The 72,089-nt window shown below is 46.0% G+C and overlaps 1 protein-coding gene and 1 long non-coding RNA gene across 3 annotated transcripts; one reads left to right on the top strand and one right to left on the bottom strand.

Annotated features, from left to right (window-relative positions):
* LOC110434094 lies at nt 3,907-9,454 on the top strand. 2 transcript variants are annotated; one of them, XR_002451569.1, is made up of 12 exons: nt 3,907-4,237; nt 4,770-5,196; nt 5,296-5,376; nt 5,453-5,584; nt 5,675-5,934; nt 6,102-6,313; nt 6,398-6,489; nt 6,570-6,671; nt 6,930-7,348; nt 7,435-7,530; nt 7,623-7,796; nt 9,196-9,454. It is a non-coding gene; the product is annotated as an uncharacterized LOC110434094 (long non-coding RNA). The 2 variants fall into 2 exon arrangements; XR_002451568.1 differs by having other exon boundaries at nt 5,453-5,934.
* LOC8069569 (ATP-dependent Clp protease proteolytic subunit 3, chloroplastic) lies at nt 35,384-66,958 on the bottom strand. Its single transcript, XM_002455617.2, has 5 exons — nt 66,472-66,958; nt 56,434-56,548; nt 37,655-37,830; nt 35,891-35,986; nt 35,384-35,802 (listed from the first exon to the last, which is right to left on the bottom strand). The coding sequence occupies exons 1-5, from the start codon at nt 66,745-66,747 to the stop codon at nt 35,524-35,526; spliced, it is 942 nt and encodes a 313-aa protein (XP_002455662.1). The 5' UTR covers nt 66,748-66,958; the 3' UTR covers nt 35,384-35,523.

Here is a 72,089-nt window from a genome sequence, read left to right as displayed (position 1 = left end):
TCTCAAATGTGGTAAGGTTGGAGAGACCAATTGATTGGGGAGATGTTTTATATGAGCAAGGACTTGGTGAGGTATTTATGAAATAACTTCCATGCTCACTATTGTTTCTCTCATTCTCAAACTCCAAGGATGATTCTTCATAAATGCTTAAAATTCCTCTAGGATTGTCTCTCAAGTTTGTTTTATCCATCCATTCAATGGTGATAGCACATGGAGTTTTAATGCCCTCTAGCCATTGATGTTGCTCTTCTCGATCCTCCTTGTGGTCTTGGTGACTCTTATGCATGGGATGTCTAGAGAGATTCATAGGATCATCGGGAGGTTCAAGAGAAAGAGCATAGTAGAAATTATTAGGCTCAAGGATGAGTTTAAAGATAGGTTCGAATGAGTCATCAAAAGTGGGCGTAGAAGGGGAGAAGATGAGATTGTCTTCTAAATGGCGTCGCTCTCCTTCTATTGCATCACTTAAGATGCCATCCTTGAGTCTTTCTAGATGTCCATCAAAGGGATTAGATTTGAGACGCTTTCTACGAGATCCCTTCTTAAGAAGGTTCAGACTATATGCACTCAAAGGTCTCTTATGAAGCAGGAAGTTTAAGCTCATCCCAAAATGAATTTCCAAAGGTAGAATTTCTTCTTCTCTTAGATGATTTTGGAGCACTACTAGTTTGGGTTGGATAGCCGAATCATGGGATTGAAATGTTTGGAAATCGGCTATTGAAACTTCCTTTCCTCGTCTGGGAGATGATTCCTTCTCTATCTCTAGGATTTTTTTATGAAGACTAGTGCAAGAAGGATGTCCACGAATGAAGACATACCTTGCTTTACTAACAGATAAAGAAAGAAAAACTCTACCAAAGGTTATATGATTAAGACCAATGTGAAAATATCGAGGAAAAACATGGTCTTGTAGGGCTAGGTTTAAACCAGAATTTATAGAAAGATTAAAAGATTCCCTAAGTGTAGCTAAAAGTTCATTATCTTCTTGATTAAAAGATTGGACCTCGGCTATAGAAAAGGGTTGGTTTTGACCTATTGCAATCAACTCCGGACACAGATCATAATTAGGGGCAAAGAAAGGACTTGTTGACTCCCAGGTCTCCGAAGGTGCAAAAAAATCAATAATAGGTGTGGAATTTGAGTTATCCATAAAGATGGAAAAAATAAAAAGATAAAAGAATAAAAGTATAATACAAGATAATAGCAAGACTTAAAGTTATCTCAGCAAACCATCTTTCTCCCCGGCAACGGCGCCAGAAATGCTTGTTGATATTTGGTAACGCCATCAGGAAATGATCCGCAAGCGCACGGATATCGGTGAGCATTTCACCCGGGAGGTTATGCAGAGTATCGTATTTATATTTTTACCACCGGGAGAAAGCGTGCATCTGACTAACCAAATTGATTGCTACTACCCTTTAGGCTACAAAGAATGTGAGCGATGTATAGAGAAGACTACAACCGCACTCTCGTTCTAACCTTGGTAAGGATGATCTACTGTTCCATTGGGGAGGCTCATGGAATCTAGACACCACAGAGGATGTTCGACCCGCACCTATAAACCCTACCCGTCTTGCTAACAAGATGTGGGCTGCAAAGGTAACTCAGAAATATCACGTTCCTCGCGACTACCACGGTCCAACTAGTCAGGGGATATCTATGAGTACCCTAGCCCAAACACCACGTTTACGCTAGAAATGATTACTCTAAACTCAACCGGAAGAGATTAAATTAAACTCATAAACCAAAGAACAATAAAACAAAGAACTTACTAGAATTTAGAAGTCGAAATACTGAAGAATCCTAGGAGCAAGCCTCGGGTTAGGAGACTTGATCCCGCAGGTACAACCTCGGAGTAGACACTGACAGGCCGGGCTTCCTCCGATCTACACCTCCACTCTATCTCTCTCAATCTAGAAGAACTTAGAAGGACTAATTCTAATCTCACATTGGATGCTAAGCCCTAATTCTCTATAGAGGAAAGGTTATCCTTCGAGGGCATCTCTCAACTCTATAATGATGTGTTCTCCTCCAGGGGCCAGGGGCCTTGCTTATATAGCCTCCTTCTTTTGTGCCTTTTTGGTTCAGCAGGCGATGTGGTACTAAACTTTCCACCATATCTCATTAAAATGCACATAGGCCTTAATGGACCAAATTTGGGCCCAATTAATCCCGCAGCTCTTTTATGTGGAGTTCTTCTTTTATTAATATCTCTTGATTCCGAACTCCAAATATAGCAAATAATATATGCATTTCGATTAGCTCGACGAGATCTTTGTAATGGTGTACTCTATTCTGTGATTGGTGCTTGTACCAGGGCGGGCGCCCAAGGGGGAGGGCGGGCGCCCAAGGGGGAGGGCGGGCGCCCTGCCCCCGGGCCCGTTCGGCCTCCCGTTCGTTCCCGTGGCTTCTGGAGTCTTCTAGATGATAGAAAATTGCGCGGCACATTAATATCTCTATGTAAACCCGACGTGTGGGTCTTTTCTTCATATTTCCTGATAACCCCCTGCTGAAATAGACAAACACTAAAACTCGTGGAATTCTGTCAGATAAAACCCTAAGTCTGGGTGTTGGTTGCATTTGGATCCTTTTCTTTATTTATTTGATGATTATATTTGGTACTTAAGGACCGTCAACAGCCATGTCGAACTCCTTGAATACATGACACTGCAACTCTCTTGGGTCTGCTGGGCCAGTGAATGGCTTGCTGGGCTCCTGCTTTGGTTTGAGCTCTACCTGCTCCCTTCGCGGTTGAGCTTGGCAAGCTTTCCTGTCCTTACAGGCCCATGCTTTTTTATATATAAATATAAATCATTTCTATTACTATTATTCTTTTGGTGTTTTCAAATTTGTTTCCTCTATTTTTTTGTCATTTTAGTGGCATAATTTTTATATAAATATAAATTGTTTCTATCTATCTATATCTATATCTTTTACATAGATAAACCCCACTAGCTAATTCTCTTGACATGCAAAGCATCCACATCATCATCCACTAGAGCATCCCACTAAATTATTTTACCCCGCCATGCAAAGTGTCCACATCAACAAGTTACTATATTTCCCGCATTAATCCACATATAAATTATCCATTAATCCGCATTCCCGCAGCAACGTGTGAGGTATCCTCCTAGTTACCATTATTCTTTTGGTGATTTGAAATTTGTTTCTTCCATTTTTGGTCATTTTAGTGGCATGTGTGTTTCATCGTGTCATATTGCATTCCGTGACACGTCACTGCCTAGGTTGAACTTCGGTTCAAATTTGTCATGTCATATGCCACCGAGTAGCACGTAATGTCATTGAGTGTCCGATCAAAATCAACCACTTCATATGCAAGACACATCGTCCATGAGTGTGTTCGATCATGATCAACCATATATGATCGGAGAGGTGACACATCATTGTCTATGTTCTAGTAGGTAACAGTCGTATCTCAGTTGAGATGAGCTACTCACTGCAGAGATCACAAAAAGAAAAAGTCATTTTGTTCATGTATAGCATATGTGTAAAATTGAATTATCATGACGTGGCATGTTTTATGTCATCTACCGCCTTATTATAATAAGTGTCTGATCATGATTAATATAGTCTCCCGGTTCAAATTAGGCATGTCATATGCCACGGATCATTAGACTTGCTTAATATTTTGTGACTTGTGTGACTCAATATATTGATAACAAAATCATGTTTACTAAATTCAACAATTACTAGTTTTTTTTCCAAATTAATTAGCATATTGAAATTAATTTTAGAATATGTAATAATTATTCTTTTCACTGTACTTAAAAAATGTGTGCCGCGCCATGGAGACAAAAAAGTAAAAAAAATCCTAACCCAGCACGGCGCCAATTTTGCACGCCTAAAAACAAAAAGAAAATTTCCTCCAAAAACCAATCTATCCTGGCCCTGATCCCCGCTTCTATTCGTAACCCCATCCCCTGCTGACCACCCCCATGACACTAGATAGGTCATGAGCGCCGCCGCCGCCCCCAGACGCCGCGACGGCCATGGCACTGCGGCCCTCATCCAGGACGCCTCCGAGGACCCCTCGGTCCACTATGACCCCGACACCACTTCCATCGAGGACGCTGGCGGCGACGCCTCTAGGAAGGGCGACAATTCCTTAGGTCGTCGACGGCCGCAACTACGCCACGGTCTTGGGCGCCCGTCGATATGAAGAAATAACCATCGAAACCGATGACGAAAATGGATTCCCTTGTCCATATGTCCCCAGGTATTGGCTGTAATTAGGGTTTCAAATCACATTATTGATAATGATTTCAGCATAGTTGACATGTCAAGATGAGTTAATTAGCAGTAGCATGTGTCTGGTATTTTGGTTTTTAGAGTTTCTTCTACCCAGTCCTCTATTTTCTGTTGAAGAGTTAATATACATATATGGTGCATATGGTTCATTGTGGTTTTCTTGTCGGATTCATCCTAAACATATTGCTGAAAAGTTAAATTTCAATCCTTTTAGTTCATTCCTAACTATGAATGCAGAGTTTTCAAGTAGCAAAGTACTACAGTAGTAGATCCATGGTCCTTCTGCATGCATAGTTTTCAGATAGCACAGTAGTAGATTAAAGTCTCTTTTGAGCACCATAGGTGTCGAATTGGAAAATCCCACAGAAATAAAAGTTGCACAAAATTTAGATACCTTTGTACATTATTTTCAGATTTATATTTGTTCATGCACTGATATGCATATATGAAATACCAGATCCTTTTATACTTGTTTATTTATCATTGTCCTATGAATACAGTGGTGAAGATGAACTATGGACTCTATATATTCATTTCAAGAATGGACTTCCAAATCATGAGTATATAAGGTTAAAACTAGAAAGGGCTTCTCTAAATTTCACAGTCTTGTCAAGAGTTAAGGACCAAACTAGGTACAATGTCCGGGATTATTTATACTACAAGAAGCGTTGTGGAGGAGATTTAGCTACTCTAGAGCCCATAGATTATGTCAAACAGATTGACAATATGATACAAGATAATATCATGGAGAAGGAAATCAGATTAGTACTCACAAAGCAGCCAGAGACAACAAATCAAGTTAGCATAACACCAATGAAGTGACCAAGGCACTAGAATGAAGAAGATGAGGACTACCATCTGTTTATGGATGATGATTGTAATGAATACAAGGTCTGGCTACAAAACCTGCCACAGATAGAAGGAATGGTATAGCCTCTATGTTTCTGTGTTTTTATTGGTATTGTTTGTAATATTGGCATCTTTATATAAACTACATCTTGTCTAAAATGTTTTGGTCACTAACAGATTTAAAGGATGACTATAGGAGGGAAAAATTTCACACGTACAAGGAATTTTTAAGGATCAAAGGAGACATGGAACAAATTAGTAATGATTTTTCCTTTATAGAGCAATGTAATTTACTTGTATTTTTTTATAACTGAACCATTTAACCTTTGTGCAGTGGCAATTGTTGAGCAACCTAACACTACCGATAGCATCATAGTTGAAGACGATGAAAGTAATGGAAGCAATGTGACACCGGTACCATCAAATAGGCCAAGCTATGCAAGAAGGCCAAGGGTTTAGGGAAATGGTTTGTGATGATTCGTACTTTTTATATTGGGTTCACTATTATTAACTGACAACTATAAACGCTGAAGTTCATTGTTCCATTTTTTAAAAGGAGTTGGTTCCGATCAACCAAAGAAGAAAGGTCGTGGTACTGTTAAAGGAAAAATAGTTGTTAACAAGAGAGTTAAGGAACGCACCCAAAAACTTTTAATTGAATTTTTAGAGATTCGTGGAGGACTAATTGGACCGAACAGCTATGCATTTGTCGATGAGATCGTATTATTTACAAGGAAATGGGCCCCACTCTTTGGAGTAAACAGTTGGAAGAATATAAAGGATGAAACCAAAGAAAAAATTACAGAAGAGATGCTGGTATGCTGCGTACTATTTTTTTATTCCTACTGCAATTTTTACAGAATATGATTATGAGAATATGAAATGTTTATAACGAATATGACACAACCAATATGCAGCAAACAAACCAGTGTGATGTGTATATTGATTTTTATAAACTTTGACTGCTTTTTTATTTTAAACAGTTTATCTGGAACTTCACCAACATTAGCAGCATGGAAAAACAAAAGGAGAAAATATGGCTTGCCATCGAGCATATAAAGAATGGTGAGGCACTCTGAGTGCCACATACAGGGCTTCCAAAAACTATGCTGAGAGAATTAGAAATATACCTAAAGACATGGACCTTGTTGGGTGGCACTACCTGCTCTTATATTTTGGATCCAAAGAATTCAAGGTCAGTTCTTCTAAATATACTTTGACAAACAAGCTTTATCAACTAAAGTAGCATTGTTACATTCCACTGTTTCTTATTTGGCAGAAGGTTAGCGACCAAAACTCCTCCAACCGTAAGCAACAAAAACCACACATCTGACGGGTTTCAAAAACTTCTCTAAGTGTAGCTTCGAGCTGGTATTCATATGGTTCACTAATCTTGCCCTCCCATTTTATTATGCATCACTTGTGTGTTAAATTATGTATTGGCATTCTAGAGAAACGAAGAAACTGGTGAAGAGCAAAGTGATCTTCTTCTTTGGAGGAGCACTCACACAAAACATGGGAATTGGTCAAATTCTATGTCAGCTACAGTATATGTGAGTTAATCTTTCATCAATCATATATCTATCTATATGTACTATATATACTGGATCATTTTTCCCTATCTCGGACTAAGTCTAATCCACTCTAATCTAATTTATAGTTTATTTGTTTACTCAGTTACAAAGACTCCTGCTATGATAGAATATGTTTTCAGTAATTTTGCCACTAATGTTCCAGATTCAGACATACTCTCACTAGTATGTACTATGGTTGTGTCAATCAACTCTAACACATTTTGTTATTTTATTTAGGAAAATACAGCCTTCAAAATTGGTGAGATTGGCTTACGACCTAATACACAACCACTATCATGTGTTGAGGAGAACATGATTTTCCAGTCATGCTACAAAGAAGTCACAGCAGTCAAATCATCAAAATTACATGGCCATGGATATTTGTCTAAGTATCGAACTCGTAAAGAACTTATGAAAGAGAACCTTGAAGTTCATGCACGTGTTGAAACTGCTACTAGAGGGAAGAGCATTGCTTTTGAAGCACAGGTTGAGAACCTCAAAGAACAGATTGCGCACGACGCTATAGAGAGGGAGAGGGTGAGAGAAGAAATGAGGAAGATGCAAGAGGAGCTGGAAGAAGGAAAAAACAAATAAGAGAAATGAACCAAGACTTTCTTAAAATGATGGCACAACACAAAGAAGGAACTCTGATTGAAGTAATATTTCTAATTTTTAATCATTCATCCTCTTGCTAAACTTATGATTATGATGACTAATCTTTTACCTTGATATTTTTGTTTAGAATACACCACAAAACAATGAGAATACACAAGCTGCACCAACCATACAAGACGGCGATGAGACTGCTGAACATGAAGAAGACAATGTCTTCGAGCAGGTAATGACACTATTGCACCAAGTTCCAAGTAATCTTGACATATATACCATGACCTGTACCTAAAAAAGATCAAAAAAAATTATTGTTTGTAGACTCAGCCTGGGAGTATTGTCACAGTACAAAGAGATGCAGATACTCATCGTACTAAGAATCCTAGTATTGTCAGCAAAAAGCTTTTCAACGAAAATACTGAACAAGTGCCACCATCGAAGGCATATATCACTCAACAACAGCTGTTGAATAAATCAAGATCAAGCAAAAGGAGGGTAAGAGCTTTACCATGTTCATATTTTACTTTGCTCAATTTATCATGACTCGAACTATTATGTCGATCACAATTGCTTACTGCTGCCCATTGGCCATGTACTTGCATTTACCTTGATGTTCTGCTTTAAACTGATGTTGGGGAACTTTGAAAGTCTGGTTGTTGTCCTATATGTGCAGTTTAACATATTAGATTTTCCTTATTAATCAAGGGAAATTTCATGTTTTTTTGAAAAATCTGGTAGTGTCTTCTATGAGGCATCCATTAGCATCTTGATGAGCTTGATGGTTATTACAGAGTGCTCCCTAACATCCCTAAGTTCCTGAAAAACAAAAGTGGCTGTAAGAAACTAAGAACCGAGCTTTATTAATATGTCAGACTTTACAATCAGCCTAAAGTTACACGGGCTGTGAATCAGCTTTAGTAGATAGAAAACTAAAGCTAATTCATAGCCTATGTAAGTACTGAAATTAGTACATAAACAACTAAAAGCTAAAGCATATTCAGAGTTGTGTATGTACTGAAATTAGTATAGTGCTAATTGTTTCTTCACAAAACTAGGTAGTAAATTGAATGCAACAGTAGCTGATTTAGAACATTGTAGAGTCAGGCCATTACCTGATATTTCAATTTATAATAGATGCAAGAGCATATTGTTAAAATTAAGCTTGCTGATAGACGAAAACAAATAATCATCAGCAACAAGAATAAAATTTTTATTGCAGCAGGTGCTAGGAGATATATTGATATATTCATGTTAGCATCAAACAATCTGTACATAGTATCTATCTGGAGCAGTATTTGAATGCTTACATGCAAACTATATAGCACAGGTTTATCCTTATTTCGAACTGATAACTGTGCAAAGAAAAGGAGAGCCATCAGCTTACTAAAAACAATCTGAGTTGTTGTCAAACTAGACAAATCTGTCTCCTTTTCAACTTTGAAAAGTACAAATATTAGTATGCAAGTAAGACAAGACCTGAACAAAGAAAACTGATCTACTTTCTTTCTGTACTCTGTGCTACACAATAGTAATGACCCAGAACAACTGAACAAGCAATTCTGAATTTTCAAAAATCGATAGGGAATATTGTTAGTAACCACATAATTATTTTTGCTGGTGGAGTAATTATGATTTTCTTTGTCTAAAGAAAATCATTGCCAGCTGTTGGGAAATATATGCAGAATGTTATGTTCCTTGTAATTTCCATTGTCTAGAGAAGTAATTATGATTTTTCTAGTCCACTATACATTTGGTCTAGAGCTGTACTTGAGCATATTCTTAAATTTTTCTTGTCTCACATGCATATATAATTCCTAAGTTCTGAATTTATATTTTGGGCATGAAGTACTAAACATAGAGGTTTTCTAATATCTTATTCTTACTCTTTTGGCAGTAGGTACACAAGATTTCAGAGGGAGGCTCGTCAAGCAACAACATTGGTGACACAATGACATATGGCGATGATAGAAAACTCATCTCAAGAGCGGCATAGATGTTAGGAAGTCTAGTCTAGTTGCATATTTTTAAATTTTTTGGAATAATGAGAGAACTCCATTTGTGATTTTAGCTACTATTTGAATCATTTGTCGTGCTATTGGATGATGATTGAGTATAAATTAATATATGCGAGTGCAATCTCATTTGATATGGTTTATTGTGTTTGCAACGATGATTTCTTAAAAACAGATCTGTTGGAATACAACTTTGTTGCAATACAACTTGTTCCTACTAGCTCTATGGCAACATGATTATTTATGTGGCAACAAATAATATATTGCCATGCATTTTTGGCATTGCACTAACATTAGATCTATAGCAACGATAAAATTGCGTGGCAAATAATTTTGTTGCCATGGCATAATGGTCCTTACAATAGCTACTGGTTTCTAGCAACGGTGAAAAGGTCGTGGCAAATGATACTATTGCCACAGTCCAACAACCATAGCAATAAGATATCATCTCTCGCAACATATTAAAACCGTGGCAATAGGTAATGTCGGAACACCAAAAGCAATGGTGGCAACAATGCCAACCAAGAAATTGCGTGGCAACAAAAGATTTGGCAACCAAATATTGTCGTGGCAATAAAGTTTATCGCAACGCTATTGAACCATCTCTTACAACGATGCCTAGCATTGCAAGTGCTCTTATTGCAACGACGCTGAGTGTTGCAACAACATCCTATTGCCACGCTTGGCAACGAACATCTACGGTTGCAACCAACAACATCACTCGCAACGCCAAACTGGAAACAGTTGCAATAACTTATTGGAACGCAAGTTGCAATAACTTATTGGAACGCAACTTATTGCAACCCTTCGCAACCACTGTGATTTGGTGGCAAAAGGTACTTATTGCAACCAAATAGAGCCTCCTGCAACACTTTTGTGGTGTTGCTAAAAACATAGAAGTTAGTAGTGATAGAATGTCTGCATGAGCAGCCAATTCTCCATCCCATGATGAGGATACTCGAGTATGTAATTTTGAAAGTGCTCCCAAGCTTCTGGGACTGTCTCATCATGTTATTGTTCAAAGCTCGACATCTTTCCACGTAGAGCATTGGTCTTGCCTATGGAAAAAAACTTTGCTAGGAAATTGGTGGAACATAATGCCCATGTTGTATTCTTCTCCTTGTTGGCGTAGAACCACTGCTTCGCTTTCCCCCAAGAGTGAGAATGGAAAAAGGCGAAGTAATATAACATCTCTAGGGATGTCCTTGATAGTGAAAGTGCTACAGATCTCCAGAAAGTGTTGGAGATGAGCACTAGCATCTTCATGGGCCTTCCCGCAGAACTGGTTTGCTTGCACCATGTTGATCAGCGCTAGCTTAAGCTCAAATGACCCATTAATGTCCACGGCTGGTCTAGTATGGATGTTGGCTGTAGTGGGAGCTGAGAACTCACGAAGTGACTTGTCAGCCATGACGTCAATCTCTGGTGTCAAACTTTGAGTAGGTTGATCTTCTGACTTAGGAGGATTGGCAAGCTGAGATGTTGATGATGTTGATTGATTTCTTCTCAACTTGGCCTTCGTCTTCCTGATCAATGTCTCTAGATTATCAATGAAGTTATCTAGAAGATTAAACCTGTTCTATTACCCTGCATATGATAAAAATAGACAAAAAAGACAAGGGTAAAGCTGCATGAGTGAGAAGGGTGGATGGTTGTCAATCCATGAGTGGTTGCAGTGATGCTCATTATCCTTTGATGCTTTCACCTTACCCGGCAACGGTGCCAAAATGATTGTTGACACTTCTTAATGCAACTACTAAAAATAGACTCTTAAACCTATCCCTAGTAACGGCATCAAAATTACTTAACATCACTTAAGCTAGTTTGCTATCCCTAACATGATGTAGAAGTACTGGTATTAAATCTATATGCTTTTCTAGGAAATAAATAAATAAAGCATCTGCAAGCGCACAGATAATACTAATGTAGCATTTTAACCTGGAGTATTCCAGGTATCGTTATTTATATTTTTACCACTGGAAAGGGACTTGCAATGGATAATGAGCAATGAGCACTGCATCTAATCATGGAGACCTTAACCATATCTTTATCTATCTCTCATGTAGGGTAAGTGTCACATAAGATAAATATATGAATATGAATAATAAGTGACAAATGATAAATATGAATTCATAGCCATAAGATAAACATGATAATCATCTCAATTAGATTACTCTAAGTCTATAGCACTAGCATGGTATTAGGACAATCTACAAGAATAAATCCTAAGTATTCTAACTATACTGTCAAAGCATACTTTGATTAGTGCAAGTACACCTAGTATCATCACTAGAAAAGGTTATATCTATGCATATTAGCAAGAAAGATCATAAACATAGCAATCACTTCCCTGTAATAATGGTGCTCTACAATCCTTATAATCGGGAGAAGGATTACAAAGGACTCAACAAGACTGTCACTCCCGCGATCTACCTCAAGCTTTGGACTATAAGGGGTAATTGCAGATAAATACGGTCTAGGCACCATGCCTACACAAATTTACCACTTACCCATCGATCTAATGAGTAAGCATTATACGATCCTATGCATAAACATAATTCTAATCTAACTACACTAACCATAAATCAAAGTAGACTAATAACAATATAATTGAGAACATAATCAAATAGAATAAAGTCAATTCCAATATAATCAAATAGATCAAAGTCATATTCATAATAGCAAGAACTAATATAAATATAACAAAGAAGAATAAGAGTTTACCAAGAACTAAAGATAGATCCAGACTCCAAGATTGAATTGACTCCTTCTGGATCTATTCCTATGTAGCTATGCTAAATAACTATAGAGATCTAATTGAGATGGTGGCTAAGAACCTATAGAGACAGATCTATTCGAGGGACCCCTCTCTGTCTAATTCTTCTCTTGATCTTCTCAGAGAATTATGAGCTCCTCTCTAGGGGGGTCAGGCTTGTATTTATAGCACCCTAGGAAGCACAACAACCCTTGGATCAAACCGACTTAAACATGCGCTTAAGATTAATCCTCAAAGTCGGTGGAGGCAGGATCCGCGAGGTTCACCCTGATTGGTGGAGTCATCTAGGCGGCCAGCCTTGATAAGGTGGGGCGCCCGCCCCTGCCCTATGGCAAGTGGGCCCCACCTTTCAGGTGGTGTCTTCTCGAGTCTTCTGCAGTATTCCTGAGTTGACGTTACATGTATTCTCTCTATGTAAATCTGACATGTGGACCTCCTTTTGTTCATATTTTGATAACCTTTGCAGAAATAGACAATCACCCAAACTTGTGGAATTCTGTTAGTGATAACCCTTATAGCTAGATAGTATTTGGATTTAAGTCCTTTCTCATACTATGTTGATGGTTAAAAAGAGTACTTATCTACCATCAACATTGATCTAGCCATATCAATCAAGGTTCTATTCTTCCTTTCAACCACACCATTTGATTGAGGAGTGTATGTTGGAGAGAATTGTTGCCCAATGCCAAGATCATCACACAAATCCTCAATTCTTATGTTCTTGAACTCACTACCAATATCAATTCTAATCTTCTTGATAGTGGTCTCAAACTCATTTTGCACTCTCTTGACAAAAGACTTAAATAGATCATAAACATCACTATTCTCATAGAGGAAGAACACCCAAGTGTATCTAGTGTAGTCATCAACTATCACAAAGCCATACTTGTTACCACCATGCTAGTGTATGTTGCTAGCCCAAATAAATCCATGTGCAATAGCTCAAATGCCTCACTTTTCTTAGGAAGTGCATTTCCAATTTGCTTTCTGGCTTGACAAGCACTACATGATTTATCCTTCTCAAGAGTGACATCCTTCGAGCCTCTAACTAAGTCATGTCTCAATAGTTTGTTCAATTATTTTATTCCAACATGATCAAGCCTTCTATGCCATAACCAACCCAAACTTGATTTGCTAATTAGGTAAGATATCAATTGAGTGTTACTATCATTGAAATCAACCAAGTATAAGCTACCATGCCTAAATCCTTTGAATATCAAGTTTGATCCATCAACACTAACCACCTCAACTCAATCTCACTAGGATTGGCAATCAAGCAAGGAGATGAGTGGAGTGTTCTCTAGCTCAAAGTATGCCTCAAGTGTTCAAAACTGCAAGTGAGAGCCCCCCAAGGCTGGCCAACAACTATTTATAAGCTCCTCAAACAAATAGAACCATTAGCTCTTCAGTGGATAGAAATCGGGGCCATCGGACGCTCAACAGGTGAGTCACCGAACGCTCGAATCCTGCGTCCGATGTTCAGAAGACAGCCATGTGTCCCCTAAATGGATCTCATGCATCGATCTCTAATGGTCACTTTCAAACTACCGGACGCGGTCAAGTGGCAACCAGATGCGTCTGGTACACACCGGACCCATATGCAGAGAGGATGTTTTTCATGCGGGGTCACTGGACGAGGGCCACCGGACGCTCTCCTGCGTCCGATGCTGCGAGCGCTTCTACAGTGAACCACCAGACGCACATCACCGGACTCTCTCATGTTACTGTGCGTGGGTCTGGTGTGTACACCCTAGTAAGTGCCACTCACCGGACTCACAGAGCGTGTCTGGTGCAGCGTACGATGTTACGTCCAATGTCTCCAAGGACAACGTTCGGTGAGTGTTTTTCTAGGAAAAAACACTCTCGTGACTTCTTGTAACACCCAAAAATTTTATTTATTTAAAATAGATTGAATTGAATTTAAATGAAATTATTTTGTGAGCATTTTCAATATAGGAAAAATAAATAAATTTGGAAATTAAAATTTAATATAAGTTTAGAATAATAATTTTTGTTGCATTCATGCTGGAGCATTTCTTTTGTGATGATTGGTTGGAAAACAAAATGTTTTATTTATTTTCTTTTTCTCCTCAAAAATTCATTTGGAAATTTGGTATAAAAAAATTTAAAAAGGAAATGGATTTCCCCCCTCCTTTCTGCCATTTTAGCCTAAAATCCCGCGCCCCCCTTCCTGGGCCATGGCCCAGCCGGCTCCCCCTCCCTTCCCCCTCTCTCTCTCTGGCGGCTGACGAGTGGGGCCCACCCGTCAGGTTCATCCCTTCCCCCAAACCGTCGCCCCCGATTTCCTCTCTCCCTAGAACCGCCGAAGCCCCGCGCCCACGACCTCTCTCTCTCCCCTACGCTCGGGTTGAAGTGGGCCGAAGCCGCGTTGAACCGCTCCTCCCCTCTCATTTTCTCCTCCTCGCTCTCTCTCAACTCACGTGAGCTCTGTGAAGTCGCAGAAGAACGCCGCCGGCGACCTCCGCACGATTTCCGTCGAGCCGTGCCTTTCTCGCCCGTTTCTTCGCGTAGGTGAGATCCTCGCTTCCCCCGATTCGTTCTCGTCCGTTTTCTTTGCGAAACGATGCATTCCTTCATCGTGGCCGCGAGCTCCGGGGACTCCGGCATGGAGCCGCCGCGGTCCGTGGTGCGCGGGCCCTTCCCCGGCCGCGCGAGGGCTAGGATTGGATTCGCAGCGACCTCCTCTCTCTCCCGGTGTTTTTGCTTCGTGAAACCGAGCTCCGTAGCGCTCTGTAGGGTTTCTCCGGCGAGCTCGGGCCGGCCGGCCATGGAGCGCCGCCGCCTCCTGCTTCTTCTCCGGCCAGGCGCGCCGCCCCTCCTCTCTCTCTCCCCAGATTAAATCTGAGTCGTGGATCACTTATCCGACGGCCCAGAGTGCCCCATACCCCTTCGGGGGCAACTTTGTTAAAGAGCCCCTCAAAAATCTTGATTTTGCGCGCGCAGTCCTCGGCCAGAGGGATTTTCTAGGATTTAATTCATTTATTTAAAATCGTTTAAACTCTGCTTTATTTACAGAATTGCCACCGCATTGTTTTAGCTATAAAATCGTCATTTGAACTCCGAATCAATCAGTTCAAGTTGCGTTAGTTTCGTAATTTCGTAAGCTTCGCGTTGGTACCACTGTTGTTTAGGTTTACCACTGTTAGATTTCCTAGTTAATTACAAGCCCGTAGATTGCTGTTGAAATCCCGTTAAAAGCGTAACTTTCGCGTCGTAAGTCCGTTTTTCGTGAATTTCGCGTTGACGTGATCGTAGCAGCACGTAGATGATTTTGGAAAACTTTTATTTAATTTATTTACTGCTGGCATACTGTTCTAACTTTAGGAATTGTTCTCTTGCATGTTTGTCTTGGTATGCGTGATGATTGTGATGTGTTGATCGAGCCCGGACGGTGAGGAGTATTTCGGGAGTCCGGAGCTCTTTGCGGACCAGCAAGACCAGCAGGAGTACGTGAACCAAGGCAAGTATAGCATGGTTCTACCTTGTTGTCCTACTCATTTTTAAGCATTTCACCCTGCATGTGTATAATATTGCAAACTATAAGGACATCCTCGCTGTTGATGACAATTACCTTATTCCCGAGGGTTTTTATTGCATATGGGTAGAAGTGCTAGTGCTCTAAATCCAATTATATATGATCTGAAATTAGTGATGGAACCATAGTTAATTGATTAAACATGATTATGATAAATGGAACATAGGGCTATGGTACAAATGACCGTTGGTCATGTTGTCCTAGACCCTCCGTAAGGACTTATCTGTCGGCAAAAGCTGGGACTTACAGAGCAACCGGGAGAGTAACATGGCTCTGACTTTAGCTCAGTAATAGGATCTTTTCTAACTCGTTAGAGGTTACCCGAAAGGGCGCAAGAGGGGCTTGCCACTTTGGGTGTAGTGCTGCCCCTGTTTCTATGAGTATAGCCGCGATGGAAATGTGACATAGAAAAGGGGGCTTTTCTACATATGCTTGCCGAAGAAACCTCGCGGCCCTAACTGGTTGCCTATGGAAGGCTTCATAGTGTACCCTGCCCGCTCACCTTGGTAGTGTTTGGGGGTCGACGGACCCCGGGCATATGGCCAACACGACTCACGGTGAAAGTGCACAACCTCTGCAGAGTGTATAACTGTTATAACAGCCGTGCTCACGGTCACGAGCGGCCCGGAAAACTCACAGAATAACTGGTTACTGATGGCTATTATGGTACATGATGATGTATAATTATGCTTTAACGTGACTTAATGACTTACTATGGTTCTAATAACTGATCATATGGGATATTTGGGAGCTTAAGCATAAACTAATAATAATTAATGATAAAATACTGATCTACTAAAAAGCTGATGCAGTAAACCTAGTCTAGCCTGTTTGAGCCTCATAAATCCTCATGCTATGCTTGTGGAGTACGAGGTGTACTCACGCTTGTATATTTCTTTTCTTTGGATAAAAATCCCGGATGGGTAACAGATGGTGGTAGCTATGAGGACTACCCGGAGGACTATTAGGCTTGTGCTTCACCAGTCGACCTTCCCTGTGTGAGGGCCATGAGATAGTTATCTTACATTATCTTATTTATATTTCCGTTGTTGTACCAGACTTTGTGATGTAATAACTACGTTTGCTGTAAACACCGCGATGATAGTATTTAATTTGTGGCTTATGTGTGTGATTGATCTCTGGGCGCACATAAGTTTATGCATTCAATTTCTTCCTTGAAATTGGGTGTGACAAATTGGTATCAAAGCCGTGTTGACTGTAGGACGCAAGCCTAGGTAGCAATGGTCGATATAGTGTCTTTGTTTTATTTATTTAATGCTTTCTACCTTACTTTTTGTTATTTTATAAAATTTATTATGCTTATATCACTTATTCTATTGCCAAAATGTTGATCTAATCTTAAAATAAAATTTATAGATGCCGCCTGTCACGAGGTCTCGCCGTGCCAGCACCAGGAGCTACATCTCTCAGTTCACGCCCCAGTCGTCCCAGCCAGTGGTGGACATCTCCGACGACGAGACTGTCCCTATGGATGAAGAGGATCCGGCGATGGTGACAGAGGTGGATGATGATGATGAGAACTGGATGGACTCTCCTGTAGCAGCTGCACCTGTTCCACCCACTGCACCCACTCCACCAGTTGCTCCAGTGGCACCTGTTGCACTTACACCACCAGCTCCACCAGTTGCACCTGCTGCCCCTGCTGTACCAGAGGTGGTGTCTCCAGATGGTCCTGAGGAAGAAGACCCAGGATGGACTACCACCATCCACTACAAGTATCCTTCACAGACAGCCTACTTCCACAACTTGCTTAGAGAGATGTTGGATACTTACTATGCTAACAAGGAGATTGGCATCAGGTATTGTTGTGCAGAGTACACACACCTATGAGGCCACATACTGGAGGTCGGATCTTACCATCACAGTGGGGAATGAGACACATGACAGCTATATGGTAGAGAGCATTCATGGTCACATTGCGAGGCGAGCTGAGGCACAGGACAGCATGGAGGACGCCGCCCAGATGGCTTACACTCACTACCATGGCCTTCGCTATGAGGCCATGAGAGCAGACCAGTACAAGTTCCTCCTTTGCCATGATTCTACTATTGGTACTTGGTCCATCGAGAACCCGTAGGAGGTTGACACGCCCTTGGATGCCACTGTTAGGCATATGCATGTCCTGCAGATGGCCAATGATGATCTACAGGAGGAGCTACGTGACCAGTAGGATTCCCTAGATCGCTTCCAGGAGATGGTTGACAGCCTTAGAGAGCAGCTTGAGTTGCCACCGCTCTACAAGAAGAAGACCGCACCTCCTAGCATCTCCGGCGACGCACCATAGGCCTAGGATGTCATAGTTGTTTTATTTCGTAGTCCCGTTGTGTCAGTTGAGTTTGGAGTGTTTTGTGAACAATTGATGTGTCCGTTGAATTTGTTTATGTCTTTGTATGGTTTGAATCTTTGTAATGACTGCTGGAAGGTTGTGGATTTATCTACAAACTTCTGTTATCTTAAGTTTAATTATCGAATGCTTAGTTGGGTTGGTATATTCTGCTGTTGTTGTGCTGTTTTTCTGGAGCAGCCTGTGATATTTAACTTTTATCTCTGAAGTGGTACGTCCAAAAATTTTGAATTTTTGTGGAGGAAACTAGACTGCGGTATCTCTCATTTGCAACTGGAACCAAGTCAAAACCTGCTCGGGTCTGGGAGATATCCTTGTTACAATCTGGGACTATTGCGCAGACTAGAACACAGAACAGATTCAATTTACCCCTGTTTCTGATCACGATAATTTCAGAATCTGTAAAAGTGGTCTGAACAAAAGTTGTAAAACATTTCATAAGCTTTCCAAACATGTATGGCATGCCTCAGTTGGATCTCAGAAACTTGAGTTATGAGTTAAATACTGCACTGCTGATTTTGCATCTTGTCCAGAAAAATTTCAGCAAAGCTTATTTGATATTATAATCAGTTTATGATTATGGAAAGACCTCTAAAAGCTTATTCCTTTGTTGGAAACAGATGGCTGATGAAGGAGGAAGAGGCCGTGGTCGTGGTCGAGGTCGAGGCCGTGGCCGTGGACGCGGCCGTGGCGCACCGGTGGATCCACCGCCACCACCACAGCCTGTGACAGTGGAACAACTCATGCTGATGCAAGCTCAATTGATGCAAACTATGATGGATCGCCTGGATCACCAGCCCGCCGTCGTACCACCACCAGTCCAGGTTCGCGATAAGAGGGGAGAGTTCATGAAGGGACGTCCCCCTATTTTTACACATGCTAGTGACCCTTTAGAAGCTGATGATTGGTTAAGAGCTGTGGAGAAGCAGCTGAACATTGCTCAGTGCAATGAGATGGAGAAGGTGTTGTATGCCTCCGGACAACTAAAAGGGGCTGCACAGGAGTGGTGGGAGTCCTACCAATACGGACGCCCAAACAATGCACCGCCTGTCACTTGGAGGGAATTCACCGAGAGTTTTCGGTCTTACCACATTCCAGAGGGGCTCATCGAGCTCAAACAAGAGGAGTTTCGTGCTCTCAAGCAAGGCTCCATGACTGTCGCTGAGTACCGTGACAAGTTCGCTCAATTGTCACGTTACGCTTCGGGTGAAGTAGCCAAGGATTCTGACAAGCAACGTCGTTTCCTGAAAGGACTGTATGATGGCCTGCAACTGTAGTTGATGTCCAATGTTTACCCCGGCTTCTAGGAACTTGTGAACCGCGCTATTGTGATTGACAATAAGCGCAAAGAGATGGATGCTAAGAAGAGGACGATTCAGGGGCAGGCATCTAGCAGCAACACTCGTACGCGCATGTTTCCTCAGCAGGGCTTTCCTCCCAGGAACCAGAGGCCCCCTAGTCAGTAGAATCAGGGCCAGTACCCTCCGCGCAACCAAAACCAGAACCAGCAACGTCCCCAGTACCAGCAGCAGTTTGGTAATCAACGCCCTCAGCAGCAAGCTAACCCCTAGGCACCACGTTTGGGTGTGCCCAACAATGCTCCGGTGAAGACAACAGTGGCAAACAACCCCAATGCTTGCTACCATTGTGGTGAAGTGGGTCACTATGCCCATCAGTGCCCGAAGAAGCAGAACCCCTCAGCCCCACAGAATCAGGACAACAATCAGAGGCCCAATGTTGACCACCCCACACTGGAAGGGTGAACCATGTGTCTACTGAATCAGCTCAGGAGGCACCCGAGGTCATGCTGGGTACGTTCAGTATCAACTCCATCCCTGCTACTGTACTTTTTGATTCTGGAGCTTCGCATTCATTCATCTCGTAAACTTTTGCTAGAGTACATAGCATAGCTTTATGTGCCTTGAAAAACTCAATGCTAGTGAATTCACCGGGGGGTACTATGCCAGCTAACTATTGGAGTCCCTCCACTAGTGTTTCTCTAAGGGGGGTAGAGTTCAAAGTAAACCCCATTGTGCTAAGAACTTCTGGTATTGACCTTATCCTTGGGATGGATTGGATGAAGCAACATCGGGCAGTGATTCAGTGCCAGGAGAAGTCTGTGGTAGTAACATCACCTAAAGGGGATAGAATTTATGTAGAAGTGGCAGTGCAAGCACCTCCAACTGCTACCGTGAACCAGTTGACTGATGAGGTCAATGAGGAGAACCAAGTGGTGGATGACTTCCCTGATGTGTTCCCTGATGAATTGCCAGGTATGCCACCTGACCGAGACATCAAATTCCTTATTGAACTTTTACCTGGAACTGCACCTATAGCTAAAAGACCTTATAGAATGGGAGTGAATGAACTAGAGGAACTTAAGAAACAAATTAAGGAGTTGTTAGAGAAGGGTTTTATTCGTCCTAGTTCATCACCTTGGGGAGCACCCGTTATCTTTGTCGATAAGAAAGATGGTACCAGGAGAATGTGTGTGGATTACCGGTCACTAAATGAAGTAACCATCAAAAACAAGTACCATTTGCCCAGAATTGATGACCTGTTTGATCAGTTAAAAGGTGCTTGTGTGTTCTCAAAAATAGACCTTCGATCCGGTTATCACCAACTGAAAATCCGTGCATCGGATGTACCTAAGACAGCCTTTACTACTAGGTATGGCCTGTATGAGTACACAGTTATGTATTTTGGGCTGACCAATGCACCCGCATATTTCATGTACCTCATGAACAAGGTGTTCATGGAGTTCTTGGATAAGTTTGTAGTGGTGTTCATTGATGACATACTCATCTTTTCCAAAACTAAAGAGGAACATGTGGAGCATCTGAGGCTAGTCTTACAAAAGCTTAGAGAACATAAGCTATATGCCAAAAGAAGCAAGTGTGAGTTTTGGCTAAAGGAGGTCTCCTTTCTGGGACACGTGGTCTCTAATGGAGGGATAGCCGTGGACCCCAGCAAGGTGCAAGATGTGTTGAATTGGAAACCCCCGACCAATGTGAGTGAAATCCGTAGCTTTCTGGGATTGGCCGGATATTATAGGAGATTCATTGAATGATTCTCTAAACTTGCTAAGCCCATGACGGCCTTATTAGAGAAGAGTGCTAAGTTTGTTTGGTCAGACAAATGCCAGGCTAACTTTGAGGAGTTAAAGAAGAGGTTGACCACAGCTCCAGTGTTGACCTTACCTGACTTAAGCAAGAGCTTCTCCATCTATTGTGATGCTTCTCGCTTGGGTTTAGGTTGTGTGCTCATGCAAGAAGGAAGAGTAGTGGCCTATGCATCTAGGCAGTTGAGGAAACATGAGTTGAATTACCCTACTCATGATCTGGAGCTAGCCGCAGTGGTCCATGCCTTAAAAATCTGGAGGCATTACTTGATTGGTCATAAGTGTGATATTTACACAGACCATAAGAGCCTAAAGTATATCTTCACCCAGTCAGACCTGAATCTGAGGCAATGTCATTGGTTAGAGCTGATCAAGGATTACGACCTGGATGTGCATTATCACCCTGGGAAAGCAAATGTAGTTGCAGATGCACTTAGTAGGAAAAGCTATGTCAACAGACTTCAGCTGACATTTATTCCAGCTGAGTTGCGAGCCAAAATAGAACACCTCAACATAGGCTTTGTGAATCATAGCATGGGTCTAGAGATAGAGCCAACATTGGAACAAGAGATACGTAAGAGTCAGTTGGAGGATGAGAAATTAAAAGAGATAGCAGATAATGTAGTGCATGGAAAGGCACCAAGCTTCAGGATAGATGAGAATGGTACCCTATGGTTTGATAAGAGGATATGTGTGCCTAAAGTGAAGGCTATCTGAGACACAATTCTACATGAGGCGCATGACTCTGCTTATTCAATACACCCTGGGAGTACCAAGATGTATTTGGACCTAAAGGAGAGATATTGGTGGTATGGATTGAAAAGGGATGTAACAGAGTATGTTGCTTTGTGTGACACCTGTCAGAGGGTGAAAGCTGAGCACCAACGACCTACAGGGTTGTTGCAACCAATGCAGATACCCGAATGGAAATGGGAAGAAGTCGGTATGGACTTTATTACCGGGTTGCCACGTACTCAACGTGGGTATGACTCGATTTGCGTAATAGTAGACTGACTCACTAAGGTTGCACATTTCTTACCAGTCAAAACCAACTACAAAGGGGCAAGGTTAGCCGAGCTGTACATGGAAAGGATTGTGTGCTTACACGGAGTTCCAAAGAAGATCGTGTCCGACCGAGGAACTCAGTTTACATCGCACTTTTGGCATAAAGTACATAGATCCTTAGGAACTAAGCTGAACTTCAGTTCTGCTTACCATCCCCAGACTGATGGACAGACAGAGAGAATTAATCAAATCTTGGAGGACATGCTGAGAGCTTGTGCTCTGCAGTATGGCACTAGTTGGGACAAAAGTCTGTCGTATGCTGAGTTTTCCTATAACAACAGCTACGAGAAGAGTCTCAAGATGGCACCATTTGAAGCTTTGTATGGTCGCAAGTGTAGGACACCTTTATTCTGGAATCAAACTGGTGAGACACAGGTGTTTGGACCAGACATCCTAAGAAGTGCTGAAGAACAAGTGAGGATGATTAGGGACAATCTAAGAGTGGCACAGTCCAGACAGAAAAGTTATGCCGACACCCGAAGAAGGGACTTGAGCTTCAAAGAGGGTGATTTTGTATATCTGAAGGTATCTCCAATGAGGAGTGTGAAGAGATTCAATATGAAGGGTAAGCTAGCACCAAGATATGTCGGACCTTTCAGGATTCTAGCAAGACGTGGAGAAGTAGCCTATCAGTTAGAACTTCCTGAGAGCTTGTCAGGTGTACATGATGTATTCCATGTTTCTCAGTTGAAGAAGTGTTTGCGGGTACCTGAAGAGCAGATTCCTATAGAAGAGTTGACCGTTAAAAAGATCTCACTTATGAAGAGTACCCGATAAAGATCTTGGAAACTGCAGATAGAGTTACAAGAAGCAGAACCATAAAGATGTGTAAAGTACAGTGGAACCGTTATGTCGAAGATGAAGCTACGTGGGAAAGAGAAGAGGATTTGAGAAAGTCGTATCCACAACTCTGTTTGAGTAAGCATCACCCAATCTCGAGGACGAAATTATTTTTAAGGGGGGTAGAATTGTAACACCCAAAAATTTTATTTATTTAAAATAGATGAATTGAATTTAAATGAAATTATTTTGTGAGCATTTTCAATATAGGAAAAATAAATAAATTTGGAAATTAAAATTTAATATAAGTTTAGAATAATAATTTTTGTTGCATTCATGCTGGAGCATTTCTTTTGTGATGATTGGTTGGAAAACAAAATGTTTTATTTATTTTCTTTTCCTCCTCAAAAATTCAATTGGAAATTTGGTATAAAAAAATTTAAAAAGGAAATGGATTTCCCCCCTCCTTCTTTCGGCCATTTTGGCCCAAAACCCCGCGCCCCGCGCCCCCCTTCCTGGGCCACGGCCCAGCCGGCTCCCCCTCCTTTCCCCTTTTTTTTTTTTTTTGGGGGGGGGAGGGGGGGGGCCCCCCCATAGGGTTCATCCGGTCCCCAAAACGGTGGCCCCGGATTTCCTTTTTCGGGGGACCCGCGGAAGCCGCACCACCCCCCCCCCCCCCCCGCGCCCACGACCTCTCTCTCTCTCCCCTGCGCTCGGGTTGAAGTGGGCCGAAGCCGCGTTGAACCGCTCCTCCCCTCTCATTTTCTCCTCCTAGCTCTCTCTCAACTCGCGTGAGCTCTGTGGAGTCACAGAAGAACGCCGCCGGCGACCTCCGCACGATTTCCGTCGAGCCGTGCCTTTCTCGCCCGTTTCTTCGCGTAGGTGAGATCCTCGCTTCCCCTGCTTCGTTCTCGTCCGTTTTCTTTGCGAAACGATGCGTTCCTTCTTTGTGGCCGCGAGCTCCGGGGACTCCGGCATGGCGCAACCGCGGTCCGTGGTGCGCGGGCCCTTCCCCGGCCGCGCGAGGGCTAGGATTGGATTCGCCGCGACCTCCTCTCTCTCCCGGTGTTTTTGCTTCGCGAAACCGAGCTCCGTAGCGCTCTGTAGGGTTTCTCCGGCGAGCTCGGGCCGGCCGGCCATGGAGCGTCGCCGCCTCCTGCTTCTTCTCCGGCCAGGCGCGCCGCCCCTCCTCTCTCTCTACCCAGATTAAATCTGAGCCGTGGATCTCTTATCCGACGGCCCAGAGTGCCCCAAACCCCTTCGGGGGCAACTTTGTTAAAGAGCCCCTCAAAAATCTTGATTTTGCGCGTGCAGTCCTCGGCCAGAGGGATTTTCCAGGATTTAATTCATTTATTTAAATTCGTTTAAAATCTGCTTTATTTACAGAATGGCCACCACATTGTTTTAGCTATAAAATCGTCGTTTGAACTCTGAATCGATCCGTTCAAGTTGCGTTAGTTTCGTAATTTCGTAAGCTTCGCGTTGGTACCACTGTTGTTTAGGTTTACCACTGTTAGATTTCCTAGTTAATTACAAGCCCGTAGATTGCTGTTGAAATCCCGTTAAAAGCGTAACTTTCGCGTCGTAAGTCCGTTTTTCGTGAATTTCGCGTTGACGTGATCGTAGCAGCACGTAGATGATTTTGGAAAACTTTTATTTAATTTAATTACTGCTGATGTACTGTTCTAACTTTAGGAATTGTTCTCTTGCATGTTTGTCTTGGTATGCGTGATGATTGTGATGTGTTGATCGAGCCCGGACGGTGAGGAGTATTTCGGGAGACCGGAGCTCTTTGGGGACCAGCAAGACCAGCAGGAGTACGTGAACCAATGCCAGTATAGCATGGGCCTACCTTGTTGTCCTACTCATTTTTAAGCATTTCACCCTGCATATGTATAATATTGCAAACTATAAGGACATCCTAGCTGTTGATGACAATTACCTTGTTCCCGAGGGTTTTTATTGCATATGGGTAGAAGTGCTAGTGCTCTAACTCCAATTATATATGATCTGAAATTAGTGATGGAACCATGGTTAATTGATTAAACATGATTATGATAAATGGAACATAGGGCTATGGTACAAATGACTGTTGGTCATGTTGTCCTAGACCCTCCGTAAGGACTTATCTGTCGACAAAAGCTGGGACTTACAGTGCAACCGGGAGAGTCACATGGCTCTGACTTTAGCTCAGTAATAGGATCTTTTCTAACTCGTTAGAGGTTACCCGAAAGGGCGCAAGAGGGGCTTGCCACTTTGGGTGTAGTGCTGCCCCTATTTCTATGAGTATAGCCGCGATGGAAATGTGCCATAGAAAAGGAGGGTTTTCTACATCTGCCTGCCAAGGAAAACTCGCGGCCGTAACTGGTTAGAATAGGCCTATGGAAGGCTTCATAGTGTACCTTGCCCGCTCACCTTGGTAGTGTTTAGGGGTCGACGGACCCCAGGCATATGGCCAACACGACTCACGGTGAAAGTGCACAACCTCTGTAGAGTGTATAACTGTTATAACAGCTGTGCTCACGGTCACGAGCGGCTCGGAAAACTCATAGAATAACTGGTTACTGATGGCTTTTATGGTACATGATGATGTATAATTATGCTTTAATGTGACTTAATGACTTACTATGGTTCTAATAACTGATTATATGGGATATTTGGGAGCTTAAGCATAAACTAATATTAATTAATGATAAAATACTGATCTACTAAAAAGCTGATGCAGTAAACCTAGTCTAGCCTGTTTGAGCCTCATAAATCCTCATGCTATGCTTGTGGAGTACGAGGTGTACACACGCTTGTATATTTCTTTTCTTTGGATAAAAATCCCGAATGGGTAACAGATGGTGGTAGCTATGAGGACTACCCGGAGGACTATTAGGCTTGTGCTTCACCAGTCGACCTTCCCTGTGTGAGGGCCATGAGATAGTTATCTTAGATTATCGTATTTATATTTCCGCTGTTGTACCAGACTTTGTGATGTAATAACTACGTTTGTTGTAAACACCGCGATGATGGTATTTAATTTGTGGCTTATGTGTGTGATTGATCTCTGGACGCACATAAGTTTATGCATTCAATTTCTTCCTTGAAATTGGGTGTGACACTTCTCCAATCATTCCACTGGTGCAATAGAAAATATGTATTTCATTTTCTCAAAAGCGTCGAATCCCACCTCGCAAGCTCAGTGGGAGGGAGAGAGGAATCCAAACCCCTCTCTACCCTTCAAACTGCACCTCCTTTGCAAATGTGCTAACACCACCAAGTGACCACCACCATTGTGCATGTGTGTTAGCATTTCACAAACATTTTCATCAAAGGAGCTAGGTTAGCACTTTACTAGATCCTAATGCATATGCTCAACATATGGACCTAGTAGCACTTGATTCGAGAGATGACCGTGATTTCTCCTCTTGATAGTCGGCTACCTATCGTAAATCCGGTCAAACACTTCTCTACTCAACTTAGACCGGCAAAATCAAAACCCTATGTTTATACCTTTGCCTTAATAACTTTATTCCTTGTCTATCACCATGATCTCCACTTCATGCTTCATCTCATGTGGCCACCTTTCCATGCCACCTTGCACCTTCATCACATGCGTTGCTATGCTTAACTCAAATCACTTCGACACAAAGCATTAGCAATTGGTGTCATTAATTACCAAAACCAAACTTGGGCTTTCACCATGGCTTCATCCCCTCTTGTTGATCATGCAGGTAGCTGCATGGAGCACATGCAGGAGGCGACGATGACAAGCGGCGGATGGCGGTGGCATCGGCCGATTGGCCATGTCATTGTAGCAGAGCTTATCCTCTCTTCTTTTTTCAAAATTAATTCAAAATTTTGATTACAACTCAAAATTTGGCCAAAAAATGATTTGTTCAGCATAAAATTATCTTCAACATTGCTTTAAGGCTCAAACTCTAATTTTTGAATGGAAGATCTTGAATATTAGCAAAGCAGCAAGAATTCAAATTTCAAATTGGGGGGAGAAATCAATTTGAATTGGGTTTTTTATGAATTCCCAAAATTACTTTCAAATTTACTTAACAACTTCAAGAATTCCCAAAATAAAAGTTGTGCATTTTGAAAGCTCTACTACTTTGCTTTTGACCACATTTCAAAATTCCAAATAGATTTTGAAATACCAGTTTAAAATCAAAGGGGACAATTTTAGGAAATCTGTATTTTCAAAATTACATTGAATTTTGCATTGAAACTTTAAAAACTCAAAACACCAAAGTTGTACATCTCAACCAGATCTACAACGTTGCTTTTAGGTTCAACCCCAAATTTTGCTTAGATTTTGAATTGCACAAAAGGGGTAGTTTCTAGGGTTAAAATTAGGGTTTTTCCTTAACATTACAAGCATCATTTAAAGAGTTAAACCACACACTAACCACTTAAGCATAATTTACAAGCATCCCACCTTAATTGGGGATTACTTAACCATTACAAGCATCATTTAAAGAGTTAAACCACACACTAACCACTTAAGCATAAACAAACTAAAATAGTAAACTTGTTTTAGTTTATGCATGTTGGTGTAACTAAACATGTATGCTTTGCAGTACATATGATGACATGGCATGTTTTAGTGTCCATAACATCAAAGATGTTACATATACCCGGACCATCTCGTGCATTAGGTCTCTTAAGCATTCTGAAGTTCTACATACACCCTTTGGTGTCCAAGGGAGAGAATTGAGCAAGTGGAGAGATTTGGTTTTGCTAATTCAAGTCAAAATTGAGCCAAGTGTGCATCCACTCTTCTCATTAGGCTTGGTCTTGGTGATTGACATCACCTAGATTTTTTTTCCACACCGGTAAAACCGAATTTCATTACCAAGGCAACGAAATTACAAAGTTCATGCGTTTGACCAAAAACCATGCTAAGAAGGAACAGACACATGTTTACCGAGGGAACACATGACTGTACCAGCCAAAAAACCTCCGACCTATCAAGAACTAAAAGCCCCAAAAGGAGCAACAACGCTCAACCCGCAAGGTTTAGCAACGCAACAACAAGCTCCTTGCCAAAACATCCACTGAAAAGAGCGACCCACACCATCTAACAAAAGCTAGGGACGACTAGCTAACACCAGCTCAACTCCAGAAGCACACGCTACTATCCAGCGAACGGCACCATCTGAAGATCATCATGCGCCCGTGCTTGCAAATCTTGATTGTGGAAGAAGAGCGCCGTGGATTTCACCACCTCAGCCCCTTGAATCACCTGCTCTTTGAGGTCCTCCTTGAAAAGACCTGTCCAATATGCCAAAAAGGAACAAATCAAGCAAACAATCTCAGTAGGAGATCTCATTTTCTTTTTATTAAAATAGACATTGTTTCTGGTTCTCCAAATGGCCCAAACAACTGCCGCCAAACCGACAGTATGCATACTAGGCGCTTGGGGTAAAATATTTTGAACCCAAGTCCAGTATTGTTCAAAACTATTTGGTCTACAAATAGCTCCCAAAGAATGAGCCAGAAGACTCCAGACATACTTGGCTGTGGAGCATTCAAAAAATAAATGCTGAACACTCTCATTCTCAGAGCAGAAAGCACAAGATTTATTTCCTTTCCATTTTCTTTTTCCCAGATTGTCTTTAGTAAGAATGCTATTTTGAATGGCCAGCCACATGAAAATTTTTATTTTCAAAGGCAGCTTCGCTTTCCAAATCCTACTGAAGTTAAGCCCATAATCATGTCTGCATAAATGCTTATTTGTAGACTTAACATAGAAGATACTAGACTTTTCCCAGTCCCATCTAGCATAATCTTTATCAGAATTCAGGCTATAACAAAAAACAATGTCAAGCAGCCTTCTATATTGATTTTGAAGATCTTCATGAAGCCATCTTCTGAAGGATGGTCTCCAATTTTTCCTTTTCATTTCCTCAACCGAGCACTTTTGCTCCACATTAATCTGATAAAGTTCAGGGAACTTGTCTGCTAAGGAGACAAGACCACACCATTTATCATGCCAGAAACTAGTAGATTTGCCATTACCAACTTGCATCGTTCTCCCCTTCAAATATATGTGTCTCACCTTTAACAAGTCATTCCACACAGGGGAATTTTTCGGATTTTTATTTAACATACAAATCATCCCTTTTTTCAGATATTTCTTTCTGACGATCTCCTGCCAAATGCCTTCACCATTCTCAACTTTCCACCACCATTTGCACAGCAAACTAATATTCATTCGCCTCAAATCTTTAATACCAAGACCTCCTTTACTTTTTGGCTTGGTAATCTTAATCCACTTAATTAAATGATACTTTTTCTTCATGCTGCCCCCCTGCCAAAAGAACTTTTTCCGGGCAGTATCCATTCTTTCAAGGACAGTTTTTGGCAACCAAAACATAGACATGGCATAGACTGGCAGATTGCTAAGACACGAGTTAACCAGCACTAACCTCCCTCCCAGGCTCAAAGTATTACCTTTCCAACCATCAAGCCGTTTCATGATTTTTTCACAAATCAGAAGGCAATCAGCAATATGAATTCTGGATCCGGATACAGGGACTCCAAGATACTTGATTGGCCACGTACCCACTGAACAGTTGAACATATTTGAGAATTCAAGACTTTTACTTTCCTCTTGACTTACCAAAATAACTTCACTCTTGGTGAAGTTGATTTTCAATCCCGACATATCTTCATACAAGTATAAGAGAAGCTTAAGGTAAGAAGCCTGCTCTTTGTCATCTTGGATACACAGAATAGTGTCATCCGCATATTGTAACACTGCGATTCCATTTTCAATATACTCAGAAACCAGGCCTTTTATCAAATTATTCCTTTGAGCAAGATTTATCATTTTAGCCAAAGTATCAGCAGCGATATTGAACAAAAAGGGGGATAGAGGGTCCCCCTGCCTAACCCCCCCTGCCAGATTTAAAATAGCTACCAGTGCTATTATTCACCTTAACACTAACAGTTCCTGAATTCATGACTAACTTGATCCAGTCACACCATTTAGACCCAAAACCCCTTTGCCTGAGGCAATCTTGTAGGAAATCCCAATTAAGCTTGTCATAAGCTTTCAGAAAACCAAGTTTTAGAATTAAGCCATCTCTCTTTCTGATTTTAGTATCATGCAAAATCTCATGTAGGGCCAAAATCCCATCCATGATATTTCTATCTTTCAAAAAACCAGATTGACTTCTATTAATAATCTTCCCCATGATCTTGTCCAATCTCAGCATTAGAGTTTTGGTAAAAATCTTATAGACAACATTCAGCAGACAAATGGGTCTATACTGCTTAATATTATTGGCTTCCTTCACTTTTGGCAACAAAGTTATAATACCATAATTGAATCTCCCAATGTCCAACTTTGAATTGTGGAAATCCACAAAAAGATCAACAAGATCTCTTTTTATGATGTCCCAGCAGTGCTGGTAAAATTCAACTGGGATGTGATCAGGCCCAGGAGCTGTATTTTTTTCCATAGAGAAAACAGAATCTTTGATTTCCAATTCAGAAAAAGGTTTTTCAAGTTCCTCATTGTCCTGCTCATTAACCTTTTCCCGAGAGTCCCAACATCCAGGTTCCATATAGAAACCAGAAGATGTAGAAGGACCAAAAAGCTCTTTATAAAAGTTAGTTGCATGTTCAACCAGAGCATCATCACCTTCAATCACCTGATCCTTGTGATCTAAAGAGAAAATAGTATTTTTCCTTTTCTTTCCATTAGCCACTCTATGAAAGAAAGCAGTGTTGCAATCACCTTTCAACAACCAATTATTATTCGACTTTTTATGCCAATAAACTTCTTCCTCCTCCATAATCCTCCAAAGCTCAGATTGAATAAAAGTTTTTCTGTTTAAATTCTCAGCATCCAGGAGAAAGTCTTCCTCCAACTTCTCCAATTTTTCTAGTTCCTCTTTTAGAATGTTTTTATATTTTCTAGTATGACCTTTCAAGCTCTGTCCCCAACCTTTCAGGAACTTTTTCACTCTATCCATCTTAATACACCAAGCATCAATCTTAGATTTGGCAGTTACTTTCTTTTTCCAAATTTCATTCACTTTTTCCTTAAAGTCGACATGGCGTAACCAAGCTGTTTCAAAACAGAAAGGTCTAGCTCCAATGACTTGAGAATTGTCTGTCCTAACCATCAAAGGATTGTGGTCAGACATATATCTAGGAATTTTTCTCAGATTGCAAAGAGGGAATTCATTCTCCCAAGAACTGGAAATGAGAACTCTGTCCAATTTTTCGAGGGTTGGATTTTTCCTATTATTACTCCAAGTAAATTTTCCACCTGATAAAGGCAAATCTCTAAGATCATAAGAGTTCATGATCTGATTAAACACACAAGAATACTTATTATCATTGAAATTTTTGTTCTTGTCAGAGCTAAATCTCATGATATTAAAATCACCTCCCAGAAGAATAGGATGTTTAGCTTTGTAACAGAAATTAGAGAACTCAGTCAGGAAACTATTCTTAAAATCATCATGAGTCGGCCCATACACATTAGCCAGGGACCAATTTTTCCTAACACTCTTATCAAAAACATTAGCAATTATCATATATTCCCCACATTCAAAACTTTCCACATCAAACTTATCTTTTCTAATTCCACTTAACATTCCCCCAGACTTCCCATTAGAGGGAGTCCAAAACCAGCTAAAATCCTTGTTATTATCAATCTTCCGAAAGAATTTCTCCGAGTAAGATTTTTTCATAGTTTCTTGGATACCAATGAAATCAGCTTTATGGTCCCATAACAACTCTTTTACATAAGAACCAAGACCTTTTTTCGCTACCCCTCTGCAATTCCAAATAATGCCTATCATTTAACCACTTTTTTAATGGTATTTCTATCCCTGAGATTAAATCTAGGGCTAACCTTAGATTTATCTCCCTTCAATTTGCCAAAAACATCAAGAGGATGCTTCTTATTGCTGCTAGATTTTTTCTTTTTGCCTTTCCTGCCAGATTTATTTTTTCTGATATTGTCTATAACAGTCAACTGCTCCTCATCTGAGGAATCAGACTGCAAATCCAAAATATTCTGATCCTCTAAAGGGAGATTTTCCTCTTCTAGACATTTACTTTGATCAACAGCACCCTCAGATTTGTTCACCATATCTATTCTAGCATTTTCAAGATCTTTCAACATATTAATTTTCTCAAAAGAAATGGAATGAGTGTGAATCCCCATTTTAGATGCCAAATCACTAATACGCTGGTTAGACAGGATTGCAAAAGAATTAGAATGAGTGGCTATAATACCTTCTTTTTCCACCTCATGATGATCATCACTGATCACTTGATCGTTGATCTTCCTCTGGAAAGTCACATTGGCTCTGATTCTCTTGCTTTGCCTCACCTCTTGCCACTTGGGCCATTCATCTTTGCCTACCTCTTGGTCTTTTCCTTGTACAGCAAGCCCTTCATTGGAGTATCCTTCCCAGACATTAGTTAACTCAACAGAATCAACTTTCATAAGCTGACCAGCTTTTTTTGGGATAGAAATCTGATCCCCACTTGCTCCCTGTTCTTTATCTTGAGCGTAATCATCCACCCCCACTCCCTTTCCTGCAGCCTCAGTTACTACAGCAAGTTGTTCTTGCCCCTCCTGAACCTTGTGCTGGGCCTCCTCCTGACTGGACTGATCACCCTCAGGTCCTCCTTGACTCCCCTTGACAGGGTTCATAGAAATGGCTCTACCAGCCATCACTGGTCCCATATCCTCAAGAATAGTTGATAATTTCTTCTCAGATCCAAAGTCCTCCAATTGGAAAATGTCACTCTTCTAGTTCTCAAACAGAGCTCTCTTGGTTTCAATGGTTACCAAGGAATCTTGTTTGTATTTCATGAAGTTAGAACCATATTCATTAACAGTGACTTTTCCAAGTTTCAGAGTATTGAAAGAACCAAATCTCAAATGGTCAGCTCCCGGAGCAATCAGATCACCCGTGAAAAAACTACTTCTTCACTGTCTCCCTCAGAACAATGCTGTTGTTGCTGAACATTCTCAGATATCACATTAGTCATCTGTTTCCCTTTTCCTGCATCATAATTTTTGCTAGGTCCCGCCTCAGATCCCTGGCCAGCTTGTTTAGCTTGCTCCATCCTTTGTTTTTTGGGTGATGGGAAATCATCTTTAGCTTGGTCTCTCTCATTCCTAATCCATTTTGTCCCAGAAACATCAGTATAACCATCCTGGGGAACTTCTCTTTAAAAGAAGTAATCATAGAAGTGAAAGTCAAGGACTCCATCCACACTAGCAGGAACTTTGGTGACATCTCTACATCTAATTTTGACTCTAACATAGTCATTTTTTGTCAAACTGTCCTTATCAACTTCTAGAGGTAACCCCACCTTCGAAGCAACCATACACACATTGGCCTAAGATCTTTTCTCAACAGGGATGTTGGTAATTCTAAACCAAGCCACATCCAGTGGGCCTTTGGAGCCAGTGGAAGGATTCCATTTATCCACTTTGATTACCACATCAGGAGCAGACCTCATTCTCATTTCAGTAAAGTGGGCTAAGTCATCAATGTTCTGAGAATTAGGGAACCTCATTTGATATTTGCCTTCTGAAATTCTTTTGGCATACCACCTCCAGGTAGAGTTGGGTCCAGCTTTCATCTTGAACTCTCTTTCAATCTGTCTAACATCTGCTTGTCCAGAAGTAACAGTTACTAAAGCCACATTGGACATATCTTTTATTCCCTCCTCAATACTGGCACTCTCAATGACATGAAACCTCTGTCCATATGTAGAGAAACCACAAAAAGGGGAGATGAACTCCCAAGGCATTTTAGTTAAGCAGACTCTGGCAACATGTCCTTCCAAATGACACCTTGTACAAATCACAGGATTAGGGCACACTGAAGCAATGTGACCCACTCTTCCACATCTTGGACAGAACTGAGGTCTGTCATTTTGTTCATTTAAACCTGCAGAAACCTTACTGCCTTCTTCTTGAATGCTCTGATTCTCATTCACCATAATTTGAGTGTTCTTATTCACAGAAGTTTCAACCTCATTGGAAGCAGACTTTTGTCTAGAACTGAGATCCACTTTCTGCTCACTAATACCTCCTTGCTCATTCTGGCGAGGCTGATTTCCATAACCACGTCCTCCCCCTTGAAACCTTCCACCTCCTCTATCTCTCCCCCTCGGCACCCAGCCCCTGTTACCCTACCCCTGCCATCCAGGTCGAAAGCCACGATTTCCCTCAAATCCTTGGTTAAAGCGGTTAGGAGGAAACTGCCGACGATCCATGTTCCTCACAGGCTGCGAAGGGGCCTGGAGAACCTACGAAAAAGACCTAGTATCACCTCCCAAAGTAGACCAACGTTTAATCACCGGATTAGCACCACTAAGGGGAGCCAACTCCGATGAACTAGAACTCTGCAACCCAGGATTCGAAACAAAAATTTCCCCACAAACCCCAACTTCCCGACAGCGATTCCACAGGTGAAGAAGGCGCTTGCTCAAATCCGCATCAGGATGGTCACGTACCTCGTGTGGCAGCCGCGCCCTGACTTCCTGACGCCCCGCCGCCTCGCACCGACCAAAGTCGCTAGGGTTTCCACCCTCCACCGCGGGACAGGCAGAATGGAGATGGGAGGGGGATGGGTGAGTACTTTGACGCGCCTTCCCTTTTCCCGGACTCCGCCATGGCCCAGAGTTCAGCGACTGCAGAGGAGTCGAGACCTGGACCACACCCGCGGGACTCGACGCCAACTCCCCCCCTGACCCAACGCACGCACCTCTCCCTGTAGCATGGGTTCGACTAGCGAACCAGCCCGCGCTCGAGACTCCCTCCCCACGCGCCGAGACGGCTCCTCCAGCCTGGAACGCGCCCGTGTCGCCCAGGTCGCCCGTGTCGAGAGGAAGGAGACGAGACATCTCCTGACATCACCTAGATGGCTTAGTGGTGATTGTTAGTTTGGTGACCACTTGGTGAAGATTGTGGGTGACCCAACTCATGTGACCAGATGAGGACGATTTATTGTGTCGGAGTGACAAAGAATCGGTCTATAGTGAGCACTCGATTCTAGCGCAAAACTATGGAGAGCTATACATTTGCATAGGTGCTCCAACAAGGACTAGTGGGAAGTATCAAACCTTCGTTTCTCTCTATTTACATTTGTGCAATTACTTTAATGCTTTTATATTCCTAGAATTGCCGTGCTATAGTAGAACTGTTGTGAGAACTTTTAGTTAAGCCCAACTCAACCCCTCTTAGACATCTCGATCTTTTCACTTGGAATTATACCTATCGATTTTAGTGCAAAGTAGATTTTGTATACATTTTATAAGACCACTTTCTAACCGTCGTCGTTCCCACATGTACAACAGGAATCATCGGTATGCTGGGCAAATCCTTGGGCTATGGACTAATGGTCCACCGCAAGAACAAGAAATGCACCCATGAAACAACGCAGAATCCAACACACTGCACTGGATTAACATCCTCCCATAGTCTGTATTTAAACAATGATTTAGAATACAGGTAGTGCACTAAGCCATTTCTATTATCGAACTATTATGACCTAGAAGGTCTTCAGGTTGCCGATGCCCTCTTGAGCTTCTCATCATCTCCAGTTGCTGTTCCGTTACCATTGTTAATTAGTTTCTCCTCTGAAGGTAGATGTTTCATGATCTTCCTGGTCGGGCCCGAAGCCTTCCACAAGTACCACACACGCGATTTTGGAGGCCGAACAGATCCTGCCAAGGGAGCTACCAACCCTGGTTTCCCCTCATCTATGATACTGTCAACTATCCCATAATCCTTGGCTTCCCAAGGACTCATGAAATAATCAAACTTTGTGTCTTCATCAATCTACAAGAAATGGCAATCAATAAAGTCTGCAACAAAATTTTGTGTTGCTATGTAAAAATCAAGTATCATGCAAAAAGTTCCGTAGTACCTGCTCTTTAGATTTTCCAGTAATTCTCGACATTATTTTATTGATCTTAATCTTCTCGTACATCATCTCTCTTATCTGTAGTCCCATCTCCGTGACCTATCAGAATGGGCAAGGCAAATCCATAAATCAGGTTTACTATTATTTAAATACTAGAGTTAGCAAACAGAGCTATATGCATTAAAAGCATATACATTCGATAGGGATCCAATTAAAATGTCAAGTTAGCAGTATTTGTATAACACCCTATCGACCTAAAACATCACGAAGCCTACTTCGCATCCAAGTAGGGGTGAAACAAGACGTATTTCCAGATATCTGTCCGCCCAAAAGGGGTGCATAGTATGTATATGAATCCCGTCAATTAATATCTGTACCATATCAGAATTCTAATAATCAAAGTCGAATATCTGATACGTACTTACATATATGCACTCTATATCAATATCCAACACATCTGACTCTGAATCCCAAAAGAAAAGACAACTACCCTTATTCATATCTGCAATATCCATCATATCCGATCTACTTTCATCCCTACATCCAAGGAAATATAATGGAAGATCCTAGTTGCAGGTCTTCAATTGGACATCTCTATTTCAGTGTATGACTCAGATTTCAAAATTTACTAGGAAAAATGCAATAAAAGTAGACTATGGGTGCACTTGGTAGCGCTCCATGAGCTGCTCCATGCCCAGCTTCTTGAGCTAAGGAGCTGGAGACGCAAGACGGAGCTGAAAAAACTAGCTCCCTCCGCTCCCTCCAGCTCCGTCTTCAGATCCGTGGGCCCATGGCCAAATTGCCCTCACCCTGGGCAGAGGAAGAGGTCGTGCACGAGTTGTGGGATGCGGAGCCGGCGAGGGCCGTGTGACCGACCAGAGCGGAGGGAGACAAGACGGGCAGCAGGATGGGCACTGTGCAAGTGGCAAATGGGAGGAAGAGGTGGAGTGTGGAGCCAAGCCAGGGCCACCACGCCCATGGCGGAGGAAGAGGGCATCACATTTGGGTCTGAGGAAGAAGGCGATGAGACAAGCGGGGCATGGGCAGCAGAGGGAGAGCGGGGCATGGGTGGCGGCCCTATTGCTTTGCGAGCACTATGAAAATGCTCCATGGTCCGAGGAAGAGGATGAGGAATCGAAGAAAAAAAGAATGAGAGGAAGTGATAAACATAGAAGAAAAATAGATTTCTGTTAAAGGAGAAATAAATAAAGGAAAAAAGAAAAGAAAAAAATAGAAGGGCAATATAGACATTTATTCATTTTACTTACTAAGAGCTATTTTACCAAACGTTTTTCTAACCAGTGAAGTTGGAGCCAGAAAAAGCTGTTTCATCGGAGAATCCATAACTTAAGCTGTTTTAGCTAAAGCTAGATCTCTATCAAACGGCCCCTACATATGCTATAAAGGTGTTGTTTATCGCTACAGCACTCACAAATCTATCATTAATGGAACATGTATCCTGATATCGCTACTCGTGCCAATAGTTGGGTAACTTTGATATTTGGTTAACACCAAAGCCCCCATTTTGGTAACAAATCAAATCTCAATAAGATGAACAAGCCTTACCAAGCAAAAGCCACAAAGTACATAAGAAAGAGGTGGTAGTAAAAGATCATAGAGCAAAATATGTTCCCATTTATGACCCCAATGTTATATCCTGGCTAGATTAAATAAAAACAGGAAAGACAGAAAATCTTACAAGAAACAAATACCACAGCAAGAAACAAATATCACAAAGCAACACAACATCAAACACTTGTTACTTACTTTCCCGCCAGCACCACCTGATGGCTGATGGATCATAATCCTTGCATTTGGCATGCAGTACCTCTTACCCTTTGTCCCAGCAGCAAGTAAAAATGCACCCATTGAAGCCGCCAATCCAAAGCAAACAGTTGAGACATCAGCTTTGCAAAATTTCATAGCATCATATACTCCCATTCCTGCAAATTGATGTGTCATGACATAACACGGCAAACGCCAGTATAGGACTATAGAGGACTGGTAAGGAACTGAGCAAGGCTCAGTTAATGGTAGGTTCTGGGCATACACCCCACCACCCAAGTTCTAGTCCTCTTCAACTTGAATTTTGGTGCTTGTCTTATTTACAGTTCCACCTAGTTCCTCCTAGGTTGGTTGAGTTTATAGTAGACAACTAGAAACTGCTCTTATAATAATATTAGATTAAGAGGAAGTCATAATCTGTGTGGTGGAGCAGGAATTACGTTATGAAATAAATATTTTTATTTAGTTTAGTACTTCATTCCATGTCTGGGTAATCCTGGCCAAGAGATTCTTAAAGGAAAACAAACCTTAGTACTCCCTCCATTCCAAATTATAAGATGTTTTGGCATTTCTTGATACATAGATTTTGCTACCTATCTAGATATACACTTATGTCTAGATAAATAGTAAAATAAAAGCATCTAGAAAAGCCAAAACGTCTTATAATTTGGAACGGAGGGAGTAGCTAGCTAGGTTTAGGTCAAACCTGATAAACACTCTGGGTCTTAAACAACTAAGAAGATTTGGAGAACCAAAAGGAGTCCAAAAAAGGTTTTAAATACTGGTTTTCTGAAACTATTATGCTATCATTTTATTGTTACATGAAAACCCATGGACTAATGTTTCATGAAAGTGCATTACTATATGGTTCTAGTTCAAGGTGCACTATGAGTGTTTCTGCACCAATGTTTTCTGATGGCTTATTGTTCCTAGTCGATCTGGTACTGATCAGGACGAGTAATGGACCTCTGATCGGTCTAATCATCCAGCATATAGCAGGACTATATATCATATATGTATGGTATATATGCCATATACTATATATTTATATAGTAGACATCGAGTATCAAAACTATATTTCTACTTAGAGCATCTCCAACAGTTTTGCATTTGGGGTTTGCATTTTTGTAATTTGTCAAAACTCACAAAATGAGGTATCCAACAGTTTTTCATTTGGAGTTTACATTTTGGGCAACTTGGCAAATGAGAGAGCAAACTTGGCATAATTGCCAAGCCGCGGACGGCTTGGCAAAAGCCCGATTGTGCGCGTCTCCAGGTCCCCCGCACGATCCAGACTTTTCTTCGCACCATATATGCTCCATCGTTCGCGACAGAAAGCCCCTGGCCCTCCACGCGCCGCCGTCCGTAGTCGATCGAAGTCGCGAGGGACTCCATCGCGAGCACCGGCCCTCCATGCACCGTCGTCCGCTGCCGATTGCGACCTAATCCATCGCACAGAAACTCCCTCCCCACACACCACCGTCCACTAGGAAGCACTCGATGCAGCAGCAGCGAAGCACTCATGCCTTCCCAGGGCAGCAGCTATAGGGAGCAGCAAGACACAGGAAATGGCGGCGACCTAATTGGCGATACAACTGGCGGCGCGGGTACCTAGGCGCGCGAAGAAGTCGACCGCGCGGGAAGGAACAGCGACCGCGCACCACACGGAAAAAAATTCGCATCCGGGTTCACTTTGGGTAAATGCCAAGTCAATTATGCAAAACCCTTGGAGATGTCATAGTTTTAGACTTTGCATTTTGTTTTGGGAGTTTGCAAACAACAACAAATGCCAAGTTAATTATGCAAAACTCTTGGAGATGCTCTTAGTTGGTTACTTATGAGATTTGACTCCATATTCTTGTCCTAGCCTCCATATGTATGGCTGGAGTGGGACTGGGAGTGAGGAGTGAGGAGAGAAAGAGTGGGGGTGAGGTATATAAGAAAACCCTAATGGGCCTAGCCCAAATAAATATAGCCCAGTAACTGAAGCAGCCTATCTGTTTATTTAGTTCTGATCGACCCAAAGACCTAATCGGACGATTAATCGCGAGTAATCGATAATTAATCAAACGACCAGGTTTCTGATCGCTCTGATCTAATCAGAGGGCCTAATCGAGTGCTAAGTACCGATAAGGACAATCGGATGATCAGAAAACATTGTTCTGCACTATTTGTTATATCTGCAGAGCATTCAAAGGTAGCAATTAGCAATGGACCAGCATTTGTATCTTAGTTTAGGACATGAGCCTAGCTCAACTGGTTTGGTGGGAGATGCACTAAGCAATTAGCAATGGACTAGCATATGTATCTTAGTTTAGGACGTGAGCCTTAGCTCAACTGGTTGTGGGAGGTGCAGTTGTGCACCCAACCACCCAGGTTCAAAGTTCTCTTGGCTTGAATTTGGGTAACTAGTTTCTCTATTTTCTCTTCTTAATGAAAAACCACCTAGTTACTCCTAAGTTGGATCTCGTTTTTTATATGTATGGTAAACAGGGATAACCAAACTTTAATTCCTTTTCTCTAATGTCAGTGCGTTGAGGCTGTCAACGCGGTGAGAAGTTGTAATAACTATGATATTGTACTGTAACTGATTTGAAAGCCCTGAAGGTCCTGTTGCAATGCATACGGACAAGGAACTCAAATCCCTGGTGTTAGAGTATTTACTCCCTATTTACTTCCTACCTGTACACGCCACCTCCTCCAGGCTAGCCAGGCCCTTTGGGCTGCCCTCTCCTTCTCTATATATGTGTAACCCTATTGTAAATTCTAGTATCAAGTGTATTACTATCATGGTATCAGCTTAAATTCACCCTGGGCCCCTCTCTCCCCTCCCGCCCACTCCCCTGCTTCCACCCCCCTCTGTTTTTCCTTTAGGCGCACGTGCCCGACCGCTTGATTGCCGCGCGAGGCCCTATCAGTCGCACCCGCGCCTGCTCGGATGTTGCGCCCGCCCTATCAGCCGCGCACGCGCCCGCTCCTCGGCGACTGTTGCACCCATGGCCCCCGCAACACCTCCGGCGACTGCGCCCCACCCCGGCGTCCTCGGCGGCTCCCTCTCCGGCGCCTCCGCGGCCCTTCTCCGTGACGAGGCCCTTGCCGCCGCCAAATCCCTAGAAGAAGAAGCTTCCTCCTTGCGCGACTCCAACGCCGAGCGCAGCCAGCAGCTCCAGGAGGAGGCCGACCTCCTCAAATTGGCTGCCGCTGCTTAGGAACGCTTCCGCGTCGCCGCAGCTGCTCTCGACCCGGAGCGCGCACAGGCCGCCACCCTGGAGCAGCAGGCCGCAGACCTCCGTGCGCGCCTCCACCCCGACTCTGGCACGGACGACGACGCTCTTCCGGCACGACGATGGCCTCTCCACCTCCTCAGAAGCTGCAGCGATTGCTCACTTGCACAGTCAAGCCGCGGTGTAGAAACACCGCACACCCTAATCAGAGGGGGTGACCTTCATTATATAACCTAATAGACTAGGGTTACAATGTACATAGTTTTGAAAATCGACGCCTACGACGAGCCTAGTCGCTAGTCTACGGCCTGGCGACTCGATTTGGGGGTAGTCGGTCCTCTAGGCGGGCGGAGCGCCTAGGCGGCTACTTTCTACGATTCGGCGGCGATTCGACGGCGCCCAGGTGCCCTAGGCGGCGCGGACGCGAGCTAGGCGGCCAGGGCTCGCGAAACAATGGCTCGGCGGGCAGAGCGCGCGCGCGCGGACGTTCTGGCGCGGCTTTTCCCGCGCGCTGGAGACGGATAAGGGGGAAAAGGGGAGAGAAGGGAGTTTGCCTGCTTGTATTCGCCTCGACGACACGCGGCGACGCCGGCTGCTGCTCCTCCCCGCCTGCGACGCGGCTGCCGCTCCTCGCCGCCGGCGACATGGCTGCTGCCTCCCCTCACCGCGCGGCTGCTCCGGTCCCCTCACGGCCTCACCGCGCGGCTGCTCCGGTCCCCTCCCCTCACCACTCGGCTGCTCCCCTCCCCTCACCGCGCGGCTGCTCCGGTCCTCATGTATGTTTCCTTTTCTCCTCTACTCTGTTTCCTTTCTCCTCTGCCTCTCTCCTCTCCTCTGTTTCCTTTCTCTCTATAATTTTCATCTGTTTCCTTTCCTGAAACCTGAAATTCATGATTGATTGATTTGATTCCTTGATGAATCTGTGAAATTGTTGACTGCATGTATGTATCTATGAGATTCTTGACTGATTGCATGCAAATACTTATATATAAGGTATGTCTACTGATCCTTCCCTGTTTTTTATCTAAATTATTCATGATTTGTGCCTATAAATGTATATATTATATATTTATATATAAATTGGCAAAACGCCTAGCGTCGCCTAGGCTCGACTAGTCCCTAGTCTAGGGGTCATCGCCTAGATTCCGCCTAGCGCCTAGCAAAACTATGACAATGTACATGGGCCAATGGGCCATACGCCCAATATGGGCTGTTACAATTACATTCTAACACCCTCCCTCAGTCTAAGCGGAAGTGTCACGAACACAAAGACTGGACCTAAAGTCAGTGAACAACTGTACAGGTAACCCTTTGGTCATAATATCCGAGAACTGATGAGACAATGGAACATGGAGCACCCGAACCTGTCCCAAAGCAACCTTCTCACGGACAAAGTGAATATCTATCTCAATATGCTTCGTGCGACGATGATGAACTGGATTGGCGGTCATGAAAAAAGCACTAACATTATCACAGAAGACGATCGTCGCCGAAGAGATGGGTGCGTGGAGCTCCTGAAGTAACTGACGAAGCCAACAAGTCTCAGCCACAGCGTGTGCAACAGCACGATACTCAGCCTCCGCACTCGAACGAGAGACTGTAGTCTATCGTTTGGAGGGCCAAGAGACTAAATTGTCACCGAGGAAGACACAGTACCGTGAAGTGGAGCGCCGAGAGTCGGGACAGCCAACCCAATCAGCATCGGAGTAGGCAGTCAAGCTAGCAATGCTACATGTGCCGATGTGAAGCCCGGTGGAGAGAGTGCCCTTGACATACCGTAGGACACGCTTGAGCATCGCAAGATGAGGCTCTCGCGGGTCATGCATGAAGAGACAAATCTGCTGAACTGCATAGGCAAGGTCCGAACGAGTCAGCGTGAGATACTGTAGAGCACTTGCAAGGCTACGGTACTGAGTGGCATCCGCCACCGGGGCGCCGTCCGTAGCGGAAAGCTTGGCCTGAGTGTCAACATGAGTCGTCGTAGAGTGACACTCAGCCATTCCGGCGCGCTGGAGCAGGTCCACAGCGTACTGGCGCTGAGACAGGAAGAGGCCATCAGCAGAACGCGTGACCTCCCGAGGAAGTGATGGAGATCCCCGAGATCTGTCATGGCAAACTCGGAGTGAAGAACCTCGGTGAGGCGTCGAAGAAGCGAGGTCGACGAGGCTGTCAAGACGGTGTCGTCGACGTAGAGGAGCAAGTAGGCAACATCAGCACCCACTTTGTAAACAAAGAGGGACATGTCGGAGGTCGAAGTTGTGAAGCCGCACCGCCGGATGAAGCCAGAGAACCGCTGGTGCCACGCCCTGGGCACCTGCTTGAGTCCGTACAAGGACTTTTGCAGGAGACAGACGTGGTCGGGAGCCGCCGAGTCGACGAAGCCAGGCGGCTGCTAAACGTAGACCGTCTCGTTCAAATGGCCGTGAAGAAAGGCGTTCTTCACATCCAGCTGATGTATCGGCCAGGAACGAGAGGCGACGATGCTGACCGGCTTGACAACCGGACTGAACGTCTCGTCGTAGTCGATGTCGTACTACTATGAGAACCCACGAACGACCCATCTGGCTTTGTGACGAGCCAGAGAGCCGTCAGCACGATACTTGTGCTTGAAGACCCACTTGCCACTGATGACATTGGCACGAGGAGGTTGAGGTACGAGACGCCATGTGCCATTGTCCATGAGCGTATTCTTCAGTCATGGCCGCGCGCCAATTGGTATCGGCGAGCGCGGCGCGGGAGTTGCCTGGCAACGGAGAAGCCAGGCTGGAGTGCGACGCGGTGAAACCGTAGCGGTCCACAGGCGGCGGTAGGGAGCCTGTCTGGGAGCGAGTGGCCCGAGTAGACGGCTGTGGTGCAACGGTCAGCAGCACCAACTGCTGTGGGGCTAGGACCGCAGCTGAGGCCGGCAGCACCACCGCCTGTGGGGCTGCAGGGGCTGCAGCCGTGGGTACCGCCGCGGCCACCCTGGGCCGCCGGCTGTACTGAAGACCAAAGCGGCTCCCGGCGACAGGGGCTGCTGGTGGGGGAGCAGCGACCTGCTGAGGAGCATCCGACCGAGGAACCTGAGGCATCTGATGACCAGCACCATGCCATAGAATGGCCGGATCAAGGCCAACAGGATCACCGGCGTCATCCTCGAAAGCCCGCGTTCGCTCTGATAGGGTTAGCCTAGTGTTAGCCTAGTTACCATTTACCTTGCTGTAATTGTGTTTTACTTTACCTAATAGGTTCCTTGGTAGCCAAGTTGAATATGGTGCCTTGTGAACCAAGTTGTTAGACAGTTTTGCTTTAGGTGGTTAGAATCTGTCAGGGATATGTTGGGATGTTGTCTGCTCTCTAGGCTATATATGCAGCAGCCCCTCTCCCTTGTATCGTGTGAGTTCTATTTTGCAAGTTCAATACAATCCAAGCGGCCTCTGGCCAAGCTGCCCTCTAGCAGTTCAATTCCAGTTCTTGCAATTAGTTCATGCCAACAATTGGTATCTAGAGCCAAGTTGAGAGATCCTAGGGGCCATGTCTACCTCAAGCCAGAGAGCCAGAGCAGCAGCAGTTGCAGCCTCCGCCGCGGGCGCCTACCCAGAGGCTGGCGCCGTGGTGAACCCAGGAGGCGATTGCGCCAGGCGCTTGGCAGTGGCAGAGGCCGCAGCCGCGCAGGCAGCACAAGCGGCGCGGCAGGCAGCAGCTCAGGAGGCGGCCGCCATGGCCGCGGCTCTCCGCGCGGAGGTGGACCGGGAGCCGCGTGCGCACGGGCAGAGAAGCCCTGATCCGCGCCGTGGGAGCCCGTCGCGAAGCCCTGAGAGGCATCGCCGGGCTCAATCCCCGTCGCCTGCTCGCCGTCGGGGACGCGGAGGCCGTCGCGGATCTCCAGTGGTCCAGACGGTGTACAAGGATGGCGGCGCGGGGACTCCATGGCCCATGCTGACGAAGTCGAACAACCATGAGTGGAGCACGCTCATGCGACTCAAGATGCAGGCTCGCCAACTCTGGGACACCGTCGAGTATGGCGATCTCCCGTACCACGACGATCGGCGCGCGCTGGAGGCCATCATCGCGGGAGTTCCACAGGAGATGCAGGTGTCGCTCGCGGACAAGCACAACGCCAAGGACGCGTGGGACTCCATCGCCGCGGCGCGCATCGCGTCGACCGCGTCCGCCGCGCCACGCTGCAACGACTGCGCAAAGAGTGGGAGAACCTCTCCTTCCACCCGGGGGAGCACATCGAGGACTTCGCCCTCCGCCTCGCCACGCTGAAGCAGCAGATGATCCTCCACGGCAAGAGTAACATGGACGAGGAGCGAGCGGTGGAGAAGCTACTTCGTGCTACGCCCAGGAAGTACGCACAGCTCAAGATCGCATCGAGACGCTGCTTGACTTCCAGGACCTCACCATCGAGGTCATCGGGAGGTTGAAGACGGTGGACGACCTCGACCACTAGCCTGCGCACGAGCCTGTGTCCGTCGGCGGCAAGCTCATGCTCACAGAGGAGCAGTGGCTGGCGCGCCAGAAGCAGAAGGACGCAGGTGGCACGGGCGACTCTGCTTCCTCCAGTGGCGAAGCACGTCGACGGCCGCGTGGCGGGAGGAACCAAAAGGGGAAAACCGCCAAGGGAGGAGAACGTGGCGGCGGCGGGCATGGAGCAAAGGCAGGAGGTGACGGCGGCGACCACAAGGCCAACCGCGACGACCTCTGCCTCAATTGTCGTCGCCCCGGTCACTGGGCAAAGGACTGCCCTGAGCCTCGGCGCGAGCGTGGCGGAGCAGCGCACGTCGCGCAAGCCGATGATGGTGAAGCGGCCCTCTTCCTGCGCAAGGCCCTCTACGGTCTACGGCAAGCCCCGCGCGCGTGGAACGCAAAGCTGGACAACACATTGAAAGCTTTGGGCTTCCAGCAGAGCGCCCACGAAGCGGCAATGTACAGGCGGGGCAGTGGGCGCACTGTCCTGCTTGTCGGCGTCTACGTCGACGACCTGAGCATCACCGGCACCGCGGAAGATGAAGTGGAGGCGTTCAAGGCTCAAATGAAGCAACCGACATGAACGACCTCAGCGCACTCAGCTTCTACCTCGGCGTCGAGGTGCACCAGGATGCCACCGGGATCACTCTGCGGCAAACAAACTATGCCAAGAGGATTCTCGAGTTGGGGGGCATGGATGGCTGCAATCCTGCCAACACTCCCATGGAGGAGCGTCTTCGACTCAGCAAGAACAGCACGGCTGCTCTGGTCGACCCCACTCACTACCGGTGTTAGAATAGGCGCCCTTTGGGCTGTTATGGGCCTGATGCCTTAGTGGTTAAGTTAGATTTATAAGGCAAGGATCACCGTAATCTGGGTGTTTCTATAAACCCTTAGGGGATCCTTGCCTATATATGTACCCTGTACCCTTGATTATCAATCTACTAATCCAAAGACCTATTGGCTCTCATGGTATCAGCCGCCTAGGTCAACGACCTATTCTTCCACTGCCCGCGCGCTGGCTCTCCCCGTGCTGCGCACCTCTTCCCCCTCGCGCGCGCGCCTTCTCCCCATGGCGACGCCTCCATCCTCCTCCAAGGTCGCAGATGCCCACTCCTCTGTTACCTCCCAGGCTCAGGCGGAAGTACTAGCCAAGCGCCAGGCCGCCGACCTAGCCAACGCCGCCGCCGCCGAGGCCCAACGCGTGGAGCGCGAGCGCCTGGCCGCGCGCGACGCTGCTCTCGCCCGCGCCCAGGAGGCCGAGGCAGAGGCCGTTGCTGCCGCCGAGGAACACGATGCGGCCGCCCAGCGCGCCCGCGATGCCCTGGATCGCGCCGCCCAGGCCCTCACTGCCGCAGAGGCTGCTGCTGCACCTACGGGCCCCCCTGATCCTCCTCCAGCCGGTGGTGCGCCCTCCCCTGATCTTCGTACCGCCATGCTTCAACATGAAGCCGTGGCTCTGCTGCAACTCCACTCCCAGGCGGTCGTTGTCAACAACATCCGCAATCACGTCACCACGGTTCTGGACATCGACTCCGGCAACTTCAATCGGTGGTGTGATCAGTTCTTGCTGATCCTCGGCAATTTCTCCCTGCGGGATCACGTCCGCGAGGAGCCTCCAGTCTCGATGTCACCTGACTGGGACCGGATGGATTGCGTCGTCAAGGCCTGGATCATCACCACCCTCACCGACGACCTGGCAGAGATCATCTCCGCCCAAGGCTCCACCACCCGCCATGCTTGGCTTGCTGTGCAGTCTCAGTTTCTTGGCAACCGGGAGGCCCGCTCCATCCACCTGGAGACACGTTTCCGGAATTTTGTCCAGGGCGAGCTCTCCGTCACCGAGTACTGCCGCCAATTGAAGAAGATGGCGGACGACCTCATCGCTCTTGGCGAGCCCGTGCCTGACCGGACTCTTGTCCTCAACGTCATTCGCGGTCTCAACGAGGGTTTCAGTCACGTCGGCACCCTCCTTCGTCGAGCACGTCCCTTCCCCACCTTCCTGGAGGCTCGCGACGACCTCATCCTCGAAGAGCTCACCTTGGCGACCAGGAAGGATGCCCCTGCCACCGCTCTCGCTGCTACCTCTACGCCGAACACCTCCAGCACCACTCCTGCGTCGGGCTCTGGTGGCGCTGGGGTGGCTCCAAGTCATCCAACTACCGCCGCAACAAACACGGCGGCAACAACAAAGGCAGCAGCAACAGTGGAGGTGGCCAGGGGCAGCGATTCCCTGCTGGTGGTGCCCAGCAGCAGTCCTCCAACGCTCAGCAATAGCAGCCTGCTCCTGGTGGTCATTCCTGGCCCAGCTACTACAATCCATGGATGGGTTCCATTCAGATGTGGCCAGGAGGCCCCCGTCCTCCGCTGGCACCGATCCCGGTGCCCCCTCACCTACAGGCGCAGCAGCAGGCTCTACTTGCGCAACAGCAACAGCAGGCCCTCATCAACCACAACCCGGCTGCTGCTGCTGCTTCCGACGGTGCTGCACATTGGGTTGCCCCGGGTATTACAACCCCATGGCTGGCCTTCCCTCCTGGGATCCGACGACGCTTGCCTCCGCCTTCAGTACCACGTCCTTTTCTGCGTCCACCTCTCGTGCATCAAATAAGTTTGATCTTAGTCACAGTGATCTGTGGACTTCCCCAGTTGTCAGTGTTTCTGGTTATAAATATTATTTGGTTATTCTTGATGACTGCACTCATTACTTGTGGACATTTCCTTTGCGACTCAAATCTGACACTTTCAGCACGCTGGCTCAGTTCATCGCCCATGTCTCCACTCAGTTTAACACACGTGTCAAGTCGGTCAGTGCGACAATGGGAAAGAATTCGACAACTCGAGTACTCGTCACTTTTTCCTCGCTCAGGGCATCCATCTTCGCATGTCCTGCCCCTACACCTCAGCTCAGAACGGTAAAGTTGAACGCATTATTCGTACCATTAATAATGTCGTTCGCTCACTGCTCTTTCAGGCCTCCATGCCTCCCTCCTATTGGGTGGAGGCCCTTTCCACCGCTACTGTCCTCCTAAACATATTGCCTACCAAGACCCTCCAGCTTTCTACGCCCCACTTTGCATTATTTGCAAAGTTGCCTCATCTTCGGGTCTTCGGTTGCACATGTTACCCCAACCTATCTGCTACTGCATCTCACAAACTCGCTCCCAGGTCTGCTCTTTGTGTCTTTTTAGGCTACTCTGCTCACCATAAAGGATACCGCTGCCTTGATCTCTCCAGCAATAGAGTTATCATCTCTAGGCATGTCATCTTCGATGAAACATCCTTTCCCTTTGCTGAGCGTCATGGTCCCAGCACCTCAGCCGACATGGAATTTCTTGATTTTACTGATGATGTTGTGCCAGCTCCTATTGGACACTCGCACACTTTGTTTCCTGCAGGATTGTCTCCCAGCACCTTCGACGCTCTTGTTGTCCCTGCCGGTCCTCGTGTGGCTGAGCTTGGGACACCCCCTGGTGTTACTAGCGCCCCTGCCGGTCCCTCTGTGACTGTGCCTGGGGCGCCCGAGGTTGCTGATGATGACGTCCCGGTGCCTGCGCTCTACGTCCCGCCGGCGCTCCGGTCTCCGGGGCCTCCTTCCGCGCCATGCGCGGCCATGAGTTCCTCCTCTCCCGCGCCACGCGCGGCACCAGAGATGGGGGCCTCGCCTCGTCACCTCTACGTCCCGCCAGCCCATCGTGCTGGTGCCTCCCCGTCCACGACGACGACGGGTTCAGCGCCACCTCCGGCGCCCCGTGGGCCTCCGCCTGGCTTTCCACCTCTTCGACCCGAACGCCTCTTCGTGCACCACTACAGCCGCCGACCTCGACCCTTGGCTGCGCCCGCACCAGCCACCTCAGCTGTGCCCGCGGCCACACCACCGGTGACTGCTGCTCCATTGCCCAAGGGAGCCGTTCCTGTTCACCCAGTGAGCAACCAGCATGCCATGGGATCGCGGTCCAAGAGTAGCTTTCGGATGCCGGCTGCTTACCACACTGGCTCCCTCTCTCCAGTGCCAAAGACTTTCCACAGTGCTCTTGCAGACCCCAACTGGCGAGCTGCTATGGAAGAAGAACACCGTGCCCTTCTGCAGAACGACACATGGGATCTTGTACCTCGCCCCCCTCGGGCTAATATTGTCACTAGCAAGTAGCGAGGGTTGATGCCGCACAGAAGGTTGAGCACAAGCTGCGAGGGGGAGATAGTGTGAACGACCTCCCTCATGGCGTCGGCAGTTTGCTTCATCTACTGCGCGTAGGCGTCGACGGAGAGATCACCTTGGGTCATGCTGTGGAACTCCTGCCCAAGGATGATCGCCCGAGGCTCCTTGTTCGCCTGGAACAGAGCCTCGATGGAGATGTACAAAGCATGCGCATCTTGATCAGGCTCCATGGCGAGGTTGAGGACGGTGTCGTCGCAGGAGTTGTACATCCACCCGCGAATGCAGGCGTCGGGCTGGGACCACGTAGGGTCAGCCGGACAAGCAGCCTCCGTGTTGTCGATGTGTCCGAGCAGTCCGTACTTCCCGCAAACAGCGGTGAAGAAGGCCTTCCACTTGGAGTAATTGGGACGCGAGACAGTGGACGATCGGGACGTGCTGCTTGATGTTGACAGCAGCGTAGGCGGCGTAGAAGGCAGGTGCGAGGCCGTCCACCGTCGCACCAGACGTGGCGGAGCCGAGGGAGCCGGTCGTGGAGGACGACTGCGTCATGATGAATCAAGGACGGGCGGCCTGAGCAGCACGAGTGGAACCGTCCGGCAGTGGCGGCGGCGTCTGGAGGCGGCGACCTGTGCTGCACGATAGGGCAGCAGAGGAGGCGGCGGGTCGCGCGGCGGCTTGACTGGGCGGCGGCGCGAGGGGAGGCTGGCGCGGGGGGCGAGCGAATTCGCGACGGGAGGCTGGCGCGGCGGGCGAGTGGAAGCGCGACGCGAGGCAGATTCGCGACGCGAGGCTGGCGCGGCGGGCGAGCGGAATCGCGTGGGCGACTCACGACAGCGCGGGTCGTTGGAATCGCGTGGCGACTCGCGACGGCGCGTGGTGCGGTGGCGCACGACCTTGCTGCGAGATCGCACGGGCAGCGGAAGGAAAAACGGGATCGTGATTAGCGTGATACCATGTAGAAACACCGCACACCCTAATCAGGGGGTTGACCTTCATTATATAGCCTAATAGGCTAGGGTTACAATGTACATGGGCCAATGGGCCATACGCCCAATATGGGTTGTTACAATTACATTCTAACACGCGGCCATCCAGAACATCAAGAATCTGGTGCCCATCACCCTTGACCTGCAGTCCTCCAACTATTCCAAGTGGTGTGGTGCTATTTGGCTGCTGGGATTGAGGGAGCGGCGGCTGAAGGCGTGAACAGTACCCGCGGCTACTGTAGCGCGGGTACTGTTCAGGGAGGCAGGGAGGCGGCTATGGGAGGGAGATTGATTGGGATTGAAAGAGCGGCGGCCGAAGGTGTGAACAGTACCTGTTGCCCAACTCATAGAGATTTTGGATTTGGGAATGCCCAGAGGGCAGCTTGGCCCTTGGCCGCTTGGATTGAATCAAAATTGTGATTACAGGATACAATAGAGGGAGGGGGGTCTGCCACTTATATAGCAATGTGGTCAGCCACCCACTCAGAATATGCTAAAGCAAAAGTAAAGATGCCTGCTCCAAACTTGGATGCCAAGGCACTGCTACTACTAATGCAGAAATTAAGATACATAGCAATTAGGCTTAACTAACATTCTCCCCCTAAGCCTAATGCTGATTGATCTGCTCCAGCCCAATCCTCCTCCTCATCTCCTGAAACTTGGCCTTTCCCAGAGACTTGGTGAGTATGTCTGCAAGCTGATCAGTAGTAGGGATGTGGCTGGCCTTGATACTTCCATCTTCCAGGCAGTCTCTGATGAAGTGATACTTGATTCTTATGTGCTTGCTTCTGTCATGGAAGACTGGGTTCTTGGCCAGAGCTAAAGCAGACTTGCTGTCCACCTTCAACTCCACCACATCAACTTCTTTGCCCAGCAGCTCCCCGAGCAGTCTGGACAACCATAGTGCTTGAGTTGCAGCAGAGGCAGTAGCAATGTATTCTGCCTCGCAGCTTGACAAGGCCACCACTCTCTGCTTGATTGACTGCCAGCTGACCAGACAATCGCCCAAGAAGAACATAGTCCCACTGGTGCTCTTGCTTGTATCGATGTCACCGGCGAGGTCGCTGTCACAGTAGCCGATGAAGCGCGCTGTTCCAGGAGCCCTCTTGTAGTGAAGACCGTACTCCAGAGTCCCAGCAACGTAGCGGAGGATGCGCTTCACCGCCTGCAGATGCTCCACCGTGGGCCGCTCCATGAACCGGCTCACATACCCGACGGCAAACGCCAAGTCCGGCCGGGTATGCACGAGATACCGGAGGCTGCCGACAAGCCGCCGGTAGTGCGTGGAGTCCACCTCCTCAGCCTTGCTCTCCCTGCTCAGGCGAAGCTTCTCTTCCATGGGCGTGTGCGTCGGATTGCAGCCAACCATGCCTCGTAAGGCGTCTTGCCCTGCAAGCTCTTGGTAGGCGCTCGGTTCAGGAGATGGACAGCAGTCACCACTGCCTCCCCACAATACCGAGCCGGAAGGCACCTCTGCTTCAGCAGCGCACGAGCCATGGCCACCACCGTCTGGTTCCGACGCTCCACGACTCCGTTCTGCTACGGCGAGTAGGGGGCGGTGTAGTGGCGCTCGATTCCTTCATCGGCGCAGTAGGCCGCAAACTCCATGGCGGTGAATTCGCGACCGTTGTCAGTGCGCAGCACCTGGAGCTTGCGTCCGCTCCCCTTCTCAGCTACAGCTTGGAGATGTTTGATGGCGTCCGCGGCGGCGTCCTTGGTGGTCAGCAGTGCCACCCACATGTACCGCGTGGCGTCGTCGACGAGTAGCAGGAAGTAGCGTCTGCCGCCCGGAGTCGCCGGCGTGATTGGGCCGCAGAGATCGCCGTGGACAAGCTTGAGCGGCTCCTGCGCGCGGTACTCAGCCTCCGCCGGGAACGGGGCTCGACGATGCTTGGCGAGGACACACGTGTCGCAGAACTGCCCGACGTGGGTGATCGCAGGCAATCCGCGCACCATGTCGTTCTTGGACAGCTGCCGGAGAGCGTCGAAGTGGAGATGACCGTAGCGCTCGTGCCAGCGCCATGCCGCATCATCCTTCCGTGCGGCGAGGCAGAGTGGCTCGGCCTGGCTCAGATGCAGGACGTAGAGGCGGTTGGCACCGCGGCGCACCTTGACGAGTAGGCGCCGATGTCGATCCCAAATCCTCAGGACGCCGTGCTCGATCTCCACCTTTGATCCCCCCTCGTCCAGTTGGCCGAGGCTCATGATCGAGTTCCTGAGCGCCGGGATGAAGTAGACGCCGTGGAGCACCCGGTGCTCCCCGTTCTTCGCTTCGAAGATGATGGACCCGACGCCATGGATCTCCACCTTCGACTCGTCGCCGAACCTTACCGATCCTCTGGTAGATGTGTCCAGGTCGGTGAAGAGCTCGCGTCGGCCGGTCATGTGGTGGGTTGCACCGCTGTCCAGGTACCATCCGTCCATCTTCTCTCCATTGCCGGTGTCGAGGTAGGCGCGCGCACGGGGTTCTTCAAGCACGAGGCAGCCGTTCTTGGCGCAGAAGATTGAAGCTTGGGCCTTGCTGCAGCTCCCTTGTGCGTCGAGCTCCAGGAAGCCATGCGCGAGGAAGGTGGCAGCGTCCTCGTCCACTTGGGCGACGTTGGCGGCGCCACCGCGCTCTCGGTTACGTCGGGGATGAAGGCAGTCTCGGGCCCAGTGGCCTGCTTGATGGCAGTTGAGGCAGAGGTCGTCGCGATTCGCCTTGCGCTCGCCGTCCGCACCTCCTACCTTGTCCGCCTGCGCCCCTCCGCCACCGGCTCCGCCTCCGTCGCGATCGCCGCGCGGCTTGTTCTTCTTGCCACCGCGGGGTCGCCGTCGCTTGTCCTTGGACGGCCCGGCTGCCTCCTCCTTCTTCTTCTTGTCGAAGGCCCGCCACTGTTCGGCGGTGTACAGAAGCTTGCCGCCGGCGTTGGCAGATTCGAGGTCGTCCGCCAGCTCTCGGTCCTGGACCGACTTGAGCCGGCCGGTGACGTCCTCGATGGTGAGCGCGTCGAAGTCGAGCAAGGTCTCGATCGAGTTCACGATCTGCCAGTACTTCTTCGGCATGCACCGAAGGAGCTTCTCGACGACGCGCTCTTCGGTGAGGTCGGTGTCGCCGTTCAGCTTCATCTGCTCCATCAGACTGCTGAGGCGCACGGCGAAGTCCTCGACATGTTCGCCGGGCTGAAAGGCGAGGCCTTCCCACTCCCCGCGAAGGCGCTGCAGCGTCGCGCGGCGTACTCGGTCACCGCCGACTCTGCGCAGCGTGATGGCGTTCCACGCCAGCTTCGCCGTCCTCTTGTTGGCGATGGAGGCCGCGATGTCGAGTGGGACAGCGGCGCACAGAGCCTCCAGGGCCCGGCGATCCTCCTCATACGTGACGCCACCGAAGTGAACTGCATCCCAAAGGTGTCGAGCTTGGAGCTTTACCTTCATCAGAAGACTCCACTCGTGGTAGTTGCTCTTGGTGAGCATCGGCCACGGCGTCCCGGTCCCGGAGTCGCGGTAGACCATCTGCGGCACCGGCGAACGCCCGCGACGACCACGGCGCCGCTCAGGAGACGGCGACTGGCGGCGGCGCTCGGGGGTGCGCGATCGCGATCCCGCGGAGACCGCATCCTCCTGCTCCAGCTCCCGGCGCAGGGCGGCCGCGGCGTCAACTGCGGCCTGCGCCGCTGCTGCTGCCTGCTGGGCCGTGACGGCCTCGGCCGCCGCCGCTGCCTCTGCGGCAGCAAGGCGCGTCCTGCGGTCATCTCCTCCCGCGCCGAAGGCTCCAGCGCCCCGCTGCTCCACCGTGGATGCTACAGCTGCTGCTGCTGCGGCGGCGGCCGCGGCCCGGACGCGAGCACTCTCGGTGGACATGGCTCTCTCTGGGTAAACCCTAAAGCTCTAGATACCAATTGTTGCCCAACTCATAGAGATTTTGGATCTGGGAATGCCCAGAGGGCAGCTTGGCCCTTGGCAGCTTGGACTGAATCAAAATTGTGATTACAGGATACAATAGAGGGAGGGGGGTCTGCCACTTATATAGCAATGTGGTCAGCCACCCACTCAGAATATGCTAAAGCAAAAGTAAAGATGCCTGCTCCAAACTTGGATGCCAAGGCACTGCTACTACTAATGCAGAAATTAAGATACATAGCAATTAGGCTTAACTAACAGTACCTGCTGGTACTGTTCAGGGAGGCGGCTCTATGAGAGCGAGAGAGGAGGCTAGGGTTTTGGCCTTTTGGGCGCTAGAACGCCAGCCGCGAGGCTCTGCCCACGGCCGACAAGAGAGAAGTGATTTCCTTCTAATCTCTTGCTTGATTAGATTGATACATCTCTCTTTATATAGAGAGGTTTACTTGTCTTACAAGCAAGACTTACTTGATCCCCTAAGCAAGCGACTAATTAACCCTAATGGGCTAAGGCCCAATAGGTCCTTGACTCTTCTAACACGTGGCTACGTCCTTCTCGTCCTCGGCCACTTCGAATTGAAGAACCACATCCTCAGTGATGCTGCTCGCCCCGCCGATCCCGCCTGGTCGCGCATGGACTGCGTGGTTGTCTCATGGCTGTTCAACACCATCTCCGCCGACCTTCTATCACCTGGAACTGTAACAAAACTGTCTGAACCATGCTACTAACAATCCGAATCACTTGTGACAAAGAAAGAAACGACCCAACCAAAACAAACACACTACACCGGCACAAAGGAGAGTAGGTAGGATATATCTCTAGCCTCAGCCAAAACCCAAAAAAGTAACTCCTCCCTGGTGAGCAATAAGGCTTTAGCCAAGTCTGGAGAAACTCCATCAAACACACACTTATTACGATGAATCCACAAGGTCCAAGCCCCAAGGATGACAAGGGCGTTGAGGCCTTTCTGTAACTGGTCCCAACGTTCACAATGATTCTTTTCCACCAATCATCAAAGAACACCTCATCAATCAGTGGGGCAAGGAACTGCAGGCCAACTCTTTGTAGAAGTTTGAACCAGAATTCTCTTGCAAAAACACAAGACAGGAGTAAGTGGTTGATAGATTCTTCAGCTTGGTCACTGTGAGGACATCTATCAGGATGAGGAAGCCCTCTTCTTGCCAAACAGTCTGCTGTCCAACACCGGTCATGAGCTACCAACCATAAGAAGAATTTACATTTTCTTGGAGCCCAGGATTTCCTAATTCAAGTATAAGGCTGAAAAGAACTTGTTCCATGGAAGAGATTTTTGAAAGCCAACGTTGCTGAATATTGGCCACTTGAAGATAACCGCCAGATATGATAATCGGAGACCATAAGCTGCAGGATCACATCCTTGACCAAATCCCATAGAGATAGAAATTCTAGGATGACTCCCACAGTAAGAGCGCCTTGGATATGGGACAGCCACAAATTATTTGAGCGGACCTCGTGTATAGGTCTCCTGCAAACTCTTCTTTTTTTCAAGCAATGCAAAAACTTGGGGCGCAAGGTCACTGATCCTTTTGCCATGAATCCAGATTCTTTGCCGCAAACTATAACACATAGACAAAATTTCTTTTGTTGTCTCTTCTGAACGTTTTACTCATTGTTATAGTTTGTTCCCATCTTTGATATGACCATAGAAAGATTTCTTCTGTCAGTGAACTATCTCAAATATATGCAATTCTTTAAGCAAATTTAATTTCATTACAGCAGAAATTTCAGATGCGTTTATGGTTCACGATAAATTGAATATGTTCCATGCAGGGACAACTTTTAAGGACGGCATACAGTGACCTACTGTAATTGGTCCATAGCTTTAGGGCTCCAATTTTTCATATGGTGCTGGCTCAATTTTGGCACGAGTCACATGACCAATGAACCAAACCCAAAAGGGGATGAGACAAGAAACCAGTTTATTGTGCAACAAATACAATCTGAGAAGTTCAACTGTCCAAAACTCCTAACAGAGATCTCTAGAATATAGCTCTTGAAATGACAAAATGAGAAAACACACACCTGCTGTTATAGAACCTCCAGGTGAGTTGATAAACAATTTAATATCCTTAGTCTGGTCTTCTGCATCCAATAGTAGGAGCTGGCTGATAATGAGATCAGCACTTGTATCATCCACCTACATAGCATCAGTCATCCCAACACATCCATAAATAAAAAAGCTTGAAATCTATTTAGATCATACTGATGATACAAAGAAAAGCTCCCTGGAATAAAATTTGCTAATAAATGAAAGCACAGAAAGTACAAAACTGAATTTCCAGGATGCAGAAAGTAAAGGCCAAAGTGTACCAAAGGCCCTCATACTCGCTCAGGGGTGTCACATAGTTCCTGTTGCCCACAATCATAAATGGACCTCAGATTTGGTAAAGCCCAGAGGGCAGCTTGGCCATAGGCCGCTTGGATTGAATCTAAAGGCCAAAGTGTACCAGAGGCCCTCATACTCGCTCAGGGATGTCACATAGTTCCTGTTACCTAGTCAAAAATGGATCTCAGATTTGGTAAAGCCCAGATGGCAGCTTGGCCATGGGCCGCTTGGATTGAATCTGAGAGTTGCAATACTTGGGATACAATTTGGTCCTTACCACTGCTTATACATAGCAAAGTGGTCTACCTACTCTAGCATATTCTAACCACTAAAGTGGATGTTGAGCATATTCCTAATACAAGGCTTAGAAGCCTGAAAAGTAAATGACAGGAAACAGTAAAACAAGATACATAGAAACTAGGCTTAACTGTCAATATCCCCCTAAGCCTAGTGCTGAGTGATCTGCTTCAGACCAATCCTTCTCCTCATCTCCTGGAACTTGGCATTGCCCAGCGACTTGGTGAGGATGTCTGCCAGCTGATCAATAGTGGCGACGTGGTTGGCCTTGATGCTCCCTTCCTCCATGCAGTCCCTGATGGTGGTATTTGATCCGGATGTGCTTGCTCCTATCATGGAAGACTGGATTCTTGGCCAGAGATAAAGTAGACTTGCAGTCCACCTTCAACTCCACCACAACGACCTTTCTGCCATGGAGCTCTCCAAGCAACCTTGACAGCCACAGAGCTTGTGTCACTGCAGTGGTAGTGGCAATGTACTCTGCCTCGCAGCTTGAATGCCACCACCGATGGATTGCTAGCTGACCAAGCAGTCACCAAGGAAGAACATGGTTCCACTGGTGCTCTTGTCTCGATGTCGCAGGTGAGGTCGCTGTCACAATAACCGATGAAGCACGCCATGCTAGGGGCCCTCTTGTACTGTAGACCATAGTCCAGGGTCTCGGGCACATGTCAAAGAACACGCTTCACGGCCTGCAGGTGCTCCACCGTGGGCCGTTCCATGAACCGGCTCACATACCCGACCGGGAACACCAAGTCCGTCCGGGTGTGCACCAGGTACCAGCGGTTGCCGACAAGCCGCTCGTAGTATGTGGAGTCCACCTCTCCACCGTGTTGTGACGGCTGAGCCTGAGCTTCTCCTCCATCAGTGTGTGAGCTGGGTTGCAGCCAGCCATCTCACCGAGCTTGAGGATGCGCTTGGCGTAGTGAGCTTGACAGAAGGTGATGCTGTTGGCAACCTAGCGCACCTCGACGCCAAGGTAGAAGCAAAGAAGGCCGAGGTCGCTCATATTAAACTTCTCCTTCATCTGCGCCTTGAACTTCTCCACCTCTTCCTCCTCGGTGCCGGTGATGATCAGGTGTCAATGTAGATACCGACAAGCAGGACAGTGCACCCGCTGCCTCACCAGTACACCGCCACCTCATGCGCAGTCTGTTCTAGGCATGTGAGGCCTTCCACCGGCCGTAGAGAGCCTTGCAAAGATGGGATAGTTGTAAGGAACAAAGCAAGATTGGTAGCACAAGGCTATACTCAAGTTGAAGGTCTTGACTTTGGTGAAACATATGCCCCGGTTGCAAGATTGGAAGCAATTAAGATCTTGTTGACCTATGCTTGTGCTCATAACATCAAGCTATACCAAATGGATGTCAAGAGTGCATTTCTCAATGGATACATCAATGAAGAAGTCTATGTTGAACAACCTCCCGGTTTTGAAGATGACAAGAAACCCAACTATGTTTACAAGCTAAGAAAGGCATTGTATGGTTTGAAGCAAGCACCAAGAGCATGGTATGAGAGATTGAGAGATTTCTTACTCTCTAAAGGTTTCAAGATGGGGAAGGTTGACACCACTCTATTCACCAAGAAGATTGGCAAAGACTTGTTTGTGTTGCAAATATATGTTGATGATATCATATTTGGATCAACCAATCAAGAATTTTGTGAGGAGTTTGGCAACATGATGGCTAATGAGTTTGAGATGTCAATGATTGGAGAGCTTAGTTACTTCCTTGGTCTCCAAATCAAGCAATTGAAGAATGGCACATTTGTAAGTCAAGGCAAGTACATAAAAGACATGCTCAAGAAGTTTGGTATGGATGATACAAAATCAATTAGCACTCCAATGGGAACAAATGGAAGCCTAGATAGTGATACAAGTGGAAATATGGTGGATCAAAAGTTATATCGGTCTATGATTGGAAGCCTACTCTATGTGACCGCATCAAGACCGAATGTCATGTTTAGTGTATGCATGTGTGCAAGATTCCAAGCCTCACCAAGAGAAAGTCATTTGAAAGCAACAAAGAGAATATTGAGGTACTTGAAGCATACACAAAATGTTGGTTTGTGGTATCCCAAAGGTGCAAAGTTTGAACTTGTTGGATATTCCGATTCGGACTATGCGAGATGCAAAGTTGAAAGAAGAAACATCGGGCACATGTCAAATATTGGGAAGATCACTTGTCTCATGGTCATCCAAGAAACAAAATAGTGTTGCACTATCAACCGCCAAAGCGGAGTACATTGCGGCCGGTAGTTGTTGTGCACAAATTCTATGGATGAAGGCAACATTGAAAGATTTTGGAATCAATTTCAAAGAAGTGTCATTGCTATGTGACAATGAAAGTGCCGTGAAGCTCACCAACAATCCGGTTCAACACTCAAGAACAAAGCACATAGATGTCCGCCATCACTTCATAAGAGATCACCAACAAAAAGATGACATTTGCATTGAGAGTATAGGCACCGATGATCAACTTGCCGATATATTCACCAAGCCACTTGATGAGAAGAGGTTTTGCAAGCTAAGAAATGAATTGAACATACTTGACTTCTCAAATATGTGTTGACGCACCCCCACTACATGACATGCCTCTCCTTCGAGCAAAGTAAGGTAAAATTGTTTGACATGTCATTCATCCTATGCTAAGGACTTGCTTAGTGCATCTAGTCATTCCTTACATGTCTTAGGATCATTCATGAAAACCAAATGAATTTGATTCTTGTATGGTACCACTATTGCTTTTATGCTTGACTTGATCTAGTGGTAGCATATGACATGTTTGTGGGCTTGCAATCCTAATGTTTGATCTAGAATATGAGCTATAAGTGTTTAACTCAACATGGTACAAGATAACCCTTATTTGGAGGTGTGAAGAAGCTTGTCCTTGGATCAAACCGAGTTAAATATCTTAGACAAGTAATCTAGATTGAACCAATTTGGTAAAATGATCTCACTTCACATGGTTTCACACTAACTTATCTAAAATTTGAGCTCACCTTTTGTGGTCATTGATGACAAAGGGGGAGAAAATTTTCCAAAGATTTAAGATAGGAGAGTAACATAATAAAAGAAGGGGATCAATTAAAATTTTGAAGCACACAAGTAGGGGGAGCAAGCTCATAAACTTGTACGTTGCATTTGAATCATCACATATATTTGCTTGCATTTGCATTAGTTTTAGAAGCTTTCTCTCCAATGCCTTGCTTGTGTGGTGTATGCTAGTTGTAGGCTTGATTGTTGAAATGAAGAACTAGCATGCATAGGTAGTGTAACTAGACTTTTAATAAGTTGTTTCACAAGTGGTACTAGAACCTTGTTTATAATGTTGATCTCACGGGGTGTTCTAGTTTTGTGAATGTCTAGTTACTAATGGTGCTAAGGAAGGTATACATTGGCAACTCCGATTGGTATCACGCTTCAAAGGTCCATTCTTTACACCTTAGCATCATTTGGTAGAAATTGACTCCTATATTTCCTATTCAAGTATATGTGCGAGCTTTCAAATCTAAACTCTTAGCACATATGTAGGGGGAGCACTTGCTACCAATTTGGTTTTATGAAACTTGTCCATAACCTTTGCACATGGTAAAATGCTTAGGCAAGCAACATGAATCCAAGAAATTTTTATTGAAAATCTTTGTAAAAAGGGTTGTCATCAATTACCAAAAAGGGGAGATTGAAACCCCTAGTTTGGTTTTGGATAATTGATGAAACCCTAGTACTAACCTCTATACTAAGTGTGTGTAGACTTAATGAGGTTGATACATGCCAAGTGTTGGAGCAAGTGATGATCATGGTGATGATGGTGATGACCACAAGATGATCAAGTGCTCAACTTGGAAAAGAAGAAAGAGAAAAACAAAACCCTATGGAGATCAAGGCAAAGGTATTGCTTAGGGTTTTGGTTTTGGTGATCAAGACACCATAGAGGGTGTGATCACATTTAGTATAGATAGCCGTACTATTAAGAGGGGTAATCTCGTTGTGAAAACGGTTGTCTAAGTGCCACTAGGTGATTGGATTCCTTGCATATGCATTAGGACCTAGTGAACTAATTTAATTAACCCTTGAAAAATGTTTTTGAAATATGCTAACACACGAGCACAAGTGTTGAGACACTTTGGTGTTGGCACATGGAAGCAAGGGAAGAAGTTGAGGATCTTTTCGTGCAACGCGTTCAGGCCGGACGCGTCCGGTATGAGGTCGGACGCGTCCGAGTTGAGGCACCGGACTCAGGAACAGTAACCACCTAGAGACCGGTGTGTTTCGTCCGGAGAGATCGCTTCTCGGTGAAACTCTCTGAGGTTGCGTCAGGTGCACACCGAACGCGTCCGGTGTGACACCGGACGCGTCCGAGTTAGCGTCCGGTGCAAAATCTTCGTGCGAAGCTCCCTGTGTTTTCGACCGGTGCACACCGGACGCGTCCAGTGTGTGCGTCCGGTGTGGCGACCGGTGTTGGGTCAGTTTTGCGACCCTCCATGAGTTTTCGTCCGGTCGCTCGTGAGACCGTCCGGTGCATGTTAAAGCGAGAGTCCGGTGCCTTGTCAGTGTCAGAGACAACGCCTACTTTTCTAACGGTCAGGAGCACCGGACGCTGGTCTGGCTCATACCAGACGCGTCCGGTGTGAACTAGGACGCGTCCGGTGTGGACGCAGACAGTGGGATTTCCTGCCAACGGCCAGTTAAAGCTTGGGACTTCTATTTATATGCCTTGGCTGGTTCATGCTCATTCTCTTGACCCTCTAACTTGTTGATACACCTTGTGAGCATACTCCCACACTTTCCACTCACCTTGTTCAAGATTTGTTCATCCAAAGTGAGATTGGGAGAGATCCTAGTTGCATTTGCTTAGAGTTTGAGCATCTAGTGGCACTAGTGATCGTTGAGCAGCGGGTTTGCTTGTTACTCTTGGTGGTTGCCGCCACCTAGACGGCTTGGAGCTGCGGAGGAGCTTTGGCACGAGTTGGTGATTGTTCGTGGCCATCTCCCGGTGATTGTGAGAGGTTTGTGCCTACCTCGGCGGAGAGCCAAAGGCAACATTAGTGGATTGCTCGTGTCATTGAGATACCTCACTTGTGGGTAGGTTCTTGTGGTGTCCTGGTGAGAACGAGGTTCGTGCTACACCTCTTAGCCACAGAACCACCAAGTGTTGGTCGACACAACGGGGACGTAGCGTGCCGGCAAGCACGTGAACCTCGGAAGAAAATTGTGTGTCTTCATTGTGATTGTGCTTTGGATTTCTCCCCGTGATTGGACTTCATATTATTGATTGGTTCATCCCCTCTACGCGGTGGTATAAAGATCAAACTTTCTCTCTTACTTTCTTGCAAACTAGAGTAGCTTACATACTTGTATAGAAACTTTAGGTAGCTCTCTAGTGTAAGTAGAGACATAGCTTTTGTGTGCCTAGTGATCATATCAACTAGAATTATTGGATAGGTGGCTTGCAAACACCCATTTTAGAGCTAGAGCAAAAAGTTTCGCTTTGTTATTTACTAACCCCTTGCTCTAGTGATTTTGTAGATTTTTTAAATAGGCTATTCACCCCCCTCTAGCCATATTAGGACCTTTCACGGGGGCATCACGGCCCTTTCGGCGTCAGTTCCAGTCATTTCGAAGGTCTTCTCGGCGTGGCAGGTCCTGCCTACGAGTTCAACGCCTGGGCCTTTCCCACAGCCAGTCAGCTAGGCGCCACCGCAACCGGCCAGCAAGCTCCTGACCACCAAGGAGAGCAGCAGTCCGACGCCGCTTTCTTCCTCTCCTTCACCAATCCCGTCATTCATAGCCCCCAACCTTGTGTCGCCACAGCAACACTGTGATGGCGTCTTCTATGGGGGCGTGGATGGCATCCAAGCAACGGCGTCAGAGCTGCAGGCGGCGGTGCTGCCTCCTGGCGCGCCGACAGGGCCAGCGCCCCATCTTCAAGCGGTGACACCCAATCGTCCCTGCAGTGACAATCTTGGAGCAGCTTGTGGGGCGAGTGCCTGCAAGGTGTCTACGGCGGTGCGGCTGCAGGCTGCGGCGCGCAGCCTCCTAGCGTGCCAGCGGCTGCAGGAGATGTGCCAGCCTATGCACGAGGTGACCTTGGCGACGGTCGGCCTCAGCACAGGGGAGCACGATCTCGCCCTGTGGGATGGCCACCAACAAGCGCGCCGACCTGCTGCTATCTTTCGGCACGAGTATGGTGTGTTTCCCGCAGGCAGCGACCTCCAACTCTGTGGAAGCGGTGGTAGTGGAGCCACTCCCCTCCTTGTCATCAGCGAGGACGCACTGCCTAGCGCCACCGCGGTCTGCCACCGGCCACCGCGAGGACGTCTCCGCTAGTCATTATCGCGACTAATTCCAGGTGGCTATACCCGTGCACCCTAATCGTTCCGGTGGGCTCCATGGGATCCAGGTGGCTGCACATGTGCAGGTCCATCATGCGGAGGGTGTCCGCCGTATCTTCAAGATTCAAAACTAAAGAGTCACAGTTTATTTCGGGTCAATAAAATAAGCCGAGATGTAAAAGGCTTATTTTTAGGTATTAAGTTTGTGTCGAGTCGAGTTACAAGTTGGTTAGGTTGCAGCTCGAGGACGAGCTGCATGTCCAGGTGGGGTGTAGTGTTAGAGTATGTAAGGGACCTATTGGGCCTGGGCTGGTGCCATAGCCCATTAGTGTTAGGATTAATTAGAGATAAGGGTCGCTTGCTTAGGGAAGTAAGCCTTGCTTGTAAGTCAAGTAAACCTCTATATAAGGAGAGGAGATGTATCAATTTAATCAAGCAAGAGATTAGAAGGAAATCCTTTCCCTCTTGCCCGGCCGTGGGCAAGGCCCCCGGCCGGCCTCCTCCCGCCCTCGCAGCCCTAGCCGCCGCCACAACATCCACATGAACAGTACCCGCGGGTACTGTAGCACACTAGCAGCCGCGTCAGCCGCCATCGCTCCCCTCTGCCACGTAACAGTGTCATGCTAGAATGCCCATCTGAGAGAGCGTTTATGAGTGACAAATAGGAAAAATTTGGATCACATGGATGCCACATTGATGACAAGTAGGTTGATTAACACTAATTAGAGGTTTGGACCATGACTACTGATCAGCAAATCATAGTTCAAGGACCTAGATGACATCCCCAAACAAGTTGAACAGCTGATGCACTTTACTCCAAAGTAAATAATAGCATCCAGTTCTTCAAACACCAATAAAGCATTTTCCTAATAACAAATGAGTCAATTCCAGGAAAAAAGTAATGAAAGTCATTCATACTCACTACGCGAATCAATAAAAACACAATTGATATAGTCCAAAAACTCAAATAAATAGCATTTCTACAAATCTATACGTGAAAAGACCAATGTTCATAAAGAAGTGCAATACTTGTATCTTGTATCCAAGGTAGTTCATACTATTTGATTTCAGGTTTCCACAATAATCATGACTCATAAGATACATGACGGTCAAAGAAGGTTTCCAAATTGGCCTGTTCGGCTGCACTAAAGCAGTGGCTGCTGTAGCCATTTGCTGCTACTGAGGAGACTTGCAGCGACAGCCGCGGCTTTAGCTGCAGCGATCGGAGAATTTTTCAAGAATCAACATTAAATTTGTTCTACAAGGTGCAATGTTATTGTGGTAACACAGTTGATAAAAAGGTCACTTCCTACCAACACAAACCTGGCACATAAAGTAGACTATCAGCAGACAGATAATAACAAACTCTTTCCTGCTTGTTTTCTTTGTTGTCAGGAGATCTATGCATCCCAGTGAATGACATTTGAAAATTATTTTGGCTTAAATATATGGCGGCATAATTGCTAATAATAAAAAATATAAAAATGCCACTGACTAAGGCAAGAAATATACATAGATCCTAAGCATGTTGTATTTCTCAGTTCTAGTCTTCTAGATTTATATTTATGGTTTGTGTTAAAGTTGCAAAACTAACTATGTCTCAGGCTAATATCTATATACCTAATATTAAAAGGCACTGTTCACCTAAATGACTGTTTAGTCCGTTTAAACAACATTTAAACGGTAACGAGGCCACCTATGTCGTTTAGGCCTTAAAGGGTAAATTAAGTGGTTTGACCATTAGAATCTGTCTAAATGGTCTAAACATAATTGAGTTAAATGTGACTACATGATCTAAATGGTTATTTAATTCACCATTTAGTCAAGAGGAGGATTACTTTGTCACCCAGCTAATCAACATTGTAAGTATATGAGGTAGAGCGGGATTTATTTGGTAGGATACACATTTTTTACAAGCACAAATATGTATACTTTCTAGGATATTTAACTTTTATACGTACATAAATATGTATACTTTAGTGTTACTATACAAAACCATTTAGACTCCGTTTAAACACCGTCTAAACAGCCTAAACGCTAAACAAAGGGTGACTGGTTGTTTACCATTTAGTGTTTATAAAAACATTGTTAAAAAGGAGAAAATTTCTTCCTCCATTCCTTGGTCCGTCACTCTCTCCCCTATTTGTTTGTCCCTCCACTTCCTCGAGCATACAAGTCCTGGCTGATTTTACTAATAATGGTAATACATGATGAATTAGAGATTAGAATCCTGATTGGTTTAAACATGCATGTGTATTGCTTGATAAGAGCTCTCGCGCACTGCACCATCCCATCTGTGACCTAACCTCTTGACCCATGCTCATACTGAATTAGAATAGCCAGCCATGTCCAGAGTCACATTTCAAGATGTACTGAAACAGTTTATGCTATCTCTTAATAAATGTTTGAGCTGAGGTAACTGTGCAACAAGCTGCAACGTACATGCATGTTTACTAGTGTGGGTATCCATACACATATCTATACTTGAAAAAAATGAAGAAATTCTTCCGTCTGGCTTTTTTTTTACATCCCGCAGTGCCCTCACGCCCCTCCCTGTTCTATCAGTAATTTGTACTCTACCCATGCTCATATGAGTCAGAACAACATGCATCAAGCGATGGTACAGACTACAGCATTCGATTCCAACACATCTCAGGAGAGAATATGGAATTGCCTTGTCCCGTATGTGACCCAGACTTATGACCCGTGCTCATATGAGTTAGAGCAACATGCGTCCAACTACCGAACAGAGCCCAATTCCAAGTTGTATTGCAAGAAATGACGAATCTCCGAGCCACAAATAGGTATAACACACTCGTCTGCTAGCATACACACATATATTAGGTTGCAACCTCCATTGGTCTTCAACAAAAAAAAAAGGAAGGTGTACACAAAATATTAGGCTGGGTATTAGAGATACAGTAAGTAATGACACATTTTCTTTCATTTTACAATCTTTAGCTAGTGTGAGCAAGGCATCTATAGCGAGTAAATCGGGTGCAACTATTCTAACAAAGAAACAAGAACAATAATACAGAGACCTTGAAATTTTGTGGAAGACTTTCGCAAAAAAAAATGCGGAAGAAACAGATCAAAGAACTAACCGAGGAACCGAGGAAGACGATGCGCTGGCGAAGGAGCATGTTGGATGTATCAAGCTCCTCTAGGCGCGCCTTCCTGGCAGCCGGCCTCGCCACCGCCAGACCGGATGGGACCCACCTAGCGGAGAGCGTCCGGTGGGCCCACGTCACCGCCGATCCGCGAACCGCCGCCGCCCTTGGCGCTGTGCTCCGGCCATCCGAGGAACAGGGGGTGAGGAATACGGACGAAGGAGAGAAGGAAGTGCAGGCAGGTGCTGGGAGGACCGGGAACGCAGCCATGGCTGCTGCCGCGGCTTCCACTCCTTGCCTAGCGGCGGCGGCTGATATTGCTGCTAGCGCTATCTGCAGGTGGGACTAAGGATGGCAACAGGTGAATTCGGATCAGGCGAAGTCTGTCAGCACTCGAACCTGAACTAAAATCTGCAGATACAAAAACCCGAATGCATGCTCGAAATTCGCTTTCGATGGTAATATAATAATAGTAATAGCGACTTTCTATAAACATGAAATATAGAAACATATCTATATCTAATTCTTCCCTAGATTTACCGTCGACTCCACGGCCAGGAGCGCCTGCCACGTCGCCTTAATTTTTTTTTACCATTAGATTCTTGCAGTGAATGGTTGAGATTGTTTTCATCGGATTTTACTAAAATCGGATTCTCTTGGAGTCTCCTTCTCTCTAGCTTCTTTGGCTTCTCCTCTACTTTCATGAGCTTACACAGCTTCTATATATCCAGTTTCTAATTCTCCAAGCTTCATCCCCTTCTCGATATTTCTTCCCGACCTCGACGCGTCGTCTCCCGCAGACGTCGTCTCCACCGCGTCCACCCCTGGCCTCGCCTTCCCTTCCCAGTCCCTCTCCCATCCCTCTCCCTCCCTCCCTCCATCACGGCAGCGCCCTCAGACAGCCGCATCGCGTGCTAGCACGGTGACGGCACCCTCGGCCTACGGCGGCGCGTGACCACCGGCGGTGGCTGTCCCTGGCCACGGCGCGGCGCAAATGAGCCCTGCTGGTGGCCGCCGGCGTCGTTGCCTCCCTCCCCCCCCCTCCGCCGCCCCTGGCGCTACCTCCTTCCTCTACTCAGATGTGCTCTTGTGCTGGACGAAACCATAGCTACTGTGCTAAAGGTCGCGAACGGCCAACGCCGGCACCACCCCGGCGGTGGTGCCTTGCTCCTGCGTGGTGGCGCTAGCCGGTGACAGCAGCAGCGGACGCCAGGTTGTTGTCCCTCCAGCAACTGCATGGACGGCGAGGTAAACTTCCATCTCCTCTCTGTCTTGCCCTCCCTCTCTATTTTTGATGGAGTTCATATCTTGCAGCATAGATCGTGGTGGGATGAAGGGATTGGGTTCAGAATGGCGTCTCTGAAGAGACTTCCACCAGAAGTCCTTCTCTTCCCTGCCATTAACGTCAATGGGTACGGACATTACCAAGGCCATTTAGGTGTCAATAAAAACTCCCATCTCCTCTCTGTCTTGCCCTCCCTCTCTCTATTTTTATGGAGTTCATATCTCGCAGCATAGATCGTGGTGGGATGAAGGGATTGGGTCCAGCATGGCGTCTCTGAAGAGACTTCCACAAGAAGTCCTTCTCTTCCATGCCATTAACATCAATGGATACTCACCATTACCAAGGCCATTTAGGTGTCAATAAATTAGTCCATGAAATTCTAATTTGTAAGTGTAGGCCTCATGTCATGGACTCATGGTAAAAAAAGCCTTTTCATGCTGCGTTGTGATCTGTCAACTTCAATTGCCCTTTTTATATTTATGTGCCTGTTCAAATAATATTTTTATTAGATAAAATTTTCTTTGATTCAACAATAACCTTATCGGACCTTTGCTACAAGTTCCAACTACAGCCTCCAACAGGCTGCTGTTTAGTTCATTAATGATTTTCACAACCTCATTTTTATTTGTTTCAGAAATGCCTAAGGCCTATCTGTAACATCCAAAAATTCACATTCAAAAATCACTCGCATTAAAAATTATTTTCAAAATATATTTCAAAAACTATAAAATAATTTGAGTTCTATAGTATCTCCATCTAATCCATCCATATTTATTTTTCGCGCACAAATAACAGCAAGTACCAGCAAGCTTACATGCAAGAAAACATAGCAGTGCACCTTCACGAATATATATCTCATGCATGCATGCAGGACGAGCATGCACCGTCCATTTGCATGCACCTACATGCAAGGACACGGTGATTAGGCACCGTCCATTTGCATGCATCGTGCATGCAAATTAGGCACCGACCATGCGCTACAGTAGCATTTTTAATGGCAACGAGCTGAGCACTCTGGCCTATAAAAAGGCACTCTCGGGTGCTCACTCTCACCACCCGAGAAACACGTTCACTCACTCGCTCACTCGCTCTCACTTCGCGTATACCGTATACGGCCATACGCACAAGCCGAGCTCGACTGTCGTCGCAAGACGAGGTGAGCAGCTCATGAGCATCTCCTTGCTCTTCTCTGTCTTTCTGTAGTATTTTCCTGTATTTTTTCTTGTATTTGTCTGTACCGATTCACTGCCAAGAACTCCACGAATAGAACCATGACATACAGAAGAGCTCTAATGACCCCTGCTAATTTCTCTCTAACCATGCATGCGTGGGCCATAAGCATTAACTCCAAATAGTACATGCATGCACCATGCACTACCAGCCAAACAAATGCCCACGTGAAGCATCCATTCTTTAATCACCGTTAGCCTTTTTCGCATGATTAAATTCCGGTCATTTCACAAATGCCACATGCTAACTCTGATTTCAATAATTCTTTTTTAGCTGACGGAGTGAACGAGCCGGAAAACGAGAACGTTGGAAACGAGTACCGCGAGTTTGACGCCGAGGACCCGGACTGTCAGCAGGAGTTTGCCGAGGACGCCGACGGAGGCAAGTCCAACCGATCCCCTTTGATGCATATTGATCCTATTTTTAAACACAACCCCGTAGAAGCCGTTTTAAATATTGCATGTACGATATATGTACGAAGTATTTTCGCTGCTTAGTTAAAACCTGTTGAATAGCCTTCTTTGAATTGATATTACCCGGTAATTGTCTTGTTCAAACCTAGAAACAAATAATATGCTATGACAGAAATATTATTATTTAGTATGCTTAGGACTTGTTACTCATCCTGGATACTCATCGCTATATTTTTCAAATATAATGATTTTAAAAGTAAAAGGTGTGAGTGGTGAAAATAAATTGTGGGTATTATGAAAGGTTAATGAACAAGTTATAGATGTGATTACTATGGAGATGGGGCGGATGGGATCTCTTTTGGGATACCCTGGTGTTGTGGCTTATACCTTGCGGGGTTAAGCGTGAAGATATCCGCCTTGTCTCGATTAAGGACTGAGTTGATGATTCATCTTGCCTAACTCATTTATCGTACAACCACTCGCCTTGCATGGGAAAGGCTTAGTCTAAATCTCTCTAGTTAGTATGGCAATCACCTGGAGGCAGGTGTGCAACGGGACACTAAGTGATATATGTGAAATTGTGCAAATGTATGAAAAGAGCTTTGTGAATTATTGTGGTATCATGAGATGTGGCCTTAGTGTTTCCGTGGTGAGCGCCATTACTTAGCTATGGAGGGTAATGACTTTGATGGATCTGTGCTTGCACGACGGTGTAAGTTATGGTATCCTACTTGTGGGAAAAGTGTACAACCTCTGCAGAGTGTAAATCTATCTGGATAGCCGTGTCCGCGGTCTCGGACGGGTTATGGTTTGGTTTCAACAACTAGATTGGTTGGTATGAGTGAAAACATGTGAGAGAGTGTGATTTTGGAAATAAATGGTTGACTGCCATTGTGTTGTGGGAACAAGGGTTCAACAACACTTAAAATTGTGATCAAACCCCCATTTTCAGAAATACTATCATATGTGGAAAAAGAGGTCTTTTACAATAGTATTTGCGAAATGAAACCTTGCATGTGTAAAAAGATAGCTTTATGCAAATAAAACTAAGCATCATCCTTGATTTATCCATATGCATATATATTGTTATCCCCTTCCGTAGGGTAAGGTTGGATTTGCTGAGTACTTTGTACTCACCCTTGCTTTATTAAACAGAGGAAGATCCGGACTTCGATCCCGAAGTGGCGTTCGAGAAGCCTGTGGCATTGGAACTCGTCAGATGTTCGATGGCGATATCGTTTGTTTCTGGGTCCTTTGGACCTATGTTGTATTTTAGTGTCTTATTATTATCGCGTGCCTTCCTTGTCCACGCTTTCCAAGACTACTGCGCTGAAACTTATCTGATGTAATAAATGTGTTACTAGCCTCCTGGGACTAGTATTGTATCACATTTGAGTTCCTGGTTTACCAGAGGCGCTTCAGGTGGTATCGGAGCCGTAGTTGGCTGTAGGACGCGACCTTAGGCTTTTCTGGACCAGTATTTTACTAAATAAACGTATTTTACAAAAATTCTTACCCTCTTCCCTCTATTTGAAAAAAATATTTACTCTTATCTATGTCTCTCAGATGCCAGAAGGAGTTTGGACCAGCAGTTACTGTCTAAGTGTAGAAGTCTTTCCCAAGCTCTTGTGGAGAATTTCCAACCGGTAAAAAGGGTTGGAGTTACAATTGGGTGTGAGGAAAATTTTATTTGTCGATGCAGGTGGATGCAAGGCTATAGCTTTATCATAAATGCTTGCTCACTCGAACATCATAGTTACCTTTTGGTGTTAATACGTATAACAATGTTCACATTTGTGCATATATATACATAACAACAACATAATATTGTTTGTGGGGGCTTGGGAGAAAAGTATATACAAGGCCCTTAATACCTCACTCATTGATATTGTGATATGTACATCTAGCTTCTTTGTTGCGTCTCATTTAATACCAGAATCATTCAAACCAGGCTACTGTTCCTTGGTAACCTTCTTGCAACTACTTTTCTTCCACTTCTTTGGTTCGTGTGTTGCTAATAGATACATTTTTATATTATCAGGGATCAAATATGTACCGTTATATTTCATAATTCCTAGAAATTACCATTGATTCTGTATTATTATACTTTGCATTGCTGACACAACACTGTGATACATATATGCAGTGTGGACTTCTTTCTGGTGTCCCTTTTCATGGCAAAATCATCGTTTGGGTCTGTGTTCCCTTGGTTTCTCCTCTACTTTCCTTGCACTTTATTGGTCCATGTGCTGCCCTATTGATTTTGATTTTTTAGTTCTAGCGCTACAAGGCCAGCCAACAGCATTGCTGCATTGCAGATAGCTAATTTGATGGATCTGACTTGGTGCTTGCTTTGACTGCATTTATTTTTGTGGAACCTATCTGTATTTTGGGAGATGTGGTTGCCTGTTTAATTTTTTTCCTTACCCAATCTATACAGGAACATTGAGCACCTTGTTTTAAAACGGTTACATGCATATAGTTTGATCTAATTTGTCATGGCTAATTGATTAGATGTGGTTGCCTGTTTAATTTTCCCCCTACCCAATCTGTACAAGAACATTGAGCACATTGTTTTTAAAATGGCTGCAAGCATATAGTTTGATCTAATTCGTCATGGCTAATGGATTGATATTATTTCTCCAATATTGTGGCTGAAATAATGGCAGAGAATGCTAATCTGT

The sequence above is a fragment of the Sorghum bicolor genome, chromosome 3, assembly GCF_000003195.3.
Source record: "Sorghum bicolor cultivar BTx623 chromosome 3, Sorghum_bicolor_NCBIv3, whole genome shotgun sequence".
In the NCBI taxonomy this organism is placed as follows: Eukaryota; Viridiplantae; Streptophyta; class Magnoliopsida; order Poales; family Poaceae; genus Sorghum; species Sorghum bicolor.
Note: the sequence above shows the minus strand (reverse complement) of the source record. Positions and strands in the feature narration are given on the sequence as shown.

What these genes read in the sequence shown, in the direction of transcription:
- LOC8069569 (XM_002455617.2), bottom strand. Translation starts at nt 66,747, where the DNA reads ATGGCTGCGTTCCCGGTCCTCCCAGCACCTGCCTGCACTTCCTTCTCT. An exon ending in TCGTCTTCCTCGGTTCCTCG is followed by an intron (nt 56,549 to 66,471) that starts GTTAGTTCTTTG and finishes GATGCTATGTAG; the next exon opens with GTGGATGATACAAGTGCTGA. An exon ending in TGGAGGTTCTATAACAGCAG is followed by an intron (nt 37,831 to 56,433) that starts GTGTGTGTTTTC and finishes ATCAATTTGCAG; the next exon opens with GAATGGGAGTATATGATGCT.